This window comes from Oncorhynchus masou, chromosome 4 (genome assembly GCF_036934945.1).
Source record: "Oncorhynchus masou masou isolate Uvic2021 chromosome 4, UVic_Omas_1.1, whole genome shotgun sequence".
Classification (NCBI taxonomy): Eukaryota; Metazoa; Chordata; class Actinopteri; order Salmoniformes; family Salmonidae; genus Oncorhynchus; species Oncorhynchus masou.
The window spans coordinates 15,078,474-15,148,490 of record NC_088215.1 but is presented as its reverse complement, the minus strand read 5'-3'; the positions used below and the strand labels follow the sequence as shown (position 1 = coordinate 15,148,490).

The 70,017-nt window shown below is 43.8% G+C and overlaps 5 protein-coding genes and 1 pseudogene across 8 annotated transcripts in view; 3 read left to right on the top strand and 3 right to left on the bottom strand.

Annotated features, from left to right (window-relative positions):
• LOC135524336 (girdin-like) overlaps window positions 1–31,111 on the top strand; it is a 31,431-nt gene extending 320 nt beyond the window's left edge. Inside the window, exons 2-30 of one of the 3 annotated variants that reach the window (XM_064951800.1) lie at window positions 410–540; window positions 648–739; window positions 3,217–3,322; window positions 6,348–6,417; window positions 7,251–7,309; window positions 7,533–7,616; window positions 10,997–11,116; window positions 11,975–12,144; window positions 13,673–13,754; window positions 15,513–15,671; window positions 16,015–16,161; window positions 16,512–16,656; window positions 16,904–17,088; window positions 17,265–17,772; window positions 18,087–18,360; window positions 20,175–20,301; window positions 20,614–20,744; window positions 20,996–21,137; window positions 21,294–21,467; window positions 21,779–21,940; window positions 22,382–22,659; window positions 23,015–23,158; window positions 23,396–23,582; window positions 24,281–24,426; window positions 25,593–25,685; window positions 25,857–26,089; window positions 27,834–28,085; window positions 28,378–28,443; window positions 28,882–31,111. In XM_064951800.1, the coding sequence (XP_064807872.1) occupies window positions 478–540; window positions 648–739; window positions 3,217–3,322; window positions 6,348–6,417; window positions 7,251–7,309; window positions 7,533–7,616; window positions 10,997–11,116; window positions 11,975–12,144; window positions 13,673–13,754; window positions 15,513–15,671; window positions 16,015–16,161; window positions 16,512–16,656; window positions 16,904–17,088; window positions 17,265–17,772; window positions 18,087–18,360; window positions 20,175–20,301; window positions 20,614–20,744; window positions 20,996–21,137; window positions 21,294–21,467; window positions 21,779–21,940; window positions 22,382–22,659; window positions 23,015–23,158; window positions 23,396–23,582; window positions 24,281–24,426; window positions 25,593–25,685; window positions 25,857–26,089; window positions 27,834–28,085; window positions 28,378–28,443; window positions 28,882–30,062 (5,580 nt within the window). In that variant the 5' untranslated portion in view covers window positions 410–477 and the 3' untranslated portion in view covers window positions 30,063–31,111. Of the gene's footprint in view, window positions 541–647; window positions 740–3,216; window positions 3,323–6,347; window positions 6,418–7,250; window positions 7,310–7,532; window positions 7,617–10,996; window positions 11,117–11,974; window positions 12,145–13,672; window positions 13,755–15,512; window positions 15,672–16,014; window positions 16,162–16,511; window positions 16,657–16,903; window positions 17,089–17,264; window positions 17,773–18,086; window positions 18,361–20,174; window positions 20,302–20,613; window positions 20,745–20,995; window positions 21,138–21,293; window positions 21,468–21,778; window positions 21,941–22,381; window positions 22,660–23,014; window positions 23,159–23,395; window positions 23,583–24,280; window positions 24,427–25,592; window positions 25,686–25,856; window positions 26,090–27,833; window positions 28,086–28,377; window positions 28,444–28,881 lie in introns of all 3 variants that reach the window. The other 2 variants (XM_064951795.1, XM_064951807.1) reach the window with 2 other exon arrangements.
• Window positions 31,112–39,902: 8,791 nt separating this feature from the next.
• Window positions 39,903–42,306, top strand: LOC135524405 (methyltransferase-like 26). The gene is made up of 6 exons (XM_064951912.1): window positions 39,903–40,245; window positions 40,481–40,643; window positions 40,797–40,856; window positions 41,242–41,309; window positions 41,406–41,484; window positions 41,721–42,306. Exons 1-6 carry the CDS (start codon window positions 40,052–40,054, stop codon window positions 41,775–41,777), a joined length of 621 nt encoding a protein of 206 aa, XP_064807984.1. The 5' UTR covers window positions 39,903–40,051; the 3' UTR covers window positions 41,778–42,306.
• Window positions 42,307–42,743: 437 nt separating this feature from the next.
• Window positions 42,744–52,937, bottom strand: LOC135524384 (WAP, Kazal, immunoglobulin, Kunitz and NTR domain-containing protein-like). The gene is made up of 3 exons (XM_064951861.1): window positions 51,740–52,937; window positions 44,507–44,629; window positions 42,744–44,291 (listed from the first exon to the last, which is right to left on the bottom strand). The coding sequence occupies exons 1-3, from the start codon at window positions 52,007–52,009 to the stop codon at window positions 42,744–42,746; spliced, it is 1,941 nt and encodes a 646-aa protein (XP_064807933.1). The 5' UTR covers window positions 52,010–52,937.
• A 157-nt stretch (window positions 52,938–53,094) lies between these two features.
• Window positions 53,095–56,302, bottom strand: LOC135524428 (ras-related protein Rab-40C-like). Its single transcript, XM_064951954.1, has 6 exons — window positions 55,630–56,302; window positions 55,352–55,412; window positions 55,200–55,260; window positions 54,990–55,067; window positions 53,284–53,437; window positions 53,095–53,175 (listed from the first exon to the last, which is right to left on the bottom strand). Exons 1-5 carry the CDS (start codon window positions 55,781–55,783, stop codon window positions 53,342–53,344), a joined length of 450 nt encoding a protein of 149 aa, XP_064808026.1. The 5' UTR covers window positions 55,784–56,302; the 3' UTR covers window positions 53,095–53,175; window positions 53,284–53,341.
• Window positions 56,303–58,443: 2,141 nt separating this feature from the next.
• Window positions 58,444–61,377, top strand: LOC135520799 (uncharacterized; annotated as a pseudogene).
• A 1,285-nt stretch (window positions 61,378–62,662) lies between these two features.
• Window positions 62,663–65,732, bottom strand: LOC135524362 (inositol 1,4,5-trisphosphate receptor-interacting protein-like). Of its 2 annotated transcripts, XM_064951839.1 has the most exons (3): window positions 65,576–65,732; window positions 65,308–65,358; window positions 62,663–65,159 (listed from the first exon to the last, which is right to left on the bottom strand). In XM_064951839.1, exon 3 carries the CDS (start codon window positions 65,143–65,145, stop codon window positions 62,818–62,820), a length of 2,328 nt encoding a protein of 775 aa, XP_064807911.1. In that variant the 5' UTR covers window positions 65,146–65,159; window positions 65,308–65,358; window positions 65,576–65,732; the 3' UTR covers window positions 62,663–62,817. The 2 variants fall into 2 exon arrangements, with proteins under 2 accessions (XP_064807911.1, XP_064807903.1); XM_064951831.1 differs by lacking the exon at window positions 65,308–65,358.
• Between the last annotated feature and the right edge of the window lie 4,285 nt (window positions 65,733–70,017).

Sequence of the window (70,017 nt, the reverse complement as noted above, 5' to 3'; positions counted from 1 at the left end):
AGATGCCTTTGCAGCAGCAGGGAATGGATCTTCCAAGGGATGTTGGTGACATAATACATTTGCGGGGGAAATGCCAATGGAATTTTTTTTGAACAATGCGTGTCCACGGCTACATATCGACATCTTTTCAAAACAAATTATGTAGCATGTTAGTTTGTGTACTAGCGACAAAAGTGCGTATGGGGCTATTATGCAGTCTTACTGCGGCTGCAGCAGGGAGCTACTTGAATTCTCAAATAGTTTTACTAAAGCGACGGGATCTTTGCTGATCACAAGAAATACTGCAGGCTTTCCCGCAATGACAGTGGCTGTGTCCTGCGTTTCATTCACCTCTAGGCATAGGACGAATGTTTGAATAAAGAGTGTTCTCTGTTTATCAAGCAAACGATCTCTCTTTTGACGCCTACAGAAGTCATCATCAAATCCAATATGTTTTGCTGATAAAGGATCGATCAATCATCAAGGACATCGATCAAGATGGAAAGCGAGGCTTTTCTTCCCCATCTGGAGCAATTTATGCTCAGCCCGCTTGTCATTTGGGTAAGTAACCTTCTGCATGTTAAAAATGTAGCTATGATAAATGTCCTTGGCGTTGATTTTCCTATTAATAAGCAAATAATGATGTTTTTATTTTTTGTTTTGTTTAGGTGAAGACATTTGGGCAAAACGATGGGAACATGACATTGGATTATTCTGAGTTACTGGATGGGGTCGTTTTGAACAAGATCATGATTCAAATGTAAGTTTAGTCTGTTTTTTTTTTGTTTAGTTGCAAATTTTGCCCTATGCACTGCAGCCAATAAGGAAGTTGGCTCAATGTCGGCCTGGTGTAGCCTAATCCAAGCCAATGAGCAGCACTGTCCAAATAAAACAGTTAGTGTAGCTGGAATTTGACACATTTTGACACAGCCCATGTCAATGATTGGCTTATAACCGCTTCTGCTCATCTGACAGCAAGCTACAGTGTTGCTCACAATGTTGCTGTGATCATTCATGCTAATAAGGAGAGAAGTTACATCATAATAGGCTATTTAACTTGGTTGTATTTTGACTATAATCTTAGGGCCAGTCTCTCTGCTATCATGCTAACTCCTTGTCAGTCGTTGTCATGTTTGGTGTGACAATGACATCAGGGAAGTTAAGAGGAGCACAAACAGATCTGGGACCAGGCTGTTTTGACTCCATTTTGACTCCATTTTGACTCCATTTGGGCATGCTATAATTAGAGTGAGTTCTGCTGCCAACTTCATGCAAAACAGAATGTATGTACAAAGTGATATAACACTTAACTTGTTTGTACTCCAGTCCTCTCAGAATTTAGCCGCATTTTAGGAATGCTATTTTTAGAGCTCTAAGTTGTGCCGGGTCGGTCAGGGTCATTCTGCCTGATATTTGGTGTTTTTAGAATGAAGTTGTGTTCTTGTATGTTTCTGCGTGTCGGCTAGTGGATACAGCTGTTACTAATATAGCACAGAACTGCTGAAGTTCTTGTTAACTAGTCGATGCTGCACAACAGTGTGTGCTTTGTCACTCACTTGCCCTGAAGGAGTTCATTGTTGTCTGTCTGTCTGTCTGTCTGTCTGTCTGTCTGTCTGTCTGTCTGTCTGTCTGTCTGTCTGTCTGTCTGTCTGTCTGTCTGTCTGTCTCGGTAAAGAATATGTACTGTAACGTTTCTAATTGGTTTCCAGAAAAGGTCGAGTCTGAGTCCCAGATCACTTCGTGCAGTTTTTCCAGCTCCCATTGCTGATGTGACAATGACGGCGACGAAGTTGACAAGACATTACGAAACAGATCTGGGACAAAATAGGTCCATAGCCATCAAAGTCTTAAAGGAAGTCTTCAAGAGCTTATTGAGTAGCTTATTGTTGGGGTACCTTATGGCTGGGAGAATTATCATCATCACCCACCTAATCATCACAAACTGATGTCCCCTCTGATAGACAATCATCAGTGTGGCGGGGAGTGTGTTAGACCCAAGCTGTCCAATGAAAAGGCCCTATAACCCCATAGAACAACTTTTACTATGGGTAGACATAGCCTAGCTCTGAACCCGAGGTACATGCCTTTTTGGGTGTGTAATATAAATTTCTAGGACTAATGTGTTATGTCTGAAGGGACCCAAATAACTAGAGGTTTAAACAAATATACATATCCTGTCTTCTTGGGGATAAGAGCGTCTGTCACAGTCTGGCTAAAAAACAATACACCCCCCCCCCCCACACACACACACACATACACACCACACGCATTAATTACACACACTCACATACACACACACACAATGCTGGGGTCTGCCGGTGGGTTAGGTTTAGGATAATCCCTTGGATTGCATGGAGACCCTCTGGATTAGGGGCTTGTTGATAGTGTTTAGTTTTATGTGGAGAGCAAGACAGATGGCAGGGAGGGAGACAGTAGTGGCTCAGAGACCTACAGGAGACTATGGGGTCATCCTCATTAGGGCTCACAGTAGTGAAACATTTTGCAACGGGAATCGAACATATGTGTTTCTTATTGGACCAGTTCAGGTAGTCCCTCCCTGTTTTGGAATATTTGCTTCCATTTGCTGCCTAATGAATACAGCCATGGACAGATACCAGGGTACATCCTGCCAAATAGGTTTAGGTCACTGTGTCAGTCAGATTGCCAGTCGTTAGGGAAATTGAAATGGCTGGGAAGGGAGTGGATGAGTGAAGGGAGGGCTCTTTTAGGTGCTTGAGTGGAGTGTTGCTGGTACCAGATCTGTTTGTGCTGTCTTCCCAACTCACACGTGTCAAGGACCATAGGAGTTAGAAAAACTGAGCAAACAGATCTAGGACCAGGCTAGAGTGGAGCAGGCTGATGCTATGGCTGGAGAGCAGCTACCATTTGGCTGTGAATTCATCATACCATGAGCCTGACAGAGGGAATGATGTAATGGGGCAGAAAAAGAGGGAGAAACCGAGAGAGAGAGCTAGAAGCAGGTTTGATGGGAGTTAAAGCCCAGTTTAGTCAGATGTACTATATCTTTATAGCACCTGGCTTACCACATAACTCACCACCTCTGTGGCTGTATAAATAGCATCTAATACATCTTAGAAATAGCATTTATATTTAATGTCATTTCATTTCCTTCAGAAATCACAGAGGTAACACTTGCCCATCTTTGTGGATGTAGCTGAAATACGTTGTTGTAATTAAGTTGCTATAACGTTATTATAATGTTTTCATTCTCCTCAGAAATCCCAAAGCGACTCTTCCGAGCGTCAACAAAGTGAACGACGACCCCAGTCAGAGGATTCTGAACCTGATCGTTCTCATCCGTCAAATCAAAACCTATTACCTAGTGAGTCACAGTTATGGATGTTCCCTCTTAGTTAAGTTTCCACCATTAAACATTCCTCCCTTTTATACTGTGTGGAACATTTGAGTTTGAAAGATTGGCAAGTCAAACCACATTCATTCTAGGGAAGGGACACTCACACACACACTCACAGTCTCAAGAAATGCATGATGGGAAGGGTTAATACCCTCTAAGTGAGGAGAGCAGCTCTCTGCACATCTGGTCCACGGCCCTGGCCTGATCTGGTCGGCCACCAGGCCGCCCACCAGACTGTCAACCAGGCTCTTCTTAAGACGACTGCCCTAAATATCACCACATCCATCATGTAAACATCTGTGCCATCAGTGTGTGTCGTTAGGTAGGCTACAGTAATGCCTGTGCCATCAGTGTGTGTCGTTAGGTAGGCTACAGTAATGCCTGTGCCATCAGTGTGTGTCGTTAGGCAGTCTACAGTAATGCCTGTGCCATCAGTGTGTGTCGTTAGGTAGGCTACAGTAATGCTTGTGCCATCAGTGTGTGTCGTTAGGCAGTCTATAGTAATGCCTGTGCCATCAGTGTGTGTCGTTAGGCAGTCTACAGTAATGCCTGTGCCATCAGTGTGTGTCGTTAGGTAGGCTACAGTAATGCCTGTGCCATCAGTGTGTGTCGTTAGGTAGGCTACAGTAATGCTTGTGCCATCAGTGTGTGTCGTTAGGCAGTCTACAGTAATGCCTGTGCCATCAGTGTGTGTCGTTAGGTAGGCTACAGTAATGCTTGTGCCATCAGTGTGTGTCGTTAGGCAGTCTATAGTAATGCCTGTGCCATCAGTGTGTGTCGTTAGGTAGGCTACAGTAATGCCTGTGCCATCAGTGTGTGTCGTTAGGTAGGCTACAGTAATGCCTGTGCCATCAGTGTGTGTCGTTAGGCAGTCTACAGTAATGCCTGTGCCATCAGTGTGTGTCGTTAGGTAGGCTACAGTAATGCCTGTGCCATCAGTGTGTGTCGTTAGGCAGTCTACAGTAATGCCTGTGCAATCAGTGTGTGTCGTTAGGCAGTCTACAGTAATGCCTGTGCCATCAGTGTGTGTCGTTAGGCAGTCTACAGTAATGCCTGTGCCATCAGTGTGTGTCGTTAGGTAGGCTACAGTAATGCCTGTGCCATCAGTGTGTGTCGTTAGGTAGGCTACAGTAATGCCTGTGCCATCAGTGTGTGTCGTTAGGCAGTCTACAGTAATGCCTGTGCCATCAGTGTGTGTCGTTAGGCAGTCTACAGTAATGATTGTGCCAGACCTACAAGGCTTTGGAATGACCCATTTGGGTGGGATCACGACAGAGAGCGAGAGAGTTCCTCTCAGTCACGACTGTCTATCTGTCTAATGCTGCGGTTTGGATGTAAAACAGAGCAATTATACAGACATAAGATCAGTAGGGATTGGGAAATAGAGAAGGTTTTCTTCCAGTGGGTTAGAATATATAGTACAGTGTGAATGTGTGATAGCCCCGAGACATACTTTATATTGTTATAATTCCAGTATGGAGATCATTTTGAAACCGAATGTATTTAGCTAGTTTGTTTGTATGAAACACAATTATTCTAGTGTCTGTATTTATTTACAGGGCATGCATTTGTACAAACTCTCATCATACAGCACACACAGTGTGTCATTACAGTATATCATCTAGAAAAATACATGAAGAATGATAGTCTTTTGAAATTATATTGTCGTAGAGTATACGTAAAGGGTCTGTGGTGTGTTTACCAGCAATCTACTTTCCCAAGGGTTTCATTTGGATTCCGGAGGGAGAGTTCAATCACATCTAATTCTTGCTCTGCAAAAAAAAACAAAAAACAGGAAAGAAACACCAAGAACAATCAAGATATCTAATGAATTCCCCTCAGAATTCCTTATGGGCCCCGGTCAAAAAGGAGCGGATTGCAATTTGGGAGGTATGCTAAGATGGCCAATGAAGACGTCAGCTCTCCTCTCGCTCCCTGCAGTAATGAAGGCTACAATGCTTGATCAAAAGATGAAATGGAGTTTGTTTCCCAGACACTATCATTTCAGGACAGATTCAAATTCTGTCATATTTAAACATAATTATTTTGGGATGGAATTGGCCTAGTTTGTGTTAGTCTTAGATTTGTGCATTTTGTGACAGGATTTTTAAAGATATATTATTTTTGTCATATTCAGCTGCAACGTTGCAGCTGTAATCTCTATGTCAAATTTATCCAAGTCTTATTTTGTGTGTAGTGCACCAATCACTGGTTGAAGAGAGGATTTTATCTCAACTCTGCTATAAACCGCAGTCAGAAAAATTGACTTCACTTCATAATCAGATTTTAGCTCGAGGGGGAAATCAAAGTGACCCCAGAGCCCAGTCCCTTGAAAATTCCTCACTGGAAATGGGTCGCGGTCACTGGAAAATGTACTGGTTGGTTGGATGGCAGTGGTTGATTTTACTGCATCACAGCTGCATGGCTCGCCAGACTGGAACTCTCTTACTAGGGACTTTACTAATTGTTTCCTGAACTGAAGAGGGGCCCTGGTTTTCCCAATGGGAAATTAAACACTGCATTACACATTCACACCACATTAGCCTAGCTAGCCACTGTAGCGACCAACAAACAGACATGGGTTCAAATAGTATTTAGTGTCTTTCCAATACTTTCGCTGTGCTCGATTGAGCTTACCCTGGAACCAATGGAATAGTCCCTAAAGTGCAAACCCCTCCCACCTGGCACTCGACGCAGGCTCAATAAAATGTGCTACATATTTGAAAGAAAATGGCATTATAGGCTGAAAGGGTTATGCATAAAGAAGCACCAAAGAAACTGCCCATTTCTTACAGCCATTCTGGTCCCTCTCTGTCTGTTGGCACCAAGTCGACACATTTAAATGCCTGACTATACAATCCCAACCCTACTCATTCAGATAGCATTGGCCAGATCCCAACAGTGTATTTTTTTGTCCTCCTGTCTCACTCTTTCATTGTCCTTTTCTGTACCCAATCTCCCTCTTTCATCCCCCCTTTTCTCTCTTTCCTAGGAGACTCTGAGGCAGCTGATCATGATGCCCTTACCCAGCGTGTTGCTGCTTGGCAGGACTCCTCACTGTGGTGTGTTTGCCCACCATGCCCACACCGTTTTACATTCTGTTGAGAAACCCAAAGAGAGAGCAGTACACCCTTTGAATTCTACCGGTGCCCATTGAATTCTTTGTGAAGTACAGTACTACTATAGTTCCACAGATGTAGCATCTTCATTTGATCACCCTGTTGTTGCCGGAAATGTCGAACTTCTATTGTATTCAATGTTTAAAAAGGATTTTAAAGTTGGTCATATCCACTTAAAAATGTCCGACTTGATTTGCCCCAACAACATTTTTATCAAACATTACAAAAATGTTCATAAATTATAATCCACACAATAATTCACATTTCCTGTTGCTGCAGGATTATTTTCCTTCTATGAGAAAGTGGTCAAATGAAGATCCTACCTGTCGACTTGGTTTGCCAGTCACACACGTCTGTTGAGAGACTAGAAATACCAACTGTATCTGTGCTGCGTACAGTTTGTACCGTTTGTAAGATGATTGACACCATCTTAGCGTTTGCAGTATCATCCTTCCATTTGTTGTCCATGACATACCATGACATCATATAATTATTCAAATGAGTAAACTGAACTCAAACCAGACCAGTTAATTTGCAATGCTGCCCTCAAAACTCCTATAAGACAGACTTTGAGGGCCTTCGCTGTCTGTGTCTTCAGCAGATGTGTAATTTAATAGCACACCATCAGTCTGATAGATGTGCTAGCCTTGGTGACAGGCTCTGGCCTGATGAGTGACCCAAATTCACACAGCAGCCTGCCTCAAATTAGACTACATCTGAATCTCCTTTAATCTGAATTTAATGTGGGGGTTGTATTTTGGGGGTTTTCTCCTCAGAGCAAAGTTTGGAGGAAATGAAGAAATTACTTCTTCTCTTATTGGGATGTGCTGTCCAGGTAGGGGGAGTTGGAGGGGTGTGTGTCACTGTGTGTCACTGTGTGTGTTTGCTTGCTTTTATTTGTCTGAAATTCAAATGGAAAGATGTTGTTTTAGCTGTCTCATAATTGAGGATTTGAGGGGGACCCCTGTTTCACCTCACCAACAGGATGTCCGTCCCCCAGGCTAGGCTACACACACTCATTAAGACCCTAATCTACTATACCCACTGTGTGTTTTCAGTGTGAGAAGAAAGAGGAGTACATCGAACGCATCCAGACTCTCGACTTTGACACGAAAGCAGCAATAGCTGCTCATATCCAAGAGGTAGAGTATCTCGTTCCACGTTGCGCTTGTCCCTGGTCTGTGCGTGACAATGACAGCAGTAGAGTCGGCAAGACAGATCTGGGACTCAGGCTGGCTTGTTCCACATTCAGTAACATGCATGTTTCTCTTATGTGGAAGTATTAGTCATTGAGGACATGATAAGGGCAGACGAGCCATTCGCAAACTGGTTACAACAACATGCACCAAACTGTGTTGTGATTGAAATAATGATCCTTTTTAAAAAAGCATTAGAAACATTCATTTTACAATAATCCGTTAAAGGTCCTATATAACCACCGGACTTTTAGTAATTAACAACAACATAATAAAGCCATTTAGCATGTGTAAATACATTTTACATGTGGGTGGTCCCGGGAATCGAATTCAATACCCTGGCATTACAAGCACCACACTCTACCAATTGAGCTACAAAGGACTACATGGTTAGCTTTTATATCACATTTATCCCACATGTATTTATTTAGGAGAACATTGTATTTAGTTCATATTAGAAATTACGTTATTATTTCCCCCAAGTAATAGAAGTTCACATGGAACTTAAGGTCATAGGTCATTTTGTCATTTTTATTAGGATCCCCATTAGCTAACACCGTAACGCTAGCTAATCTTCCTGGGGTCCAACACCAATTAACAAGACATTACAAACAATCACAATCAAGTCTTCACAAACATTCAACATTTAGACAATAAAGACAATTCAAATACCTGACAGGAAACACATTTAACATTCAGTTGATGCTTTCTATTTCCTGTCCAGTCATATGGTCTATCACATTATATGTTATTTTATTTTATTCTTGAAGGTGCATTTACTTTTTGCCTGAGAAATATGGATTGGTAAAGAGTTCCATTCATCTATGGCTCTATGTAAAACTGTAGATTTAAGGCGACTTGTCCTTGGGTTAGGTTGTTTTAGCTGCCCTGAATTTGCCTGTCTGGTTTGGTGGTTATGCGTGTTGTTAGTATGTAATAACTGGGCTGAAAAATGCAGTGTGTTTAAAAAAAATAGAACATCTGTAAGGCTTTCTTCTACCTCCTTCTCTGACGAAGAGGTGGAACAAGGATCGGACCAAAATGCAACGTGGTTCGTTCGATACATCTTTAATAATGAAGAACACAAACAATACAAAACAACAAACGTTGAAAACCGAAACAGCCCTGACTGGTGCCACAAACACAGAGACAGGAACAATCACCCTCAAACACACAGTGAAACCCAGGCTACCTAAATATGGTTCCCAATCAGAGACAACGATAATCACCTGACTCTGATTGAGAACCGCCGCAGGCAGCCATAGACTAATCTATACACCCCACACAACCCCAAGACGAAACACACTACAAACAAACCCATGTCACACCCTGGCCTGACCCAATAAACGAAGATAACATAATAAATATAGACCAGGGCGTGACAACATCTCTAAAGAAAATCAGAAGACTGGATAGTAATTTGTTTTGAACGTGAAGCCATGAGAGATTCTGATGCATTTGGATAATATTCATACGGTTAGATCAATGAAGAGAATCTGGCTGCCCTGTTAGGAGCCATTTGGAGAATTTTTTTTTATCTTTCTTTGCTGCAGATGACCATATAACCAGACAGTACTCTAAGTGTGATAGGACCAGGGATTGACCATATAACTGGACAGTACTCTAAGTGTGATAGGACCAGGGATTGACCATATAACTGGACAGTACTCTAAGTGTGATAGGACCAGGGATTGACCATATAACCAGACAGTACTCTAAGTGTGATAGGACCAGGGATTGACCATATAACTGGACAGTACTCTAAGTGTGATAGGACCAGGGATTGACCATATAACTGGACAGTACTCTAAGTGTGATAAGACCAGGGATTGACCATATAACTGGACAGTACTCTAAGTGTGATAGGACCAGGGATTGACCATATAACTGGACAGTACTCTAAGTGTGATAGGACCAGGGATTGACCATATAACTGGACAGTACTCTAAGTGTGATAGGACCAGGGATTGACCATATAACTGGACAGTACTCTAAGTGTGATAGGACCAGGGATTGACCATATAACTGGACAGTACTCTAAGTGTGATAGGACCAGGGATTGACCATATAACTGGACAGTACTCTAAGTGTGATAGAACCAGGGATTGACCATATAACTGGACAGTACTCTAAGTGTGATAGGACCAGGGATTGACCATATAACTGGACAGTACTCTAAGTGTGATAGGACCAGGGATTGACCATATAACTGGACAGTACTCTAAGTGTGATAGGACCAGGGATTGACCATATAACCAGACAGTACTCTAAGTGTGATAGGACCAGGGATTGACCATATAACTGGACAGTACTCTAAGTGTGATAGGACCAGGGATTGACCATGTAACTGGACAGTACTCTAAGTGTGATAGGACCAGGAATTGACCATATAACCAGACAGTACTCTAAGTGTGATAAGACCAGGGATTGACCATATAACTGGACAGTACTCTAAGTGTGCTAGGACCAGGGATTGACCATATAACTGGACAGTACTCTAAGTGTGATAGGACCAGGGATTGACCATATAACTGGACAGTACTCTAAGTGTGATAGGACCAGGGATTGGCCATATAACTGGACAGTACTCTAAGTGTGATAGAACCAGGGATTGACCATATAACTGGACAGTACTCTAAGTGTGATAGGACCAGGGATTGACCATATAACTGGACAGTACTCTAAGTGTGATAGGACCAGGGATTGACCATATAACCGGACAGTACTCTAAGTGTGATAGGACCAGGGATTGAATCACATGATTCAGTGTGCTAGATGTTACATACTCTGAACAGGTCACGAGCAATGCAAACTAAATGAAAAGGCTTTCGGATTCCCCAGAAACGAATACCAAAGGATCGTTCTAGCACGTGTTGTCTTGTCTGCGTGACAACAATACACAGTGTTCTGTCACTATTACACAGCATGATCATCAAGCGCTTATTGGGAACAGTGTGCAATGAAAAATGAAAAACTGTCATTGCATTGCCAGTCTTCCATTGTAGCCAATCTAGTCACAGAGGCACTCCTACTTGGTTGCCAATAACATGGTCCAAACATTGTCATTTGAAACACATGTGCTGGGTGTTTCGCAACATTAGAGGATGTGTCTAATAACACACAATAGCTGCTGCTAAAAGACAATATTTCACTATACTTGACTATACACACTAACATGTTTTTAGGGTAATTTATTATGGAGTGGTACCTATGTCCAGTATCATTCCACATACTGCTTTGAGATACATATATAGGGAGAATGGAGTGAATGGAAAGGCGTCAAACCATGTGTTTGATTTGATCTGTTCCTCCCTGTGATTGGTCAGGTTACCCACAGTCAGGACAGTGTACTGGACCTCCATTGGCTGGAGGCCAGCGAGCTCTGTGCAGAGGACCTGGAGACCCTGTTCAGACGCCTGGTGGACCAGAGAGACACACAGCTGGAGGTAGGGGGTTATAAATGGGTTATGGAGGGGTTATGAATGTGTCATGTTATCCTTATGTAGGCCTGGTGGGCCAGAGAGAGACACAGCTGGAGGTAGGGGGTTATAAATGGGTTATGGAGGGGTTATGAATGTGTTATGTTATCCTTATGTAGGCCTGGTGGGCCAGAGAGAGACACAGCTGGAGGTAGGGGGTTATAAATGGGTTATGGAGGGGTTATGAATGTGTTATGTTATCCTTATGTAGGCCTGGTGGGCCAGAGAGAGACACAGCTGGAGGTAGGGGGTTATAAATGGGTTATGGAGGGGTTATGAATGTGTTATGTTATCCTTATGTAGGCCTGGTGGACCAGAGAGACACACAGCTGGAGGTAGGGGGTTATAAATGGGTTATGGAGGGGTTATGAATGTGTTATGGTATCCTTATGTAGGCCTGGTGGGCCAGAGAGAGACACAGCTGGAGGTAGGGGGTTATAAATGGGTTATGGAGGGGTTATGAATGTGTTATGTTATCCTTATGTAGGCCTGGTGGGCCAGAGAGAGACACAGCTGGAGGTAGGGGCCACTGTTGACACACTGCACAGTGTTTATAGGTTTGACCTTGCTGAGTCATACAAGATATTGCTGTGCCATAAAATATTCTGTAATTTGACGATAATGTATTTCAATGGAATATCTTTGAGCATTGTCTTACTAGGCATTTATAGCAGTAGTTACTGATTTACTTTTTATATTGATCTGTGATGAAATGGAGGAACATGAAATGGAGTAAGTTGCACTTGAAATGACAGGTGAAGGAGTGTCATTTCCTGTCCTATTTTCATCTTTCCTCCCTCCGTTCTTTTCTCCTCCCCACCCCAGACTATTTTAGAGCTAATGCAGGAGAGAGAGTCCACCCCGTCACCTTCTCCGCCCAGCGCCCAGTCCCCCAGTGACTGTCCCAGCATGCAACAGCAGGCGGCCTCCCACCAGCACCTGTCTGTGGAGCTGGCCGACTCCAAGGCCAAGGTCAGACGGCTGCGCCAGGAGCTGTGAGTAGTCAGATAAGGACACTTCCAGTCCCAACCCTCCCACTCAGTGGTCATAAAGTCACCTGGGCATGACAATGACAACCACGGGGTTGGCAAGACGACATAAACAGATCTCGAATGCAGGCTAAGCATAAATGTATTTGAAAGGCACAACCTGTCATTTTAACAGTAATGCGGTACTGCTTGAGGACTTTCTGAGTCATCTTCCACCCAACTGGTCATTGTGTTTAGAGGATACACATGTCATTTCCCTAACCCAGCGTTAGAGGATATACTGTATGTGAGCCTTCTTTAAAGAACTCAAAAGCATCCTCGGGCACCTTAATTCCTTGTTTTATATTCTGTACTACATTTGAAATAGCATGAATAAAACCAACTAGTTTTTTAAGAATTAATTGAAAGCAAATTCTGTAAGTGCTTTTTTTTTCATCTCTTTTTTTGTCCTCAGGTTGTCTCCACATATGTTTGGAGGTTAAACAGTTGAGCTGTGAGACAAGGCAAACGGTCGAGAGAGAGAGAGAGAGAGAGAGAGAGAGAGAGAGAGAGAGAGAGAGAGAGAGAGACAGAGACAGAGAGACAGAGAGAGAGAGAGAGAGAGAGAGAGAGAGAGAGAGAGAGAGAGAGAGAGAGAGAGAGAGAGAGAGAGACAGAGAGAGAGAGAGAGAGAGAGAGAGAGAGAGAGAGAGAGAGAGAGAGAGAGAGAGAGAGAGGGAGAGAGACAGAGAGAGAGAGAGACAGAGAGAGAGAGAGACAGAGAGACAGAGAGAGAGAGACTTCCTGAACGGATACAGGAGAAGGTGTCTGGGGATAGTTTGGCCCAGATTCTCTCCCTGGCCTGCCTTGGCATGAACCTCCAGGGCCTTGCATCGCCATTGTCCCACATTTGCCCTCTGCCACCCCCCAGACCTGATTCAGCCCTCCATCTCTCCTCCTCTTCTCTCTTTTATCGCTTTCATTGTCTAACTGGGATATGCTGACTCAAGCCCCCGGGCTGTACAGCAGTACAGTATCCTCATAATGCAACCCAACACTATCTGTTCTGTCCCTAGAAATGCTTTAGGTTGTAGTGCACACTTGATGTCAACAAAGTGATAGGTTTGTGAGAAAACATGTACGAGAGAAGCTTTTCTCCTAGGGTTCTAAAAAATAGTCATGCATGGGATGCCATAGTACTGGCCAGTTTGTTGCTACTTCCCAGAGAAACTGGGGGTGGAGGAAGTGATGGTCTGGGTGCTGCAGTGTGTGGGGGAATGTGGCCAAGCAAGCAGGAGCCAGGCATCCCATATCTGCACTCTTAAAAAAAAAGGGTCCCAAAAAGGTTCTACATGGAACCAAAATGTCTTCTCCAAAAGCTGTATTTAAAGGCTGTATGACTTGACCTACTGTATCTGTCTGAGTGGATGGGGGGTAGAAGTTGGGACTGTGCGTGTGGCGTGCATGCGTTTGTGCGGCGTCATTAAGAAAAGCTCTGCATACTTACACCATCCCTCTCCATCTCTCTCCACCTCCCTCCCTCCCTCCCACTCAGAGAGGAGAAGAGTGAGCAGGTACTGGACTGTAGACAGGAGCTGGAGAACATGGAGGCTGAGTTCAAGAGGATTCAACAGGAGGTAGAGAGAAGTGACGCACACACACACACACACACACAGACACACACATCTCCTCTCTAACCCTCAGTAACATGACACACAGTATCCTTACTTCTATCAGAGATTATTCAGATGAATGTACACTATGCTTTAGTGTAGATAAAGCCTTAGTGCTTAGCTAGTGACAGTGGCTACACCTCAACACCGTTTTCTACAACAGTACGAAAGCTGCAGCTTGATCTCCTGAGTTCCTCAATCTGTTTTCTACAACAGTACGAAAGCTGCAGCTTGATCTCCTGAGTTCCTCAATCTGTTTTCTACAACAGTATGAAAGCTGCAGCTTGATCTCCTGAGTTCCTCACTCTGTTTTCTACAACAGTATGAAAGCTGCAGCTTGATCTCCTGAGTTCCTCAATCTGTTTTCTACAACAGTATGAAAGCTGCAGCTTGATCTCCTGAGTTCCTCAATCTGTTTTCTACAACAGTATGAAAGCTGCAGCTTGATCTCCTGAGTTCCTCAATCTGTTTTCTACAACAGTATGAAAGCTGCAGCTTGATCTCCTGAGTTCCTCAATCTGTTTTCTACAACAGTATGAAAGCTGCAGCTTGATCTCCTGAGTTCCTCAATCTGTTTTCTACAACAGTATGAAAGCTGCAGCTTGATCTCCTGAGTTCCTCAATCTGTTTTCTACAACAGTATGAAAGCTGCAGCTTGATCTCCTGAGTTCCTCACTCTGTTTTCTACAACAGTATGAAAGCTGCAGCTTGATCTCCTGAGTTCCTCACTCTGTTTTCTACAACAGTATGAAAGCTGCAGCTTGATCTCCTGAGTTCCTCAATCTGTTTTCTACAACAGTATGAAAGCTGCAGCTTGATCTCCTGAGTTCCTCAATCTGTTTTCTACAACAGTACGAAAGCTGCAGCTTGATCTCCTGAGTTCCTCACTCTGTTTTCTACAACAGTATGAAAGCTGCAGCTTGATCTCCTGAGTTCCTCAATCTGTTTTCTACAACAGTACGAAAGCTGCAGCTTGATCTCCTGAGTTCCTCACTCTGTTTTCTACAACAGTATGAAAGCTGCAGCTTGATCTCCTGAGTTCCTCAATCTGTTTTCTACAACAGTATGAAAGCTGCAGCTTGATCTCCTGAGTTCCTCAATCTGTTTTCTACAACAGTATGAAAGCTGCAGCTTGATCTCCTGAGTTCCTCAATCTGTTTTCTACAACAGTACGAAAGCTGCAGCTTGATCTCCTGAGTTCCTCACTCTGTTTTCTACAACAGTATGAAAGCTGCAGCTTGATCTCCTGAGTTCCTCAATCTGTTTTCTACAACAGTACGAAAGCTGCAGCTTGATCTCCTGAGTTCCTCACTCTGTTTTCTACAACAGTATGAAAGCTGCAGCTTGATCTCCTGAGTTCCTCAATCTGTTTTCTACAACAGTACGAAAGCTGCAGCTTGATCTCCTGAGTTCCTCAATCTGTTTTTCTGAAAGGAGAAAGAGAGATTTCTCATTTATTTTCATGCCTAAAACATGGTTCTACATCAACTGGGTTACATGGTCAGGGAAACCTCTCAGAAATTCAATGAAATTCAAAGACTTTAATCTTCAAAAGATAAATACAGTGTAGATAGTTTTGTTTAAACTGTAGATGTATTTTAAAGACAGGAGCTACTTCCCAGCATTTTCCTCTCCCCACTTGAGAGAACATTTACCGTATATTTACCTCACGACGGTGTCCCATGTATGCAAAACTTTTTCCCGTGTCGGTGTCCGTATCAGAACTCTGTGTTGCTAGCGGAGGCCCGGTCAGCCCGTACGTACCGTGACGAGCTGGATGCCCTGAGAGAGAGGGCCATCAGGGCTGACAAGCTGGAGAGCGAGGTGGGACGATACCGCGAGAAGCTGCACAACATGGAGTTCTACAAGGCCAAAGTGGAGGTACGGTAGCGTACGGAGAAACACATTCAATACTCAGACTATCGCATGATCAACAGCCACATTGAAAACAAAATGCGGTTTTACCTTCAAATGTGAATTTTGTCCACTGTTAAATTTATATCAGAACATTTCAGAATGCAAAGCACCACAGCTACTAATATTTCAAATCAATTGTTAAGGTTTTACAAATGACTGTTATCGCGCTTTTCAAAAAACTTAGCTAGATCTCAAACAATACTTCACGTATTTCATCATTTAACAATTGACATAAATCTGCTGTTATCATGTACCCGACAGGGGCTTCTTTGTTTGTATCAGCCTTGATTTGTGTCTCATCTTGTAGGAGCTGAAGGAGGATAACTCTGTGTTGCTGGAGACCAAGGCTGTACTACAGCAGCAGCTGGAGGGGTGGAGGTCCCGCTCTGATAAACTACACCAGCTAGAGAAACACAGTCTGCTGCTCAACGCCAGGGTCCACGTCATGGAACAGGTAGAAAACATGGAGTATTATGCAGTGGATTACATGTATGTAAACGGTGGTCAATATCAACACTGAGGGGAAGCAGGTTAAAGGTTAAGGGAAGGATGGGAAAGGGACTGGTCTTAGTGCAGGGGAGGATGTGTATTGGAAGATACATGCGATGGAACAGGTTGATGGACAAAGAGGATCATACATGCTTGGATTATGTTGGGGACACGTGTGTGCCGTGGTCAAAAGGTCATACGTTCAACGAAGATCAGATCGAGAAATAGGAAGTTGAATATCTTTAGAATAACAATGTCATCTCCCCCTCGTGCTCTCTCTCTCTCTCTCTCTCTCTCTCTCTCGACCCTTCCCAGGAGAAGGAGGTGGACAGGAGGCGCATGGAGGAGCTGCAGGAGGAGAACCTGGCCCTGGAGCTGGCCCAGAGGAGGAGCATGGAGGAGTCACAGCACCTGGGATGGGAGCTGGAGCAGCTGTCCAGGAGCCCCGACAACTCACAGGGTAAAGGCTGACAGACTACTCTACCCACTTCCTCTGCCCTGTGGGAGCTGTGGTACTTATGGGAAGAGAAGTGACATGTGAAATATCATTCTAACGTTATGGGCTATTCTATATGGCACAAAAAAGATAACTTCAAATAGATTATTCAGTCAGTCAGTCATTATCTCACGTGTCTGTTCATAGTGGAGGTTATGTAACGAGCGAGTTCGTATTCCTGTCATCCTTTCGGTCTGATGGTTGTGTTCAGGTCAGAAGTCTCTGGGTGAGGAGGTGGTTGAGGGGACCAGGAGTCGTCTGCTGAGGCTGGAGAGAGAGAACCAAAGCCTGCTCAGGACCATAGAGGAACTGAGAGCTGCTGACCTCAGCCTGGGACCGCAGCACCACCATAACCATGAGCACACGTGGAGGGATGGCCAGCGACCCACGAACACGGTAACTAGCCGGGGACCACGACACAAACATGAACACAATAGGCACACACAGCTGCTCAGGGAGCACACATACAACCATCAACCCACACATTCGGATTCCGGCGACTCTATTGAACTATAGCAGTGAACGGTGCTATTTCCATGTGAAAATGTTGGTCGTGTTTCCTTGTTTATTAGGCTGAGGTGGTTAGAGAGTACCTTGGCAGTTTAGACAACACCTCCTGGGAGCAGTCTGAATTGGTCATCAAAGAGGATTGTGACATTGACATAGACACATCACATCACAGGGACCCAAAGTGCAACGGAGTGTCGGTTGACCTAGAAGGAGAGATTGACCGACTGGAGCGAGAGAGCGAGACCCTCAAGGAGAAGATGGACCTTCAGAAGCAAGAGAAAGGCCAACTCGAAGACGGAGAGTCTTGCGATCTGAGTGACCCCATGGCTGACCTGGAAGCAGAAGCTAAAGACAACACCCGCAATCTCCTTCAACCAGGCGCTTCAGTGTCTCTGACTCGTGATTCCTCACCCTGCTCTAAGAACAAGAGTCCACGTCGGGAGAACAGTAGCACGGGGCTGCAGACGAGGGCTTCCTCTTCATCCACGAAGCACACAGAGCGCCTGGAAGCGAAGTGTAGAGCCCTGGACACAGAGAACCAGCGGCTTCAGGCTGCCCTGGACAACACAGGTTGGTCTTCTGGGAGAATGTTGTGGTACTGCTGTCTCTTTGTAGCGTTTGGCTCTGTTGTGTTAGATACAGGGGCATTGAATGGGCAATGTGATGCGCTTTATTTGTTCAGGGATCCATATGTTTGTTGATTTTTGTGCTCTGTATTCCGGCAAACCTAATAATTGATGATTAGTGATTAATGATTGTGATTAATTTTTCTGATATTTTTATCCACCTACCCACGCCCATCCATCCATCCATCCATCCAACCACCTATCCATCCATCCATACCACCCCCACACCCTTCCATCCATACATCCACTCACCTCCAGGCCGAAAGCTCCATCGGCTGGAGGCCGAGGTCCACGAGCTGGAGGCTGAGAACCAGATCCTGCAGGCTGGGCTGGAGGAGCTGAGGATCTCCTCACGGCGCATGGAGCAGCTAGGTCAGGAGAAGCAGACCCTGGAACAGGAGGCTTCTTGCCTGGAGAGAGACAAGAGGAGGCTGGAGAAGGAGAACCGCAGGCTGAGGCAACAGGCAGAGATCCAGGACACTACCCTGGACGGGAGCAACCTGAGGGTGGCCAGTCTGGAGAGAGAGAACAGGTATGATGTTAATGGTCACCATGGTATGATCGGGGTGCTAGCAACGTCAGGGTTGTGGGTTTGATTCCCGCTGGGATCACATGTACAGTTGAAGTCGGAAGTTTACATACACCAAATACTTTTAAACTCAGTTTTTCACAATTCCTGACATTTAATCCGAGTAAAAATTCCCTGTCTTAGGTCAGTTAGGATCACCACTTTATTTTAAGAATGTTAAATGTCAGAGTAATAGTTGAAATAATTATTTATTTCAGCTTTTATTTATTTCATCACATTCCCAGTGGGTCAGAAGTTTGCATACACTCCATTAGTATTTGGTAGCGTTGCCTTTAAATTGTTTAACTTGGGTCAAATGTTTCAGGTAGGCTTCCACAAGCTTCCCACAATAAGTTGGGTGAATTTTGGCCCAATCCTCCTGACAGAGCTGGTATAACTGAGTCAGGTTTGTAGGCCTCCTTGCTCGCACACACAAATGTTCTATAGGATTGAGGTCAGGGCTTTGTGATGGCCACTCCAATACCTTGACTTTGTTGTAGTAAGCCATTTTGCCACAACTTTGGAAGTATGCTTGGGGTCATTGTCCATTTGGAAGACCCATTTGCAACAAAGCTATAACTTCCTGACTGATGTCTTCAATATATCCACAGAATTTTCCTGCCTCATGATTCCATCTATTTTGTGAAGTGCACCAGTCCCTCCTGCAACAAAGCACCCCCACAACAAGTTGATGCTGCCATCCCCGTGCTTCACGGTTGAGATGGTGTTCTTCGGCTTGCAAGCCTCCCGCTTTTTCCTCCAAACGTAACGATGGTCATTATAGGCAAACAGTTCCATTTTTGTTTCATCAGACCAGAGGACATTTCTCCAAAAAGTACAATCTTTGTCCACATGTGCAGTTGCAAACCGTAGTCTGGCTTTTTTATGGCGGTTTTATAGCAGTGGGTTCTTCCTTGCTGAGCGGCCTTTCAGGTTACGTCGATTTCAGACTTGTTTTACTGTGGATATAGATACTTTTGTACCTGTTTCCTCCAGCATCTTCACAAGGTCCTTTGCTGTTGTTCTGGGATTCATTTACAGTTTTCGCACCAAAGTACGTTCATCTCTCCTTCCTGAGCGGTATGATGTCTGCGTGGTCCCACGGTGTTTATACTTGCGTACTATTGTTTGTACAGATGAACGTGGTACCTTCAGGCGTTTGGAAATTGCTCCCGAAGATGAACCAGATTTGTGCAGGTCTACAAATTTTTTTCTGAGGTCTTGGCTGATTTCTTTTGATTTTCCCATGATGTCAAGCAAAGAGGCACTGAGTTTGAAGGTAGGCCTTGAAATACATCCACAGGTACACCTCCAATTGACTCAAATGATGACAAATAGCCTATCAGATGTTTCTAAAGCCATGACATCATTTTCTGGAATTTTCCAAACTGTATAAAGGCACAGTCAACTTAGTGTATGTAAACCTCTGACCCACTGGATTTGTGATACAGTGAATTATAAGTGAAATAATCTGTTTGTAAAACATTTTTGGAAAAATTACTTTTGTCATGCTCAAAGTAAATGTTCTTACCGACTTGCCAAAACAAGAGTTTGTTAACAAGAAATTGGTAGAGTGGTTGAAAAACAAGTTTTAATGACTCCAACCTAAGTGTATGTAAACTTCCGACTTCAACTGTATAAAAAAGTATGTACTCGTATACAAATGTATCTACTCATATACAATACAACATACAATAATGTGTGCCCTGACTGTACTGTAAGTTGCTTTGGATTAAAGCATCTGATAAATGGTTTATATTTCTATGAAATTATAACAGGGGGATGGGGAAGGAGGTGGAGAGGCTGAAGGAGGTGGAGGAGAGGGTCAAGGGGCTGGAGAGGGATAACAGAGAGCTGGCCAAGCAGGGAGCGATCAACCAGAGGGCCCTGGTCACCCTGAGAGAGGTGAAGCCACTCAGATCAGCATTAGCTTCTTATGTGTGATACTCATGTATTTCAGTGTGCCTGACATGACAGATTTGTACGTTTCCTTATGGAAAGATCAAATTAAGCGAGCTTGAAGTCGTGGAGGTTTAGATCACATGTCATGAATATATATATATATATCAATTGTGCTTGATTTAACAGCTCTCTAAAGAGGTAATTGATAAATACGTAATTGGTCACAAGGGCTTTACATGGCAGCGAGAGGAGTCACTGAACTGAAATGTGTGATGATACAAAAAGTGGATATGTCTGACCGTCGTTCCTCTGTAGGAGTTGGTGAGTGACAAGCTGAAGACGCAGCAGAGGGAGAATGAGCTGGAGAGGCTGGCCCACGAGCTGGAGATGAGAGTCCTCAACCAGGACACATCAACCCAGAGTGACGAGGAAACTCCAGACAACAGGTAAAACACTGGACGCAGCGAGGTTCATGCAACTGATTTAGTCTACCCCCCACAAACCAGGTTCGGTGATAGTTACACAAATCTTCAATCAAGTTTGTGAATGGCTGTGTTATACACATAACAATAGATTGGTGAGTTATTTCTCAAGGAAATCAATTACAATCAGTGACAAAATTCAGAAAAATATGTCTACTTTTCCCTCCCCCACGTGTTGTTCTAAATCCCCCTTTATTTTATTTCCCTCTCCCCAGTAGGTTCAAGATGTTGGAGTCTGAGCTGGAGTCGTCTCTGAAGAGGTCCCTGCAGATCAAAGAAGACAAGATGGCTGCCGTTGAGGCTCGTCTGCAGGAGTCCTCCACCCTCAACCAGCAGCTACGTCAAGAGCTCAAGACTGTGAGTCTGGACTAAAGTTCCTCAGTTTCAAAGGGAAACTATACCTTGTCTACATTCATTCACTTTTACATTGGAATTCTTTGTCAAAGCATATTGAAGTCCGAAGTTGAAAAATGGCCTCGCTCAGTTGCAATATCTGACCTTGATCCCCTACAGGTACGTCTGAACTACGAAGCCCTGCTGCAGAGGGAGGAGGAGGAGCATGCGGCCCGTAGCCCCACCCCTCAGAGGGAGAGTGACAGGGTGGTAAGCGAATGGCAGTGGGAGAGCCAGGAGGCCACCAGGGAGCTGCTGAGGGTCAAGGACCGCCTCATCGAGGTGGAGAGGAACGTGAGTGGAGAACTTTGTGTCATCATGTTGTGACTAAGCACAAAATTTGATGCTCTTATTTCAATTTTTCTATTTTCTGAAATGCATCTGACTTTGTTTAAAGGCATCCCAATGATGACTATGGGATGATAGAAATCAAACCTACTTTACATTTTAGTCATTTAGCAGACACTTCATTATTTCATTACATTACATTGCCACGTTAATACAAATGTTATCCATCTCAACCATACTGTTACTATGGTTCAACACCAGCTTCACATTTTTTCTATGTATTATTGACTTGTCCCTCTTTTCCTCCCCTACTGCAGAATGCCACACTGCAGGCAGAGCGTCAGGCACTGCAGGCCCAGCTCAGACAGCTGGAGACCCAGTCAGACGGCCTGCAGGCTCAGATCCTGGCCCTGCAGAGACAGACCGCCTCCCTGCAGGAGAACAACACGGCTCTCCAGACACACAACGCTAACCTGCAGGTTAGAGGAGCAACATTCCTGATATACTAATATACTCCTAGTACACTGATAAGATACTCAAAATACAGAAATACCCACACACTGATTTAATGCTTCCAAAATATGAACTTTTATTTTGAAATTAGTACTTTTATTTTGAAGTTAAATCTGTGTGCAGATATCCATTCTGCATTGGATTCATCTTGTTTTTATACCTAGGACAGACCCCACTCAAGTTGCCTCCTATAATGCCATTCTAGTAGAACCTGATACTGTAAGGCTGGTGTTACTTGAAGCAGTTTGAATGCAACTTTAGTTGATTTGTTAAATGTGAACCACTTCCTATAGAGTCCTTTCATACATGGTATGAGTAGTATTTCATCTTATACAGTATAAACTCATACCGTTTGAATTACAACCTTTTCATGCATAATAATCATCTCCACGCCTATCCAACCACAGGTCGAGAAGTCCACTCTGAACTCCCAGAGTGCATCACTTCTGGCCCAGAATGCTCAGCTCCAATGCCAACAATCCAGCACCGAGGGGGATAAGGAGGTGGCCGTGCGTGAGCGCGAGGAGCTGCGCGGCGTGCACGACCAGCTCCTGAGGGACCACGAGAGGCTGGCAGCGCTGCACGAGAGACAAGCCATGGACTACGAGGCCCTGATGGGGAAACACGGCTGTCTGAAGAACGTCCACCGCACTCTGGAGCTGGAGCATAGAACGCTGGAGGACAGGTAGAGGAAGGGGACCAGAGACCATTCTGATTCTGGCTTGGTTCATAATATACCATTTGAATGCTTGAGTAATGGTTGCTTAAATTCCACCTCTCAACATAAAAGTACTTTTTTTTGTGTGTAGCTATGTTATGTTCTCGTGCAACAATGAGGATATCTGTTGTGCCACCAAGTCAAATGGATCTTGAAAAATCATGTGGATTTTAGAACAACAGTATATAGGTTCTACCCGTTCATATTTTATCAAAGACACTCATCAATGGCTGTGACACTCATTTCCCATCCATGCAACAACAATGAAAACAGCAACCGAGAGGAAAGCTCTCTAAATACCCACGATGGTGTGTTGCTGTAGGTACAAATCCCTGCTGCAGCAGAAGGCCAAACTAGCGGGTCTGGAGGAGGCTCTGAGAGAGGAGCAGGACAAGATGTCTGTGGAGAAGGAACAGCACAGGACCACCGCCTCAGAGTGTCGACAGCTCCGGGATGAGAAGGACTGGTGAGGGGCGCACATAGCATAACACACACACACAGCATCTCCCAAAGATGACAAACACTCCCTCTACACACAGCATAGCTCACCACACACATAAGCTCACAATAAAGATAGTTACAGGCCGATAGCTTTTACCTAGAATTCAGAGAACTTTGCTTGTCTAACTGTCGTTCTTATCAATATGTTTTCGCCTTACTTTGTCAGAGTGTTTCTTCTATGTATATTTCTATGTGCCCCCAGGCTGAACCAGACGTACCGTCAGCTGTTGAAGGATCAGGTGGAGCTCCAGGCGGACCATAAGAACATGAAGACCCTGCTGAACAGCACCAAGCTGGAGCAGACCAAGCTCGAGTCCGACTTCAGCAAGCTCAGAGAGCAGTACCAACAGCTAGACATCACCAGCACCAAGCTCACCAACCAGTGTGAGGTATGAAGGATATATTTAAGCAATAAGGCTGGGGGTGAGGTAAATTACCAATATACCCACAGCTAAGGGCTCTTTCAATGCATGACGCAACGTGGAGTGCCTTGATGCAGCCCTTAGCCGTGATATATTGGCCATATACCACAAACCCCCGAGGTGCCTTATTGCTGTTATAAACTGGTTACAAACGTAATTAGACCAGTGAAATACCTGTGATGCACCACAGCTGTCAGTCAATCAAAGTTCAGGGCTCGAACCACCCAGTTTCTAATAATACTTTCACCATCCAGGTTAATTTATATTTATCTAAAAGCATCCATTTTAATCAATCAAAACTTGATTAAAAAAATCCAATATTCTGTACAGTTGAAGGTGTTGTTGATCGTATTGTAATGAAACAGTTGGGGAGTGTGGCTCGAACCCTCCACCTTCTGACCCAAAGCCCAGTGCGCCATCGACTGTGCCACAGAAGAATGCTCGTGTGGCAAAGTCGATTCTCCACCCTTATTAACCCAGGGTCGTTACAGCATTGCTGGCAAAGTAATTGGATTCTGTATTCCCCAAGCACTATACGAAGAGGCTATGTGAGGATATACGCATTCGCATTTGCTCTCAAAGCAGTTTTAGTGCAGGATTGATGTGTTGTAGTGATTCTATCATTAAAGAAGTCATTGACATATACTATGTGCTCTTGTGTCTAGCTGCTGAGTCAGTTGAAGGGGAACCTGGAGGAGGAGAACCGGCACCTGCTGGACCAGATCCAGACCCTGATGCTGCAGAACCGCACCCTGCTAGAACAGACCATGGAGAGCAAGGACCTGTTCCACGTAGAACAGAGACAGCACATGTAAGGGACCCATCTATCTGGCTGAAGGCAGAGTCGTGGAGATTTAACCCCTTGCAATCCAACTTGCGGTTAATGGACTGAATTAGAAGTTAATTGAACCAAATGTAATAGATGTTCCACCACCAGCAGCAGACTCTGTACAGTATATCTACAGTATATAAGAGCAGAGTTTGTACCATAGTATCTACAGTCACAGTATAGTTCTTCTCATAATGATCGACTTATGGAATGTATTCACATTATGCTAAAACAATGGGCTTCACATAGGACACAAGTCATTCCAGAGCAGCACAAAACAAAAGGCATTGATTCAGCTATAGAGCACCATTGCACCAAAAACACCGTGCATCCCATCGTATTTAGAGCACCAAAACCACTGGGCCTCTGAGTTTGACAGAGCATGGATTATTGATGTCGTCTGCCATCTGTAGTGCCAGTTTAGAAAAAAAGTTGACTGACCTAAAAAAAAATCCTCTCTCTCTCTGCTAGCGTAAACGTTGGCCTTTATGGAATAAATCTCCCCCATTTTGAGTTTATCTTCTGGACATATGGGGCATACTAAGCTAGGTGTCATATGTAGGAAAGTATGGAAATATAACATTCACATTCTTTTAACTTGGGTCGTATTCATTGCGGCATGCAACGGAAAACGCTTTGCAACGGGAAATGGAGATGAGAGTTCCTTATTGGACGAGTACATGTAGTCCCTCACTGTTTCAGTCCATTTTCTTTCCGTTTGCTGCCTAATAAATACGACCTTGGAGTTTATCTTCTGGACATATGGGGCATACTAAGCTAGGTGTCATATGTAGGAAAGTATGGAAATATAACATTCACATTCTTTTAACTTGGGTCGTATTCATTGCGGCATGCAACGGAAAACGCTTTGCAACGGGAAATGGAGATGAGAGTTCCTTATTGGACGAGTACATGTAGTCCCTCACTGTTTCAGTCCATTTTCTTTCCGTTTGCTGCCTAATAAATACGACCTTGGGGTTTGATGGTGTTTAAAGGTGCCAGGTGCGACAGTGTGACGGTTGAGACAGTTCAGTCAGAGTTTATTCTGAGACGTAAACACACCACCCATCTTTGCAGCAGCGACACCTCTTCTGTTGATGCTACCTCTCTGTGTGAAACAGTGTTTTTCTCTCTCTCCTCTCTCTCAGAGACAAGCTGAATGAGCTGAGGAGACAGAAGGAGAAGTTGGAGGAGAAGATCATGGACCAGTACAAGTTCTATGACCCCTCACCCCCACGGAGGTACAGTGCCGTTTGGAGAGGAAATCAATTCACTTTGACAGTGGCAAGATTTATTAGTTTGGATACAGTATTAGTTAGTTTTACCTGTTTATTTTTAAGACAATTTTCCCATCAGGGACTAAGTTTATCCTATTCTATATTGATTTTAACATATCTATTATATTTCCCGAGGCGTGGGAACTGGATCGCCCTGAAGATGAGGAAGCTGATGAAGCCGAGGAGCCGCGAGCGTTGTGGCCCCGCCTCCTCTTCTGACCACCATCGCTCCCTCACCCCCACACGCTCCGGCTCCTTCGAGGCCCTCCCGCCCACCTCCCCCTCTGCTTCCTGTTGCCAGGACAACGGCTCCTTCGTGGGTTCGGACGGCTCGGGTGGGTCCACCACTTCCCCCCGGAGGAGCAGCAGTGAGTATGACCTCCTTATCCCCTCCCATTGGTCCCGTCTGAGAGCCCTGATAGGCCAGTCAGAAACGGGCTGTCCAATCACGCTCCACCATCACCGCAGGCCCACCCGCCCTGCTACGAGCTATAGGCCAAGAAGAGAGTGCGACAGCTAGGCCCCTTCCCCCGCCACGGCCGACCCCGCAGCCACGGCCATCAGGGATAGAACAGAAAGATATGGGCGGAGCCAGTTACTGCAGGGAACCTCCCCCTGCCACCACTGATTGGACAGGGAGACAGAAGTCACTCAATTGCTACATCTTTATTTGACGGCCCTACAAGACAGACTCTTCCTATTTGTATCAAGATAGAACCGCCTCCCAGGCTCTTTACACAGAGATCTATTAGAAGGAATAAAAATAATCTGTTGGATGCTCATCTGTTGCTGTGCCATTGTATAGGAGTCTCCTGGGTAGGAAATCATCATACACACTTGACTTCTGAAGTGGTAAGATGTAGGGCCGCTCTGTCTGTATCTACCCTGTATAGCAGGATAACTCACCTCTGACCCTACGAGGTCCGGAGCCTGCTGGTTTTCTGTTCTACATAGTAATTAATTGCACACACCTGGTGTCCCAGGTCTCAATCAGTCCCTGATTTAGAGGGGAACAATTAAAAAATGCAGTGGAACTGGCTTGGAGGGCCAGAGTGTAGTTTGAGGGCTGTGTAGTATACGTGGGTTTCTATGACAGACAGTGCATGCAGAAACACGTGTTACTTAGTGTTGCACTATGGATGTGTCTGCATGTTTCTTTATGTGGATCCTTCCCTCAATAAGGCCAAACTCGTGTTTTGTCTATTTCTGTCTATCCCCATGTCTGTTTTGTGTATGTTAACGTATTCTCTCCGCCCCCCCCTCCCCTTCATCCTCCCCTGTTTCTCCCTCCCCTGTCCCTTGTTGTCCCACACTGTAAAGTGTCCACCCTGAAAATCTTTCCCCTTATGAGGAACAGACTGAAGGATAAGGACAAAGTCAAGTCCCTCTTTCGTCGTTCCGTGTGTAAGAAACATGATGGGTCGATGTCTCGTGACTACCTCATCTTGGCTGCGACCTGCCTATTTTCTCATCATTAGCGAACTATTAGCCTGGGTCCCAGATCTGTTTGTGCCGTCTTCCCAACTTCTTAAGATTGACAATTCCATACGAAGTTGTCAAGACAGCACAAACAGATCTGGGACCCAGGCTAGTGAACAATGCTTTACCTTATTCTTTAGTCTACCATTGTTTTAATGAATGCAGCAGAAATCCTCCGACACAATACTCTTGGAATTACACGTAGAGTTCTGCAAAGTGTGCAGCTTGGCATCCTTCCTATGATTGAGTTCAGCCATAATATTGCTATATATTGCAATTTTGATACCCATACCCACTCTTTCTCGCATAAGCATCCGCCACCATAGATATTTTCACTCTTCTGTTCTCCATGCCGTTCTGCAGAGTTGCCCACGAGGTCAGGGGAATGCTGCATTGTAGAACACTGGTACTGCAGAATGTTTTAGTTTCTCAGGACCACATTGCTGGAAGGCAGGAAGACTCTGACGGAGGTTGTGAGGCTAAAACCGTAGTTATTGATCAACGTCATACTTTTCAAGTGAAGCCTGTAGAATCTTCTCTCCTTTGAATGAAAGACAGGAAGGGAAAGAAAATCTAGGACTTCACCATTAACCAGAGGCAACTCAAGTCATCTCTCTCCACCTCCACCCCCAGCCCCAGCCCTGAATGACCTGGACAAACTGAATGACTTGGTGTACCCCTCAACCCTGTCTGAGGACCCTGAGCAGCTAGAGGGGTCAGGGGTCACAAATGACAGATCCAGGAAGGAGTCTATGACCTCATCCATGAGCGACTCCACCTTGTCCATCATCAACCATCAACACCAGCCCACCACCACTCCTTTGTTTTATCCCACCACCACTGCTGCTGCCGCTGCCATTGATGGCAATGAGCCATGTTTGACAGGTAGAGTGATTCCACCATCCATATTACGTCCTTCCATTTGACATCTTCATCTGCTAGTTTTAAGAATCATGCTACAAGGGTACATTTGCCAAGGGGTTTGAGCTACAACGTCTCTATAGGGATTGTGTTGCTTCATACATCTGCAATTCCGTTTGTTTGAATGAACACTACCACTTCCCATATGCTTCTCTTGCTTTTAACCGGACCAGTTTGACCGCAACACCCCCTCGCTCCTGGATACCCCATACAGTGTTGTCTCATTTTCTGTCCCCTGCCATTTTGTGTTGCACAGACAAGGATTGTAATGACAGTGCTGTGGCGGCGGACTTTGACGACGGGGATGAACTACAAAACCGCGGTAAACAACATCCCGCTAACTCATTATTTGATGGTTCCCAAATGGCACCCTATTCAATACACAGTGCACTGCTTTTGACCAGAGCCCTATAAAGAGAATAGGGTGCCATTTGGGATGCAGACTAATGTATGCAGGTGTATAAGGAGTTCACATGAAGAATAAATTAATATCTGTTACCATGGCCTTTTTTCAAGTGAATCTCTTATTTTGCTCAAAGTGGGCATTAGTCTGAACAGCTTGATAATACTGCCCTCTATAGGCAGAAATAATGATACATGCATTTACTCGCTTGTATTGTCACTTATGCTATGTTTATTTGACATGAAAAATGTTTATAATACATTGTGAAAATGCATACATTTTCCAGACAGTTCTAATCAAGAGTGTAGCCTGCTATTGGTGTAACCTAAAGAGACGTTCTCTCTGCGGTTTCCCCAGGTCTGAATGGTGTGCCGAGCCGTGCCCAGAGCCAGAGCAGTGGAGAGTTCAGCCTCAGCCTAGACAACGAACCCTGGTCCAACGGCAGTAGCCCGGTCCAGCCGCCTCCATCATCCCGCCGCTCCTCTTCCTCTTGCCTTCCGCCTAGCGATACCTCCACCCCCCGACACACACGGCAGAACCCCTCGCCGACCACACACACACAGCAGCGATCCACTTCCTTAACACACACCAGCAGCAACAAACACAGAGAGAGGGTCGGAGTAAAGAACTCCTCACCTATTGCCATAGCAAACACCCAGGGTTCAGTTCTCTGTAGGGGGAGGGAGGTGGGTAGCACCCAGGACCCCTGGCCCAGAAGGAGTGTCCTCAGGAGGTGCGCCAGCGGCAGCAGAGCCCCCCAGCGCCCTTCCGATGGGAATGTCCCCAAAACAGCCGTACTACCTCGATCTGGATTAGGTCTGAACAAAGCTCCGGAGACCACCACCACCCGAGCCTCAGCCATGTCCCCGATCACGGTGCTCTACGTCCAGGGTGAATCTTCCTCGGTGTCTGGGTGTCTCAACTGTTTCTCCACCCCGTTGGGGAAGGAGGCGCGTCTGAGAGGGCCATGGTCTCCTGCCTCTCTACCCCGGGCCAGTAGCGTCATCTCAACAGCCGAGGGTTTCTCGCGACGATCCAGTGTCAACAGTGACTCTAGGGTGATGGTGAAGGTAGATCCCTTACCTATCATGGAATCTGATGGGAGCCCGAATCAGGAGACGGACACGGTTAATCAGAATCAGAGCAAGCAGAACAATCCAGAAGAACGAGACACTGATAATCAACCACCACCACCGAGCAAACCCCCCAGAGACCCAGCGGTAGCCACTGATCGACCCAAATCCACCTGCCAGGAATCCCTCTTCGGTGGCACCCCGTTCAACCTAGACTCTGTCTTCTCAGACACTATCTTTAGCGAGTCGGTAGTCACCACCACTACTAGTAACAGCAGCAATAATAATGATAAGAGCCAGACTTTCCTCTGTCTGAACCCAGAACTGGAGCGTAACGTCAGTTTCCCGCCCCTGAGTCAGGAGTCCAGTAACGGCACAGCACTGGGACGCATGGACAATGTACAGAGTCAAAATGGAGGACAAGAAGACTGTGAGAGTAATACTATGGAAATCACTCCGTGCTGATTGCTGATGACAAGCAGTTTGTAGTTGCATGTATACGGTCCTGTATTGAGTTCTGCAAATAGAAACAGGGAGTTGTGGATGTCAGTAACAACATAGTACCAACCATTACCAACGTAGAACTAATCATTACCAATGTAGTACCAACCTTGTTTAAAAGAGATGCAAACATAATTATTTCCTATTGTGTTGATGCAATAACTGTTCTTCTTCTTGTAGGTGCTTTTGAAGTAGTGATGTTTTGGTTTTAGGCACTTTTCACGTCATTATAACACTATGTAATACAGTATTATAAGATCTCTGTTTCTGGGCTGAGATTATAGACTGTATATAATGATAAGATGAGCTGAAAACATACAAAGACACATTCACATACTATACTTGTTTCTCTAATGTACAGATTTTTTGATATTTAGTCCAAATGAAGATGTAAATAGAATGTACTTTTAGGGAATAAGTTGTTGTTTTCAAAAAAGCACATTGACAATCTTCCTTTGTTGTTTGACAAAAGTTTTCAGTATCATGTTTTTATTAGTATTTATAAGCCTGTGTTGATATTTGTGTTTTCATTTGTGTTAATAGGCCGTGTCAATCTACAAATGCTTAAACTCCCTATTCATATGTACTTTTTGTTGTCCCATACAGTAGATCTAGTTATACACATAAATCCTTCAACCGAAAAACCATAGCTCTCTGTCCAGAGTATTGATATCACATACAGACTAGTAGGCAACATGTACATTACATTACCATGTTAGTTCAGAACGTTGGACATTACAGTGAACTTATAACAACAAACACAATCAGTAATCATCTGATTAGGAAAAACGCACCAATATGGTTCTTCGGTCGTGTGTCATGTCACATATCATATCATGTGTCGTGTCATGTGGAGACTTGAGTTTTTGTTTGGTTTGTTCAGTTTGTTTATTTGTTTGCTAAAATCAGATACTGAGATTGTCCTCAGTGAAGATGGAACCTTGTAAATGTACATGTGTGCAGGGACTTCAGGAGCCACCGTTGAATAAAGCCCTTTTCATTCCTTTAATATATTACGCTGAGTCTGTTTTCATTTCTGATTCTAGAAGTAATGAGTGAGAATGCATGAGAATCCATGGGAGGGCCTTGGATGGCATAGGCCCACCCACCTGGCAGCCAGACCCACCCCCTGGGGAGCTAGGCCCAGCCAATCAGAAAGAGTTTTATTACAGACAGAAATACTCCTCAGCCCCTGGTGTGGTCTGACAAATTCACTAAAACGACATTGGAAACAGTTTATGGTAAAGAAATGAACGTTGAATTCTCTAGCAACGGCTCTGGTGAACATTTCCGCAGTCAGCATGCCAATTGCACGCTCCCTCAAAACTTCCGACATCTGTGGCATTGTGTTGTGTGACAAAACTGCTCATTTTAAAGTGGCCTCTTCTTTTCCCCAGTACAAGGTGCACCTGTGTAATGATCATGCAGTTTAATCGGCTTCTTGATATGCCACACCTGGCAGGGGGATGGATTATCTTGGCAAAGGAGAAATGCTCACTAACAGGGATGTAAACACAACATTTGAGAGAAATAACCTTTTTCTACATGTGGAACACTTCTGGGATTTTATTTCAGCTCATGAAACATGGGACCAACACTTTACATGTTGTGCTAATATTTTTGTTCAGTGTAGTTACATTGTAACTGAATGTCAGCAAAAGTTTTCAGTTTTTCCACAATGTTACATGTTTCTGAAGGTCACAGTGCAGTGACTCATTGACAAGTACTGATGTTGAACTGCTAAACTACTGCATTTGTTGTTGAATTCTATGATATTTGATGATAAATCTAGATGTGTAACATGAGTGACCCTCATTAGAGATGTATTGTGGTTTTAATGAAGATCCAAAACACATTCAAATAAAATTCTACAAAATTTACTGAAGATAGAAATGGATGGGGTGGAGGCTTAGGGATCAGGGTTGGGGTCAATTCATTTTCAATTCAGTCAATTCAGTAAGTAAACTGAAACTCCAATAGCAATTCAAATGTACCTCATTGCCTCCTATGAGAAACAATTGGAATTGGAATTTCAGTTGACTTGCTGAATTGACTGAATTGATCTGGAATTCACTTCAACCCTGGTAGGGTTTGGTGTGGGGGAGAGGGGCAGGGGTGTAGGTGGTGTTGAGGAGAAACAGAAGCATCATTCTGGATGCCTTCAGCAGTGAGTGAGTGTCCTCAGTGGGTGACTTCAGCATTGAGACTGTCAACCAAGTGAATGTGCTCCTTCTTGGAAGCCACTTTAGCCTGAAAAACAGACAAGTAGACAACAGAGAAAAATATTTTAAAGACAACCATTAACAAAGGATTTTAGTATAACAATAGTTAATAAATGATAACATATTACAGTATAAAAGACTATATAAGTATTACTGACAGGCATCCTGTTCTTTCTCGTGAACAGTCTCCGTAGAGATGAGACGAATCCACCCCTTGTTTTCTTCTGATTGGCTACAGCAGCGGATGAAACAATGTGGCCATCAGCGGTAGAGGTAGACATTTTCTCAGAAGATTGCTCCAGGCTGGTAGCAACAGCATCAACTTCATGGACCGAAGCATTGCAACTCTCAGTTGAAAACATAGAAATAGTGATGACTAGTCTACTTCTCTTGGTTGAGACATCAGCCACATGGACCTCAGGTTGGTTGAAGTCTCTCAGTGTGGAATCATCACGATCCTTCACTCTAGCGTCACTGCTGGACAGAACCTGAGACAATAGGCCTGCAGCAGACTGGATCAGGTCATTCTCCATGATGGAAACACTGGTGGACAGAACCTGAGACACTAGGCCTGCAGCAGACTGGATCAGGTCATTCTCCACAATGGTAACACTTGTGGACAGAACATGAGACACTAGGCCTGCAGCAGACTGGATCAGGTCATTCTCCACGATGGAAACACTGGTGGACAGAACATGAGACACTAGGCCTGCAGCAGACTGGATCAGGTCATTCTCCACAATGGTAACACTGGTGGACAGAACCTGAGATACTAGGCCTGCAGCAGACTGGATCAGGTTGTCTTCCTCGATGGAAACACTGGTGGACAGAACCTGAGACACTAGGCCTGCAGCAGACTGGATCAGGTTGTCTTCCTCGATGGAAACACTGGTGGACAGAACCTGAGACACTAGGCCTGCAGCAGACTGGATCAGGTTGTCTTCCTCGATGGAAACACTGGTGGACAGAACCTGAGACACTAGGCCTGCAGCAGACTGGATCAGGTCATTCTCAACGATGGCAACACTGGTGGACAGAACCTGAGACATTAGGCCTGCAGCAGACTGGATCAGGTTGTCTTCCTCGATGGAAACACTGTTTGACAGAACATGAGACACTAGGCCTGCAGTAGACTGGATCAGGTTGTCTTCCTCGATGGAAACACTGGTGGACAGAACCTGAGATACTAGGCCTGCAGCAGACTGGATCAGGTCATTCTCCACGATGGAAACACTGGTGGACAGAACCTGAGACACTAGGCCTGCAGCAGACTGGATCAGGTTGTCTTCCTCGATGGAAACACTGGTAGACAGAACCTGAGATACTAGGCCTGCAGCAGACTGGATCAGGTTGTCTTCCTCGATGGAAACACTGGTGGACAGAACCTGAGATACTAGGCCTGCAGCAGACTGGATCAGGTTGTCTTCCTCGATGGAAACACTGGTGGACAGAACCTGAGACACTGGGCCTGCAGCAGACTGGATCAGGTTGTCTTCCTCGATGGAAACACTGGTGGACAGAACCTGAGGAGTCTGCAGGCGTGTCAGTTGCTCCCACTCATCCAGGAAGAAGCTCTCGACAGAGGGGAAGCTCCTTCCTTTCAGAGCTGGGGGAATGTAGGGGGCGTACCCAGCAGTCCAGAGCAGAGAGCTGTCAATGGCATTCTCGTAGTGGTACTTGTCACCAAGTACCTCTGCAAAGCTCTGAACAATGTTCTGACTCTCTGACTCTGGACCGCCAAGAGCGTTGAGTTGGGTCACCGTTGACATCCACCCTGAAAGAAACACCAACACAGGGTTAACTAAACTGATTTCAGCATTACAAGCAAGGGATATTCTTCATTGCATTCTTCATATTCTTCATGCATCCCAACAACATCTCACACATGCTGAAGTGTGCACTCATTCACCACTTCCCACAAATCTAAAAACACTCGGCTCCTCTGGGCTAGGTAGAGTTTTAGCCATATTTAATATACCAGTTATTTCCTTTCAAATCAGTAAAGGGAGGTGAACAAGTGCACATTTTGGGTGGAAGGAGAGATAATTGGGACATAAAGTATTTTCATTGGCCAAAATAAAACCATTGTCAGCTGGAAAACTTCATTTCGCATGGTTACATTGTTTGGTAACTAACAACAAACCCCTAAAGCCGTATCTTCTATGTTGTTTTTATTTCCTTTCCAGTAGGAATTACACCTTCAATTAATATTTGTATTTAAAGACGGAAATGTATGTTATTGTTCCTACCTGAATTGACTTCGTTGTCCTTAATGGAACAACGTCTGTCTTCAGGGAAGATGAATGAAAAGCTTGCCATAATAATGCTGTCTCTCTCGTTGTTTGTCGATCAAGAACTGACGATTTTTTGAGTGTTCTGGACATATCTCTTGGGTTCTGGAGTTCCATGTGAAGCGTCGGCATTGTGACCCTCCCGGTCGCATAGAGATGGAACACGTCATTGCACATTGTTTCGAATCAGAATGGAATTCTAATTCGCTTTACCACAAGCTATAGCCATAAACAAAATGTAAACAAGTTTCATTTCTTATTTTTAATTGATTATAAAATATAGAGTAAGCTAGTGTCATAACACCATAACAACGTTTATGAATTACTGCAAAGAGACCGTGCGTAAAAGCGCGGGACGTGCGCACTGTCACAGAAATGAGTGTCCTCAGCCCTGCACTTTTCCTCACCTGGGCAGGGTAGGCGTACCCGCGCCTATAGTCATTTTGCCCTATCTCTCCAGTTCAGTGCCTTGTACACACACTTGCACATGTGTACAAAGCATCCAGAAAACAATACATTTTTTCACCATATTCGACTATTGAGTGAAATAGAGCTCTCAGAAAAGGATGCTACGAATAGAGAATTTAAAGAACTGAACAGGCAGTCTTCTATTACAATAACGGCTCTGGCTATAGGCATTATATGATGGTTAGACAAACAGAAGGGCAATTTGATATAGGCTTGAGTCCTATTGTCTGTTATTTATCAAACAAAACTGACATTCACCAAGAACAATCAGAAAATACTAGTATTTTTGACTGAAGGTTCAATACTTTCTGCCAATTCAATGGTATATGACTGAGGCTCCACACACATGTGTAGTAGAGTATTTGTTCAGGTAACATTGTACTGTGATATATATGAACATTAGAGAGGCTGTAGTATGGAGCCAGTCGTTTTCCCGAGTTGTCCACTCACTGCTGATGATGTAACAAAGCATCTACATGATGTAGCCAGCACAACATTTCAGGTTTCAGGTTTCAATTTCAATACCATGACTCAGTCATGTCTCAAAGGAGATCACCGCAATGAGCCAGCAGAACAAGCAGAACAATACAGAAGAACCAGACACTGAAAATCAACCACCACCACCAAGCAAACCCCAGGAGACCCAGAGGTAACCACCGATCGACCCAAATCCACCTGCCAGGAATCCCTCTTCGGTGGCACCCCGTTCAACCTAGACTCTGTCTTCTCAGACACTATCTTTAGCGAGTCGGTAGTCACCACCACTACTAGTAACAACAGTAATAATAATGATAAGAGCCAGACTTTCCTCTGTCAACCCAGAACTGGAGCGTAACGTCAGTTTCCTGCCCCTGAGGCAGGGGTCCACTAACGGCACGGCACCGGGACACATGGACAATGTACAGAGCCAAAATGGAGGACATGAAGACTGTGGAAATCACTCAGTGCTGATGACAAGCAGTTTGTAATTAAATGTATAGAGTCCTGTATTGAGTTCTGCAATAGAAACAGGGAGTTGTGAATGTCAATACCAACGTAGTACCAACCATTACCAACGTAGAACTAACCATTACCAACGTAGTACCAACATTGTTTAAAAGAGAAGCAAACATCAGAATGATTTCCTATTGTGTTAATGCAATAACTGTTCTTCTACATATAGGTGCTTTTGAAGTTTTCAAGTCTTAATTTCAATACCATGACTCAAAGGCAAGTACAATAATCACCATCTCACTATTTCATAACCCACATTTAAATCAAATCCAATTTTATTGTTCACATACACATATTTAGCAATGTTACTGTGGGTGTAGCGAAATGCTTGTGCTCCTAGCGCCAATGGTGCAGTAATTTAAATGAGATGGTAGACCTACTTTGCCGTAGACGCCTACACATGAAATATCAAATGATTATTCATGAAATAGGGTAGGAGTTCATACAGGGATTCCTAAAATGGGCATCCCCTCAAATTCAACAGCTGATAAAAGAATTATCATAAGTGCTCCTAACTGTGCTTGCTGGATGATTCTGCAACTTCGGGCATTTTGTCCCTGCAAGCTTTCAGAAATGAAAACTTAATGAAACACCATTTTACCAGTATTATAATTGTCTTTGATTTGTCAAGAAACCATATTTGATTATGGCTGCGATCCTACTATTCAGGAATGTATATATTTTTGACATTTTTCTCAGACAGCCATTTCCATCATTAAACAACCATTTTAGTTGAAAATGAAATGTCATACAATGCATTTATAACACATGTATTATACATTTGTACATGAACTTGTATTGAATATTATTTAAATTATTTTTTGTAGGTTATCCTAATACTAACGCAACGCCTGAATGTATAAACTTTCCTTTGTGACAGCTAGAAACATGTATTTATCATGAAAAATACCATTTTTGTGAGATTATTATAACAACCATATATGATTTCCCTATCTAAAACAAATGACATCTATGTCAAAAAAAAGGCATGAAAATATGTTTTTTATTGCAAACAACCACCATTGTTAAACATGTATTTAATGTAAGAGAAAAGTAAGATTCCAAAAGTAACCGGTGGGCAGAACTCAAGGAAGTAGGCTTGTGTTTTTATGAGATGGCCCTAGATAGCAGAGGGTTAGAAACGCTCAGTGAACAGCTCAGTGAGCAAAGGGGAACTGTATCATTTGTAGTATATCCAACACAGCTGTGGAGGGTCACCTGATTGTGAGAATCACCAAAGTGAACTGCCTGGATTTCACTGGTGTATTTACACAGGGAGGTCTCTGCCAAGTCAATCTGCACGATGATCCCCTCTTTCCACAGATTCTCTTTTAATTCTCTCAGTTTGGAGTATTGGTGTCGAATGTTGTACACCTGTTTCCCCAACTTCTCTTTCAATCCTTTGAAGAAGTCCTCCAGTAGAATCTGCAGTGCCACACTCCCTTTCTTTTACTGTCAAACGTACAGTGAACTTCTCCATGTTTCCCTAATTGTTGTTGTTCTTCTTCTCTCTCTTCAGCTTCGCTTTCCCAACCAAGCCACCATTGTCTGCTCAACAGCATCAAAGTCAGATGTTGTATGCTCTTTGGCTTGACAAAGGGAGCACTGTGTACATAAGCTCTTTCTTCAGGTTCTCACAGCACAAACACTCAATAAGGTTCTCAATGTTGCTGCAGCTGATCCCTTTGTGATGCTGTAGTTTGTCCTCTGTGAACTGGAGGTTGGCGTGGGGTTTTGCAGAGGCATGTGTCCCTATCTCGGACTGTTGGCTTGACAACCCAAAATAGGACATATTTTGCAGAATTCATAGTAGGACATTTTAATCTCTGAATATTCCCTCTTAAATGTCTGAAAAGAAGCGCATCTGCTTTTTTTTCTTGTTCCTCGTTAGTGTGTCCTTTTCCCCCTGTTGTTGTCATCACGTTGATAGAATCTAGTGGTTTTCTCTTCTGTGGCTATGCTGATTCTGTTCCACTACTTTTACTTGGAGTATTGAAGGCTTGTTTTCATTTGCCCTCATTGCTTTTGCTGAAAATCTAAATGCTTTGTTTGCAGCTTTGACCAGGCCATACTGTCTCAGGATGTTGCCTCAGCATTTTTGAAGCCACTTGTTTGTCCTTGGCACTGCACGTTTTTTTTTTTTCAATGACGGCCTAGGAACAGTGGGTTAACTGCCTGTTCAGGGGCAGAACGACAGATTTTGTACCTTGTCAGCTCGGAGATTTGAACTTGCAACCTTCCGGTTACTAGTCTAATGCTCTAACCACTAGGCTACACTGCCGCCCCATCAGTTGATCATACCCTTTTTGGTATTTCTCAGCTTTCCTTAAAGCTTTATCAAGTTTGACATTTGCCATGCAAAGATCTTTGTATGTTTTTGAGCAACCTTTTCCAACCTTTTTCCTTGTAGCAATTATTCGACTTCTCATTCCTGTTGCAGACAATGAGGAAGGGGTATCAAGGCATGCATCAGGGCAGGTATGTTGGCCTCATGTTTTGGCTGCAAGTCATCTGGTGACTGAGGTGGTGTGTTGGCTGATATGTAGGTCTCCATTGCAACTGTTCTCTTTAAAGTCTGTCTTCTATTCCATTGGTTGCATTTTCATTGCCATCTCTTACTTCTTTGTTGTCACTTTGTAAGCTCAGAGAGAGATTTCACTTCTCCCTTCTCTATTTTCTTCCAGTATCTCTCCCTGTCTTTTTGTAGATGTTACTGGTATCGTATAGGATCATTTTTTATTTTGTTTCTATGTCTGTGACCTCTGTGCTGTTTTATGTGGCATCTTCTAAAAACAATTAATATATATATTATTTTAATGGCTAACTACTTAAGTTCTCAACTTGTGCACACCTTAGAGGTTTGTCTAGAATAAACTCATTTATAACATTATTAAATAAGCCTAAAGTAAAAAATAAATAAAAATACAATTAATAACATAATGGACTTTAGTCATTTTCACCACAGTTAAGTTTGTGATCGAAATGACTGTGATGGAAATGAGCTTCTATAGTTATTGGAGAAAAATGACAGGCTGCTCAGCATGCTTTGGCTAGTATTACAGCTAACATATAGCTTACACTAAATATACAAAAAACATCTAAATTCTACCTCGAATAAAATAAATTATAGCTTGTTTGGAAATGGCTGACAATAAATAATATTCTCTACACAAGCAATATTTACCTAGATTTTCTTCAACTTCTGGACATCACATCAGGAACAACTGTCTGCTGCAGCCGCGTGCTTCAGTGTCACAATACGTTTCCATGGTAACTAAATTAACATTCTCTTGAAAAAAAAAACATTATTAATGAGGAATAGGCCCCCAGTGGTGGACATTTTTGTGTAAAAAAAAACAATATAAAGGCATACTCACAATAAATATTGATATATATTTAATTTAATTTACTCTTTCTCGATTAGATAACCTTATAATGTGTAATTATTAATGATTTCTAATAGCAAAACATAGTAGAAGCACAAAAATTGCGTCAGGGACAAGGGCAAAACAGTGAAATTGAGGTATAAATTGCATATGAATAGAAGCTAAAATAATTGACAGACAGGTGTTTAAAAAATCTGGAGTGATTGTAGTGTGAACTTAATATAATACTTAAAGAACAACAATATATATATATATATATGTATATTTTTTTCAAATAAAATTCACAAAATGTACCAAGAGGACATAGAAGTGCCCTGTAGTTGAAGAATCACCCTGCTACTCCATTCTAAGGAACTGCAATCTCAGGAAAAATGCACATTGTGCAGCTTTTTATAACGTTGCAGTTATTACACTAGGCCAGGTGACGTGTTATTCACGTGACACAACGCGGAAGTCGATTACTATTGTTATAGTCCTGAGGCGATATCGTTCAGAGCTCGGTTGTGACTAACTTCCACAGCCAACTAGTTCAACTGGAGTGGTGGAAACAATTGCATCTTTTAGCGCGGAGAGTGTATCCAGGAGTTGCCCAAATGCTCAATGCACCTGCCGCCGAGAGAAATAAGGAACCCATCCTTGCGGTGCTCCGTGAGAGTGTGGATACGGCGAAACCGTTGAATGCACTGGAGATATCGTCTGGTACGGGGCAACATGTCACCCACTTCGCACAGGGTTTACGAAATATTACCTGGCAGCCGTCAGAATTTGACCGACAATCTTTAGCCAGGTGAGTTTAAAGAGTTTTTTTTTTAGCTTGCAAATGAATACATAATGTAGTAACGTCAGGCATAACGATTCAGTGAGTCCAGATCTGAGTTGTTTTTCCCAAAATCCAAAGCTGACTGTTATTCAAAATAGGTTACTAGGAATTCATGTTGATAATAATAGTAGGCCTATATCAGCAGCTATTATTTGTTGTTGATGCTTACAATGAGAATGATCTATTTTGTCCCCGCCACCAGTATAGACGCATACAGAGCGCATCACAACCTGCCGAACGTGAAGCCTGCCATCCACCTCGACGCCTCTCTCCCCTGTGAAAACTGGGGTGGGATCCAACCCGAGTCCTTGGACCTGGTACTCAACGTCAACATGATCCATATCTCCCCAATGTCCTGCACTGAGGTGAATACTGTCTTGGCCTACATATTGTCTATAGAGATGCTCTTATAAATACACAGTTAATGGTCCACTAACCAATGATACATGATACTTTTATTGCAAACTAGTCATTATTACACTACTCATTATCGTGTGATGTTATGTTTTTACCCACAGGGTTTGTTCAAAGGAGCGGGAACCATCCTGAAACCACAAGGAGTACTGCTGACATACGGGGTATTTTATAATGGTGTTACAAGCACAGTGTTGATTATATCCTCAACCTGATGTTGGCAGTAAATAAGCATGTAGAAGAAAGGATGTTGGAAGCAATATTTGTGTATTTCCCATATTTAGAACTGGGACTCCCTAAAAATATGCAACTTTGATATACCTTTTCATTGCAGGTTAGCAGAACTTACGCAGCAGGTTTCAAACATGTACGTAGCAAGTGAGGAGAATTAGGTGAAGGTTAGGGAAAGGATTGGGGAAAATGCTCTCCTAAACTGCTACTAAAAGCCACTTGTATCGAAGTGGTGTGTTTTTAGGGAGTCCAATTTCGAACTCACTGTGAAATTGCCCTCATGAATTTGTCTTACGTCTTCTAATATTGTCTCTCTAGCCCTATGCGTTAAATGGACAGATCACTCCACAAAGCAACATCGACTTTGACCTCAGTCTAAGGTCGAGGTAAGTGAGAACTACAATAATGCCGGAATCTGAATATATCTGCTATTGGACCACACATTATCGAAGCAAATAACTCAAACTGTTGATGTCTTATAGAAATCCAGAGTGGGGCCTAAGGGACGTCACCCTGCTCAGGTCTGTGGCAGAGAGGAGTGGCTTGTTCCTGGAGAAAATGGTAAGAAGCGATACTCCAAATATCAGTCATTTAGGATTTTCATAACGATGTGAATGAAACCCAATGATATGCGTAAGTAACACAAACATGTTAAATTAACTGTCAGACCAAATGTATTCAAATAGCAAAAGATGCCACATTGAAACATCCATGACCCATTTCTTACTTCAAAATGAAATGTGTGAAATACTTTGATGTCGGCTTATAACCACTTTCTCTTGTCGTTGTAACGTTAGGTTGACATGCCAGCTAACAACAAGTGCCTTCTGTTCCGGAAGGAGAGTCTGGTGTGAAGTCCACTGCCCTCTCTGGGGTTCCATTCCAACATCACAAATGCACCATCGCGCTCCTGTCTGTACAGGGTATAACATGACCAGTAATGGATATTTAACACTTGGTTGAAAATGAACCTGAACTGATACCTTATTTGAATCAATGCCAAATCCAATAATTCCCTCACCTTCCAACTCCGATCTACACAAGTCATTTCCTCATAGGTGATTTGTTTAGTAACTTCAAAATGTATGGCGCTCGCTTTTATTGATTAAAATGAATAGGATTGTTGTAGGAAGGTGCTTTTGCATGACACCCGCATCAGAAAAGTGTAGGAAAAAAAGTATTACATTTTTTTTCAATCAACTTGGAGTATTAATTTACCATTAAGAAGTATGCATTGAAGTTATGGGATTTCAAAAAAGGGAGAAACATTACACCACTTCAGCAAAGAATTATCACTAGAAAACAGTGCGGCACATAACTTGTATTCACTGTAATCTTACACATGAAACATTACATTTGAATAAACCTATTTGAATAATGGTATTTACACATCTCATTTTGATTGTGTTATGTACAACATTGGCATTGTTTGAAAAGTCAGCGCTTGATTTTTCTGGGCAATGAAAACAGTGTCAGAAAGAAATGCACTGTAATTTGATACAGGACATCATGGCACAAACTCCACCGAAGAGTTACTCACAACCTGTAGGGTGCGTTCCATTTCAGAAAATGTCATTGTAGGGCTATGCCATTGTATATTAGTCTTGCTATGACAGCCCAAGTTGAGGTGATCAGTTCTAGGGCTCTATTCAATCTGTCTTGCTGAAGCGTTAGATTGCGTGATAGAAATGTGAAGGTCATTTCCTATTGAGCCGACATTTGCAGTGTTTACCGTGAATGCAGTCTCCTCTAATGCGGGAGAATTGCCTTTAAATCACACTGCAACGCTGAACTTCCGAGATACGAATCGAATAGATCCCCTAGTCCCGGAACCTCTGCAGCATCTCACAGGTCCTCTTCTCCAAGACTTCATGAATCCTCTTCAGCCTCTTATCGGAGATGGGTCTGACGTAGCTGTCGGGGTGTATCACGGCCATGCCGTCCTGTACATCTCCCATGACCAATAGGAGGCCCTCCTCCATGGTGATGTTGGGGCAGGGGCAGCTCCAGTCCATCTTAGCCAGGGTCACCTCCAGGTGGCGGGTGTTAAAGAATGCCAAGCCCATCTTCTCGTCGCGGAGGATCTTCTCTAGTCTGAAACGGGCGATCCCAGAATCGAGGTCCTCGATCAGTTCCGTCAACCGACCGACAATGGCAAAATCGCTCCGGCACAGGCTCGGGACGATTTTACCTTTGGCCCGGCATGTTTTGCAGGCTCGTCGTTTGGACTGCGGACAGTTTGCCTCGCACTCCTTCTTGGATCGAAAGCGATTGCTGTTGCCCTGGCAACCGCCATAAGCAAAGGCCTGGCATTGTTTCAAGAGTGAGTTCCAGGCCCAGTGGGCCTCCCAGCTCTTGCAGGGGCCCTGGACCGCAGGTAAGGAACAGATTCCCATCCCCTCCCTCTGGCAGGATGCCTGGCACTCCTCGTAGGTCTCGAAGCGGTTACGGCTGTCATCGCAGCCCCCGTTGGAGAAGGCCAAGCAGGTACCTTGCTCGGCGTCGTAGTACCAGTCAACGTAGCGCTCGGCGGAGCACTCCCTCCGGTCCAGCTCCGCCAGGCAGTCGGCGGGCGAAAACGGGGGCCCCATAGGCATTCCCGCCATCTCGGGGTCCTCTGAGAAGATGTCGTCCTCGTTCCGACGGATGACAGAGAGAGGGTAGTCGGCGCGGAGGACACCAGCTGCATTTCGGGCGACGCAAGTGTAGATGCCTGTGTCCCACACCTGGGCGTTGTAGACGACTAGCTGGCCGATGTTGGTGATGACCACGTTGCCGTACATCCGGTCGGGCCGCATTACCAGGCTCTCGTGGCGCTCGCTCTGCTTCTCCCAGGTCACGACGGGCCGCGGGACACCCATTACATCGCAGTGGAAGCTCACCGTGCCGCCTATGTAGACCGACTGGTGGCTGGGGTTGGAGAAGAGCGTTGGGGGAATGGGGTCTTCCAGGAAGGTCATCAGCGTCGGATTGGCTGTTGTGTCCTGGGGGAGTGGACTTGTTTGAGGCCCAGATAGATGAAACCGGCAGGTCACCACAGTTAGCGTCACACCCTGTGTACACGCCTCAGCATCCATGTAACACTTGTTGAAGTAGGTGAGTCCGTCGGAGGCACAGGTGAAGCTGGGATCCTTCTCGCAGTGGTCCTGGCACTTGCAGATGGGCTGGCCCTCCCAGATGTCGCAGGTGGCCCCCTGTTGGCTGCAGATGAAGCCCTGGCAGGTGGCGATGGAGCCCTGGCCCCCGGAGCCCTTCTCTCCTCCGCCCTGGCCATCCGGCTGAGCAGGGGTGCCATCAGAGAAACGGGCGGCCACACAGCTGAAGAGTCCACACACATTGGTGCAGCATTTCTCAAAGCCAGCACAGTCCTGGAGAATAACAACAGGCATTTACTGAGGTAAAAATACATAGTATATTTAAAAACAACAAACACCAAGTGGTAGGCCTAATAAAAGAAAAAGAAAATGTAATGGATGTGTAGTCATACAGAATAACACATTTCCTTACAACTTTAAGTTTGTCATAAACAAATGACAGACAATGGATTGTGGAATTAAATATTGAATACATATAAATGCCTCACCTCGTCAACTTCACATTCCCGTTCGCAGGTGCTTTGTGCATCAACCCAAAGGTTAGCATTCAGCTTGTTGGGACAAACTCCTGGATGTTCCACTTTGGAACCAGCTAGACTTGCACTCCACGTCTGTTGTGGGAAGACGCAGAGGCAAACCAAAAACACAAGAGAGGACCAACCAACGCGTCCTGATAAGAGTCCTTTTGGGTATATAAGTGCTTTTGGCTGGTTTGTGTCCACGTTATTTCCACCTCCAACCCCTCGACAGCTGAGGTAAGATATATTCATTTTAAAAGGAACTTTCATGAAAGTCATCCATCAACAAGTTCCATAACTTCCGTGCAGCCCCTCAGGAAAATACGTCCATTTTGTTCAAATGCAGCCATCCAGTTTGTGCGTAACCAATCTGGGTACAAGTGCCAATTTGTCGCTTGCCACGCAAGAGAAACGGTTCTCAAATTTCAGATGAATAAACCATTGTCCAACAAAAAGATCTCCCTCTGCGCTGTACATTGATTCAACAAGTAGCCTCGAATAAGAGGACAAAAATAACATCTGTGAATCCACTCTGGTTTGATAAAAATTGCAAAACCGTTAGACTAAAACAGAAAACTGCAAAAAAAAAAATCAGGCTATATCTAAGCTGACTTCCAATGCGTGCGGAGTCAACTCACTACACAAAGAGATAGAGAGAGAGTCGCAATATCGGCGTTGGTGTGACGAGAGGTAGGAAGGGCAGCGCCTCTGACCTCCCCCATGCTTGTCCAGTGTCTGAAACCTTTATGAAGCAGCACCATGCACTAAGCAACTGGACAAACATTGTAAAGACATCAAAGGAATCTTGATAGGGTGGTGTTGTCAAGCTGTCCCAACAACAGTACGCACTGGGCCAAACATTCCGGTGAGAAATCCATCAATGTTTCATGCGTCCAGACAAAAACTCCAGAAGTGTTGCTCATAATGCTCAAATAAATGGGCATTGATTGAGAAGTTTCCAAACAGGAGGTACATTTTGTTTGCTAGTGAACCCATGCACTGGCTTTATCTTGGCCAGGTCGCAGTTGTAAATGAGAACTTGTTCTCAACTGGCCTATCTGTTTTTTAAATAAAGGTGACATAAAACAAATAAAATAAATGCACACTGTTAAATAAGTTGACATGTGTCTAATTCCGTTTTTTACGCAATCGACTTTTACGCAATGAGTAGACTATGGTGTAATTCTAGTGTATCATGTAAAATGTTGATATTAAATATTGAATATGTCATGAACATAGACAACTTTTTAAATGTGGGATTAATTCGACCAGATAGGCTATTTGAATGAGAAAGAATCAAACATTTTGAGGAGGCGCGCACAGCAGAACTGGCAAGAAATATGCGCAACTTGACACTGATAGTGCATGCATAGAAACATGTTGTTTACGTTTGGTTGTGTTCAAGTCGAAGTCTAGACGCGTCGGTCAGTTTACACCCATCATTCACACAAAGCTCAGAGATGCCACGGTCAGGTGGCAAGACGTAAAGCGACACATTTTCAATGGTGTGTGACTCATCTTTGTCTCCACACGGCTCAAAGGGCTATGAGAAGCAAACCCCCTTCGCTTTCATTGAACGTGACCCTTCAACCTTCGCGTGACTTTTGACCGCCGGCATTCAGAGCCGCTGCGGAAAGGCCGCGAGCCAGGGGCTGTGGAGCCAATAACCCCGGGGCGACTAATCAATTCAGACCCCCCACCGTTTTACTTCACTTGAGCTTGATACCGACAGCCAAGGGGTCGGAGAGGACAAAGACAAACAAAAAATTCCCACCGCTCGCGCACTGACATTGCCAAAGCTTTGAATAGCCAATAATATCACCACAAAACTCAAGCTAGCAATAAAACCAGATAAAAGATCACATTACGGCACAACGGGGACTGTGAAGAGAGACATATTTTTTATATATTTTGTATTGTAATTTGCACAGTAGTATGTAGGTATTATGTAGGTGCGAGCCAGAACAGCTCATGGGGCAGGAGCCAGAACGGCTCATGGGGCAGGAGCCAGAACCGCTCATGGGGCAGGAGCCAGAATGGCTCATAGGGCAGGAGCCATCTCCTGTTTACTAAAGCATGAGGCAGAAACAGGTGACATGGTATTATGTACACTGCTCAAAAACATAAAGGGAACACTTAAACAACACAATGTAACTCCAAGTCAATCACACTTCTGTGAAATCAAACTGTCCACTTGGGAAGCAACACTGATTGACAATAAGTTTCACATGCTTTGTGCAAATGGAATAGACAACAGGTGGAAATTATATGCATTTAACAAGACACCCCCAGTAAAGGAGTGGTTCTGCAGGTGGTGACCACAGACCACTTCTCAGTTCCTATGCTTCCTGGCTGATGTTTTGGTCACTTTTGAATGCTGGCGGTGCTTTCACTCTAGTGGTAGCATGAGACAGAGTCTACAACCCACACAAGTGGCTCAGGTAGTGCAGCTTATCCAGGATGGGACATCAATGCGAGCTGTGGCAAGAAGGTTTGCTGTGTCTGTCAGCGTAGTGTCCAGAGCATGGAGGCGCTACCAGGAGACAGGACAGTACATCAGGAGATGTGGAGGAGGCCGTAGGAGGGAACAACCCAGCAGCAGGACCGCTACCTCCGCCTTTGTGCAAGGAGGAGCAGGAGGAGCACTGCCAGAGCCCTGCAAAATGACCTCTAGCAGGCCACAAATGTGCATGTGTCTGCTCAAACGGTCCGAAACAGACTCCATGAGGGTGGATTGAGGGCCCGACGTCCACAGGTGGGGGTTGTGCTTACAGCCCAACACCGTGCAGGACGTTTGGCATTTGCCAGAGAACACCAAGATTGGCAAATTCGCCACTGGTGCCCTGTGCTCTTCACAGATGAAAGCAGGTTCACACTGAGCACATGTGACAAACGTGACAGTCTGGAGACGCCGTGGAGAACATTCTGCTGCCTGCAACATCCTCCAGCATGACCGGTTTGGCGGTGGGTCAGTCATGGTGTGGAGTGGCATTTCTTTGGGGGGCCGCACAGCCCTCCATGTGCTCACCAGAGGTAGCCTGACTGCCATTAGGTACTGAGATGAGATCCTCAGACCCCTTGTGAGTCCATATGCTGGTGCGGTAGGCCCTGGGTTCTTCCTAATGCAAGACAATGCTAGACCTCATGTGGCTGGAGTGTGTCAGCAGTTCCTGCAAGAGGAAGGCATTGATGCTACGGACTGGCCCGCCCGTTCCCCAGACCTGAATCCAATTGAGCACATCTGGGACATCATGTCTCGCTCCATCCACCAACGCCACGTTGCACCACAGACTGTCCAGGAATTGGCGGATGCTTTAGTCCAGGTCTGGGAGGAGATCCCACAGGAGACCATCCGCCACCTCATCAGGAGCATGCCCAGGCGTTGTAGGGAGGTCATACAGGCACGTGAAGGCCACACACACTACTGAGCCTCATTTAGACTTGTTTTAAGGACATTACATCAAAGTTGGATCAGCCTGTAGTGTGGTTTTCCACTTTAATTTTGAGTGTGACTCCAAAACCAGACCTCCATGAGTTGATACATTTGATTTCCATTGATAATTTTTGTGTGATTTTGTTGTCAGCACATTCAACTACGTAAAGAAAAGTATTTAATAAGAATATTTCATTCATTCAGATCTAGGATGTGTTATTTTAGGGTTCCCTTTATTTTTTTGAGCAGTGTATATTATTTGTGTTTTGTGTTTGTTTCCTGTTTGGTTCCCAGGAAGAGTAGGGTAAGTACTAAATATACACAACTTAATCAAAAGTATACAATACAGTTATTCAGTAATAAATCATTTTGAATAAAAAGGTACACCAGTTTAATTTCCATGGCAACTATGCAGCCACATTTATTTGCAAAACCGTTCATCATCCTTACAATCAACTCAGCAGCTTATACCACATACAGGTAGTGCTTATAATACCCTGAATAATGATTATTTTCCTTGACCTTTTATTTACATGTAAATACATTAAGAATTGTCCTTTACAAAAATATAAAAGACAACAAAAAAACAGAATATTATTTATTTACAAACAAATGGGTATAAATAAAATTGTGAATATGAACTTTTTTTTTTATTAAGCCTGTATGGAATTTGCTTTATGTGGATAAATTTAAGTTTATTGGAGTCCAAAGTTAGTAAGTCACAAGTTAACATATCCATTCCTCAAAGTGATTCAGATGAAAGATATTTTAGCCCTTTGCGCCATTCCCCCAAAAGTCCTACTAATAAATCATGATACCGGTAAAAAGCCAGGCACATATTGGTTCCTCACAGGTTCACTCAGGGCAAAGGGCCATGAATGAGCAAACAGACTTGGATCAACACACCATTGGCTCTCTGATCAGCATTAAAAGGTCGACTCAGCTAAATGACATTGCCACGAGCAGCACGGCAGATATGGAGATGATCAAGATGCAAGACTCTCGCACAGTATCTGTGTTCACTCTGTTCACAGCCTGGTAGCCACGGGACAATAACAGGATAGAAGTAGAGCCTCACGCTTAGTTGTTATGGAAGTTCCCCCCCCCCCCCCCCCCCCCATGCAGTTTACTTTCTGCCTCTACGTCATATTGCTGAGTATACCTTTAAACTGCAAAGTGAGGGAGGGCAGTCTGATATTGCACCCATTATTCTGAAATGAAACCAGTGTAATCTACAATGAGATTTAACAGCTTGACCCCATTTGCTTTGAAATCAATCATATGAGCACAGACCAGACTGGTGTTATACATTCTGGTGCCAAACAGGACAAGGACCCAAGTCAACAGACAGAGCATCACACAGAAGAAGACCAACAGATGGATGGGCGGCAGGTAGCCTAGTGGGTAGAGCGTTGGACTAGTAACCAAAAGGTTGCTTGATCGAATCCCCGAGCTGACAAGTTCAAATCTGTCGTTCGACCCCTGAACAAGGCAGTTAACCCACTGTTCCTAGGCTGTCATTGAAAATAAGAATTTGTTCTTAACTAACCCTCCTAATAAAATCATTAAAACAGACACACACAAATACTTTGCCAGAGTGCACAGAGCTAATAATAAAATCAAATAAATTAGCTGCAGTTTCAATATTTTACATTATCTATTTGTTGGCAAATCTGTGTGAGATTTGGAAAGAATAATCACTCAATGTGTTTCTGAGCCATGTCAAACCAGGGTCATGTTCAGTAAGCAGCAAATAAAAATAAAGACAAACAAGAAAGGACAACATGAGCTTGTTCAAGAAAAAAACTAAAATTTTCAGTTTCCGCTGCAAAACGTTTTCCATCGCATGCCCTAATGAACACAACCCAGACATAGGCTATAAGTATTGAAGAGGGACAAAGTCAACAGACAGGCATAACACAATCCCAAACAAACTCCCAAAACATTAAAGACAAATCACGTAAGAGGTCAGTGCAAAAAAAAATCAGCTGGAAAACAAGCCGCCCAATTACCACGCATGTACAATAAGTCTTGACTTAAATATACCCAGTGTTTCTGTTCAGAGTCCTCATACTCTCTTGTAGTGTTGACCGTAAGGTGAGTGATGTCCAGCTTGAAGTCCAAGAGGCCGTATGGAGAGAAATAGTCATGTCTTTTTGTAGGCACTAACTCCGCCACGGTTCGATGAACAAAGCCTATGGGGAAAATGACTGTCGTTTTTAGATAAACACTGAAAATAAGGTCTGTGGTAAACACAGGGTTAGGAGATCTTGTATGTTTTGTTCTAGGAGATCATCTTCATCAGTTAACGTCACTTTGTGAATTTTGAAGCATTTATGTAATTAAAAAAAAGCACATGAATAAAGGTCATGTTAACTGACTGATATTATCTCATAGAACAAAGTGTACTGTATAAGATCTCCTAAGCCTGTGTTAACCTCTGACCTTATTTTCAGTGTTTATTCCAAAACCCCATTCTTTCTCCATAGGAAAGGCTGAACGAACCAGAGGTAACTCACTTCCGGGTTTTAGGACTACAAGCTAGCGAGCTCTACTGGTCACAGTGGGTGGTAGCTGTGGGTTTTAACGGCGACCCACAAGATGGCGATAGGGGGCTATGAAAGAGTGAAAGCCAATATTGGACTCCCTCACAGCTCTTACAGTTCCTGTTGTGCGTTTATGCGTCTCCAAATTGGGAACCTGGAGCACCCCATACAGCGATAGCATTAGGCCCAATGGGAGGCCTCAGAAGTTCCTCCCTCGCCCCTCACTAGGTGATGTTACAGCTACTTTTGCTGCTACTAGTCTTGGGGGGGCTCGACGGCGGTTTAAAGGACTTGGAGCGTTTGAGACTGTTTCCCTTGCTGCTGTTGTTGTTGCCGCTCAGGCCACCGCCGCCGCCCGCCGCATTGGTGGCCACGGAGTAGGAGCGTCCATGCATCATGACAGCATTCATTCCATTGGCCATGGAGAAGGACTTGAGGTGGGACTTTATGGCCAAGGGGAGAGGCAGCTTGTCAATGAGGTGGACGGGGGTGCATGAGACGATGGAGCGGCAACACAGGTCCTGGAGGCTAAACACTGGTGGGGAGGGAGGATGGACAGGGACGGACATCGTCAAGTTGTATTACATTCTATAACTGTATAGCATAGGACATGACAACAATGTAGTTGTGTTGCTGGTTTATTTTGCAGGTGCGACAGCTGCTGTTGCGTCAATGACGAGGAGAGCCCATTGCGCTTTGACCCATCAAATGAGAACCCAGCAAGCAGGAGACAACCCCCTTTCATTATTCCAAATAAACTCAGCAAAAAAAAGAAACGTCCTCTCACTGTCAACTGCGTTTATTTTCAGCAAAGTTGACATGTGTAAATATTTGTATGAACATAAGATTCAAGATTCATAAGATTCATGCAAACTGAACAAATTCCACAGATATGTGACTAACAGAAATTGAATAATGTGTCCCTGAACAAAGGAGGGGTCAAAATCAAAAGTAACAGTCAGTATCTGGTGTGGCCACCAGCTGCATTAAGTACTGTAGTGCATCTCCTCCTCATGGACTGCACCATATTTGCCCGTTCTTGCTGTGAGATGTTACCCAACTCTTCCACCAAGGCACCTGCAAGTTCCCTGACATTTCTGGGGGGAATGGCCCTAGCCATCACCCTCTGATCCAACAGGTCCCAGACATGCTCAATGGGATTGAGATCCGGGCTCTTCGCTGCCAATGGTAGAACACTGACATTCCTGTCTTGCAAGGATTCACGCACAGAACGAGCAGTATGGCTGGTGACATTGTCATGCTGGAGGGACATGTCAGGATGAGCCTGCAGGAAGGGTACGACATGAGGGAGGAGGATGTTTCCCTGTAACGCACAGTGTTGAGATTGCCTGCAATGACAACAAGCTCAGTCCGATGATGCTGTGACACACCGCCCCAGTCCATGACGGACCCTCCACCTCCAAATTGATCCCACTCCAGAGTACAGGTTTCGGTGTAACGCTCATTCCTTCGACTAAACGCGAATCTGATCATCACCCCTGGTGAGACAAAACCGCGATTCGTCAGTGAAGAGCACTTTTTGCCAGTCCTGTCTGGTCCAGTGACGATGGGTTTGTGTCCATAAGCGACGTTGTTGCCGGTGATGTCTGGTGAGGAACTGCCTTACAACAGGCCTACAAGCCCTCAGTCCTACCTCTCTCACGCTACTACGGACAGCCTGAGCGCTGATGGAGGGATTGTATGTTCCTGGTGTAACTCGGGCAGTTGTTGCCATCCTGTACCTGTCCCACAGGTGTGATGTACAGATGTACCGATCCCGTTCAGGTGTTGTTACATGTGGTCTGCCACTGCGAGGACGATCAGCTGTCCATCCGGTCTCCGTGTAGCGCTGTCTTAGGAGTCTCACAGTACGGACATTGTAATTTATTGCCCTGGCCACATCTGTAGTCCTCATGCCTACATTTGCAGCATGCCTAACGCACGTTCATGCAGATGAGCAGGGACCCTGGGCATCTTACTTTTGGTGTTTTTCAGAGTCAGTAGAAAGGCCTCTTTAGTGTCCTACATTTTCATAACTGTGACCTTAATTGCCTACCGTCTGTAAGCTGTTAGTGTCTAAATGTCCGTTCCACAGGTGCATGTTCATTAATTGTTTATGGTTCATTGAACAAGCATGCGAAACAGTGTTTAAACCCTTTGCAATGAATATCTGTGAAGTTATTTGGATTTTTACAAATTATCTTTGAAAGACAGGGTCCTGAAAAAGGGACGTTTCTTTTTTTGCTGAGTTTAGATATATTCCATATATCAATCAAATCAAAGAATGGAAGGGAAGCAACATAAAATAACAAACAAGCCCAAGTTTCCTCACACCAACAATAACCTTTGACCTTTCCCATTGTTTTAATGCACTCTAAGACTTCCCAACCCAAGACCCTACAGTGGCTGTAACTTTAGTCTTCCCTGGTCTCCTCACCTCGGTTTGGTCTCCAGAACTTCTCCATGCCGTGCCTCATCAGCACGATGCGCGACAGCTCCGTGAACGACTCGATGACGTTGAAGTTGCACAGAGGGCTGACCTCAAAGAAGGTCATGCCGTTCTTCTCGGCATAGGCGCGGGCCTGCTCCGTGGGCACCTGCCTCTTATAGGCCAGGTGGAGCCGGTTGCCAACTAGGATGCGGGGCACCCCCGGGGCATGCTGGGGGAAAGGAGAGGAAGCAATAGGAGGATGATATTGAGAGAGGGGGTTGTTTTGTGAACAACTCCCATCTTGTTTACGATTCCTTGAATCAAGTCACACACAAACCCTGTTCGAACAGGAAACACACCGGCCTTCTCAAAGCAGGAAACAGGAACAGCAGAAATCACCTTTCTTCTGTAAATACATTTGCATGTCCAGGAATTTCTCTTGGTGAAATGGTGCTGCTACTAGGCCTATATGAAACCATCTTTAGACTACTCTTCACTCACACACACACACACACACACACACACACACACCAAAAGTCAGGCACCAAACAGAATTTAAGGAACAGAAAAACCAGAAGAAGAAAAAATAGATTTTAGATTCTGATTTAGCTTAGAATACATTTATCAGGCATATGCATCCTACCTTTGAAGCATCTCTTTGAGAGGACTATCTATCCCTTTTTCCGGTACCATCCAAATGTGTGCACAGACAAGGTACCATGATGCTAGCTAGCCAGCCAGGTAGCATGGCTAAACAAGGTTGTTTGTTATCAAACCAAAAACTTGCGGCCGCGAGTAGTTTAAAACGGCCGGCTACAATGGTTGAAAATATTATATAAAAATGTGCAACAATTCACGGGAGAGGGGGGAGAAGGTAGCTCCGGTAACATGGGGCATAACTTTTGAGTGGCTTTCAGTGTTGTAAAGACGCAAGCATGACTGTCACTTTGCTCTGTTTTTCCTCTCTGGCAGTGGCACTCAAGAGGCTGCGTGACAGAGAAGCCTAGTCAGACTGGCCCTGCTTGTTCTTACAGGAGAAATTAAACCATGCCGCTCCAATAACTAAACAAATGTAACAACAAACCTCATCACTGTCTGCACACCCCAGCTCGCCATCACGGCTTAATAACATTTATAAACTGATGGAGAACAGATGGAGAGGAGCTAATGGCTGGTTAGGGGATGTGGCTTGCTGATCACAGCTGTCGCATGTGACATTGGGTGAAGTACTCATTCTGATATGACGGCACACTCTTAACCCTGTTTAATATTTTATTTGTAGGACGCGTAGGGAAGCATTCTGCGCTCAGTCATTATTTTCTAAATGAGAAACGCACCATCATTTACTGATCACACAGGGAGAAGATATTTTCGGACTCTCCTCCATTTTTTCCCCGGATATACACAATTCACGTGGACAACCTATTTTGAAGTGAAAATGGCAAATATCTCCAAAAAGTGATGAGTTTGCAACCTTGCAGATTTTGTTTGTTTGTATTTATCCTTGATTTAACTAGGCAAGTCAGTTAAGAACAAATTCTTATTTACAATGACGGCCTAGGAACAGTGGGTTAACTGCCTTGTTCAGGGGCAGAACGACAGATTTTTACCTTGTCAGCTCGGGGGTTCGATCTGGCAACCTTTCAGTTACTGGCCTAACGCTCTAACCACTAGGCTACCTGCTGCCACAATAGTGCAGAGTGTAAAGTCTATGAGCGGGAAGATAAAATGTGTACCAGTGGCCAGTTGGTGAAGGCCACAGCAGAGGGAAAAGCTATTCAGGTTGTGGGAGGTTTTGGTCGAGACTGACCTAAACCGTTTGCCAGAGGGGAGTCTTTTGATAACAACAGCAGATCCTGAGACTACAGCCTGCCTGGCAATAGCTCTACATGGCTAGTGATTCTACCATCTACAAACCGGTATGGAGGATTTCATTTGAGCTATTACTGCAGCATGATGAGGCAAATATGCTGTTTAGAATGAAGACTTGAGTCACATCGTCAGACGTGCCGTGTTAAATGATCAGTCAGCAAACTAGCTTACCTCATCGATCTCCCGGATCCAGCGGTCAATGCCATCAAACGACCAGCCATTTGTGATATCATAAACTAGCAGGATTCCCTGTGGGTTGGGGGAGTGGGGGGACATGAACAAGCAATACATCTTTAATCAGTAAACAGCCCACTTGTCCCTGAATACACAGATGATATAGCATAGAAGCTGAAGCATTTGGAATTAAGTGGTCTAACCCACCTGTGCCCCACGTGAATATGACCGGAAGATTGTGCAGAATCGTCCCTGTCCAGACGTATCCCTGTTGAACAAAGAATGAGCCTGTTAGATTCCATTTAGCTTTCTGTCAATGAGTTTTCTACAAGTATTAGACAAGTATTTTCTACATGTACCACAACTCTAACTTGACTCTTCTCCCATCCAACAGGATTGTGGTAGTCTTGTAGTCAATCCCTGAGAAAACAAACATGATTATAGCAGACGGCCAGCCCAACCTTAACCTCAAACTACATGGGATTGATTTTTCATCAACAAGATTGATAGCTTAGGATGGAGAGTACAATGGCAAATGGCCAGTTTGATTCCAGAGTAAAATAAACACTGACTAGTATGTTTATACTTCATATTATGTAAACACTTGATGTATTCTAACTAGTTACATAACACTCACCACTGCTGTAGGGATAGGGAGACTCTGCTGATCCGTCCTGCAGACTGTCTAGGATCTCTCCTTTCCCCACATCACTGTCTCCAACCAGCAAGAACTTCAGGAGGTAGTCGTAACTCTTGACAGGGCTGCCCTGTGGAGCCATCATCCCACGCATTGGTATCAAGTTAAGACCGAGTTTTGGAGATCCTCGACTGCGGGTGGGAGAAGTTCTGTGTGGAATGCCTTGTCGAATACTTAAGGGCGAACGACGTTGTTTACTAGCTAAAGATACTGTTAGCCACAGAGAAATTAAGGTTACTAGCTAGCAGTGTCGCACACAACTAGCTACACAATATACAATGAGCATTGAGCACGAATTATCTCCAATTCCATCATGTTTTCTTTGAAAATCCATTACCTAACGTTAGTAACTTATGTGAAAGAAAAATACCCCGTACTAACGTTAGCTACCTAAACTTGATTACGAAAACATTAATTAATCTGGGCCATTCTGCCTCCAAAACCAAATGTCCTCTACAAGGTAAAACATTGTTTTTGAAATGTTAATTCAAAACGAAAATGGTACCTCATTTAAGAGTCCATAAATAACAATGAGTTGCCTTCGTGTGCGCGTCAGTAGCTAAGCAATGCAAATAACATCACCCAAGATTTTTCTTTTGCCAGCATCAACATCCGGTTTGCCGGTGCCTCTTCTTCTTTGATGAAGTTTAATAGCGGTTGGCATCCCACATATGTTGCATTACCGCCACCTGAATTCAACTCCAGCAAAAAAAGAAGCGTCCTCTCACTGTCAACTGCGTTTATTTTCAGCAAACTTAATAAATATTTGTATGAACATAACAATATTCAACAACTGAGACATAAACCGAACAAGTTCCACATACATGTGACTAACATTAATGGAATAATGTGTCCTTGAACAAAGGGAGGGTAAAAATCTAAAGTAACAGTCAGTATCTGGTGTGGCCACCAGCTACATTAAGTACTGCAGCGCATCTCCTCCACATGGACTGCACCAGATTTGCCAGTTCTTGCTGTGAGATGTTACCCCACTCTTCCACCAAGGCACCTGCAAGTTCCCAGACATTTCTGGGGGGAATGGCCCTAGCCATGACACCACCCTACTCCACTATTTAAATATATTTAGTCCTACCTCAGGCCAACAACCTGAAAGGATGGGACACCACCACTTAACACACCCTGTAACTCTTCAGATGTCAAGTCTCGCACACCCAAATACTTATCTGTAGCTGCCACAACAACCAAATGTTTCTGCGACTTACGTTCCATCCCTGCAGAACAGTTGATAACCATTGCTATAAATGATAAAGATCCAATCTTACTAAAACATATATCACTTGTTGGCCTATCCCTCTGTACTGGTACAGATCTACTACTCTCAGCACTCCTCTCAGGATCCCTCCCTCTTGACCCATCTTCCTCTACTTTCTTCACTAGCTCAGCATATGACAACTTCTGCATTACTCTAACCCTGGAAACCTCAACCTGCCTCTCACGAGACATTTCTGATCCCCAGCCTCATGGGCACCCCTACAATTAACACATACATTTGAAGTCGGAGGTTTACATACAACTTAGCCAAATACATTTAAACTCAGTTTCTCACAATTGCTGACATTTAATCCTTGTAAAAAAAAGGTCAGTTAGGATCACCACTTTTAAGAATGTGAAATGTCAAAATAATAGTAGAGAGAATGATTTATTTCAGTGTTTATTTAATTCATCACATTCCCAGTGGGTCAGAAGTTTACATACACTCAATTAGAATTTGATAGCATTGCCTTTAAATTGTTTAATTTGGGTCAAATGTTTCGGGTAGCCTTCCAGGAGCTTCCCACAATACCTTGGTTTTGAAGGTCGGGCTTGAAATTCATCCACAGGTACACCTCCTATTGACTCAAATTATGTCAATTAGCCAATCAGAAGCTTCTAAAGCCATGACATCATTTTCTGGAATTTTCCAAGTTGTTTAAAGGCACAGTCAATTTAGTGTATGTAAACTTCTGACCCACTGGAATTGTGATACAGTGAGTTTTGAAATAACTTTAAACAATTGTTGGTAAACAATTGTAATACCAACATTTCTCCAAGAGTCCATCATCATTTGTAAAGCCCTAGTTATTTTGTTGCTTTGTTATTTTGTTGCTTTGACAAATTAATTTCGGAAGATTATTATTAATTTAATGTGATTTAATATGCATCTGTCCCTCATTTTAAGGTCAACTCTGAACTGAGCTCTCGTTTCAATGTAGTGAAACAATTTATTTTAAAATATTTATTTCAGAAGATACATTTAACAACTTATAGTCAAACTATAGTATAAAAGCAGGTGGGGTGGTTCTACTCTTTTGGCCCATTTTGTGGTGGAAACGTCAGTGGGTCAAACATAATGTCAACCCTGTCACCCATAGATAGACAGGCTAGAAAGGTTTCAACAATAAAAGCTTTTATTGTGAATCTTACTTTCAATTGCCCCTCCCTGTTGAACATAATAAACGTCCATTCCCGTCACAAGGCGATTTATATCTGCTTTAAAATGAGATTATGATCATATAACCTTTGAAAAACTGGGCTCTGGTGACTGCTGATTGGTTGATTCTGCTACTGATTAAAGTCATCACCAAGTGTTGCCATTACTTGGGTGCTGTAGCTAGTATATAAAACACACAAGCAAATGGTGGTTCTCATACACCTTGCCACTGTTTTGGATTATTTGAGAGAGATTTGGTGGTGAAGGACAAGGTGGTGAAATTGGTGCTTTTGCTCCTGAGTTACTCCTCTGTGTATGGTTTGTCAGGTAAGGGCTTCCCTTTAGCTGTTGATGATGGGAATGACACTGAAGTTCTGTGGGATGAGACGGAGCGATTGAGGTTTGATGACGACTCTGAACCCAAGGTCAAATCTCGTTCCCAAATCGTGGCCACTCCCATGTCGGAGCATTCTCGTAAGCCAGACTATCTGAAGCTACCAGAATACATCCCTATTCGTGATTCTGAGGACCAAGTGAATGTCTTCAAGCCTGAAGGGAAGTTCAAGCCGCTGCCCCTCTCAGTCAAGCACATCCTGCTGCCCACCGCCTCTCTGCCCACCACTCCTCCAGTTCACTCTAAGAAGGTTGAGGTCCTGTGCCACCTCGACAGGATTTATGTGAGAATCAGAAAGGATGCCTTCACCAACCCCGACGCCTGCAAGTACCTCAAACTTCAGTGTCTGACTGTCTGAGTGTCTGACTACACTAATGGCCATTTATTTTGCAGGATCCACCACTCTTACAAGTTTGGCTTTCATCCTCGTTTGTCGGGGAAAGTCTTCAAGGTCCTTAAATCCACGGTTGGCGTCACCCTCACATCTTATGATGGTGAGTTGACTTGACAGATGTCACCAACTCAGAATACACTTGCAGTATTGTTAAAAAAACCTTAACTCTATTCTTTCTCTTCAGAATCATGGAACAAGCTAGCTGGAAATACAACCTATATCATTGGACAACCAATGTACTTTGAGGCCAAAGTTCCCACTATTTCTTTGCATCGGCGGGTGTATATTAACAACTGTTACGTGACTGCTAGCCCCAACTCCACTCTCAAATACACTGTGGTCGACAACTATGGGTAAAACCTCTTTGTAATAGAACTACAATTTCTTGTTCCTGGTGGCTAATTTCTTGTTAATTGGCTAGATTCCACAGCTGGGCAGTTTACACAGGCAGTCTAATTCTATTTTGTCCACTAATTGGTTGAGACCAATCACTTGTCTTTTTCAGAACCAATCTGATTGGTCAAATTGAAGTTTGCAGTGTGAGTACAGAGCTTAGCATGTCTCCCAAATTTCAGTTTGGGGGAAAATTGAGAATTTTCATGAGTCTGGTAATTGGGTAAGGGAAGAGGATTGGAAGGAAAGGTTTTAAAGACATGGTGGCAGAGGATGTTTTGAATTTGACTCTAGCAATAACAAGGAAAGGGATATGTTGAGGAAGACTGTCAAGTTGAAAGTGGGCCAGTTTGAGTTATGGAGGTGAAATTGAAGGGGTAAAGGTTTGTGAGGAGCATGAGCCTTGCGTTGAGGGCATGGTTATGATAAAGATGCATTTTGGTCCAGAGGGACTTCTTTAAATATATATTTTTTTAAAGAGGATGGAACCAGGTCTTTGGCTGATCCATGGGTGGGAAAGAGGGTGTGCTTTTGAGTAGGTGAAGTGGACTTGTGACTGTTTCTTTAGATCAGAGGAAGCAGGCGCTCTCTATAGTCTTTGCGCAACATTTGGGGTAGTGTGTGTGTTCTGGGGGTAGTGTGTGTTCTGGGGGTAGTGTGTGTTCTGGGGGTAGTGTGTGTTCTGGGGGTAGTGTTAAGTGTAGAGGTGGCACAATGGAAGTTGCCGATTCCTGTGAAGTTTGGTGCGACGCAGACCCGGTGGCGACACGGTGTGTCACTGTCAGTCCTTTTGAGTTGAGTCAGTCTTTAACTGACAAGATCATGTTAGGATGTATCACTTATCCTGTTGGCGCTTTTGTGGCGAATCCACTGCCATTTCAGCTGCAACATTTATGGTCATGTCAGTGTGTAGGAGGGAGATTCCAAGATATGGAAGTGTGGAAGGGCAAGGGATAGAGGGTGGTTTCGTTTTGTTGGATAGTGGTCAACTGTAGGGTGCACGTTGCTGGGGCTCAAGTGTTCGGTGGCTAGTCAGAGTAGTGCTGAGGGAGTGAAGTAGAGAATGGGTCAAGGGTGAGCAAATCTGAGTATTCCTGTGAATGTGCTGTCGGACAGCACAGAGGGATAGGCCATTGAGTTGCATGTGCTTCAGTAAGGTGGCGGGGACACGTGTTACATGGTAGTGTCCTGTCCTCTCAGCCCGTTGGCCTGGGGAAGGCTCAGATGAGGTTAAAATAGGGTAATATTCAGTGTTTTTGGTTCCCATTTTGTATCGCAGTGTAATGGACCTATAATTCAGTTGGGGGTGGTAACGCAATATATTGGATGCCAACGGCTGTTAAAGCTCAACCAAGCGAAATCAGAACTGCCTGCCTGTGTAACACAGCCCTAGTGTATTTTGTAACTCAGTCCCTGGTTTACAAGGTGAGAATAAGAACCAGCGGGTGAACCATGTCCCAAATTGAAGGGATTAGATTTAAGTACGTGATCTTCTCTTCACTAGATGCATGGTGGATGGCAAGAATACTGTCCAGTCAAAGTTCCTGTCACACACAACCAACAATGCTTTGAGGTTCACTGTCTGAGCTTTCATCTTCCAGGGCCTGGACAATCAGGTCTGACTCATGTGTGAATCTCTAAACAACTTATCATGATGGTTTGCTTCTTTAATACTATAGTCCTGCAGTAATGCACCTTAAAGAGAACATACTTTTATTTTCTTCCAGAAACTCCACTTGCACTGTGAAATAACTACGGCAACTGTCACTCCAACGCCAAGTTCCAAGTCCTGCAACTATGACACAAAGACTAAAAAGTAGGTTCACCTGTGATTGACTTGCGTTCTGAGGGACTCCTTGCTATGAGGGTTAACTAATATTTGCTGTGATTGTCCTAGGTGGGTGGAACTGTGTGGTGATGCTGCAGTTTGCTCATGCTGTGCCGGTTCTTGTCCTTCTCCTTCTCTACAACCCTCCGGTGAGCATAGGCCTGGTTCATGACCAGTAATGTCTTGGCTCATTGTCACCAAACCTTTCATCTGAGCACATTAGGGAATGGGAAGCCATTTTTGAGGACTTAACCCAGGCATTCATACCACCATTGTATATTTTACTTTATGGTTTGTTTAATCTGAATGCAATACTGATCTGATAACGCTCTCATAGCTCACGCACAAACTGTGACCAGTCATTTTATGTCTATGGCCCATGACGAACATGCTAAAATAAAACGTGGAGCAGGGAAGCCTTCAACAACGGGGCTACTGAAGGTACTCAGTCCCTCTGCTTAATTCTTAAGAATGTTTCATGTTAATATAAGAACATTTCTGAAAGTAATAGCGTTTTCCTTCATGGTTTCATGTGCTGTTGGGAGGGTTTGATGAGCAGTGGACAATTATTTTGATAAAATAAACTTTAAACTATCATGTGTATTGAGTTCATTCAAAATGTGTGCAGAGGTCCAGGCAGAACTGGGTTCAAATTTACTTTCAGACATTTGGTGATTTATTTGAAGTTGTTGAATATTGGAATGCATTTGGAAATTATTGGTATGTAATTTTAAAATCCCCAAATGTATAAATCCAACATGTAAACTTGATTTCATGAGCTGAAATTAAAGAACCCAGAAATGTTCCATACGTACAAAGCTTAGTTCAAGTGTTCACATTTGTTGAAATCCATGTTTGAGCATTTATCCTTTGCTAAGATACTCTATCACCCTGGCAGGTGTGGCAAATCAAGAAGCTGATTAAATGGCATGATCATCACACAGGTGGACCTTGTGATGGGAACAAAACCACTCATAAATATGCAGTTGTCACACGACCACAATGTCTAAATTGTGTCCAGAGCGTTTGCCAGAATTTTGTTAATTTCACTACCATAAACTACCGCACATTTTATAACACTGGGCATTGTCTAACTGGCCTCACAACTGCAGACCATGAGTAACTATACCAGCCCGGGACCTTAACATCCAGCTTCTTCATCTGTAGGGTCATTGGAGACCAGCCACTCAGACAGCTGATAACTGGAGTACTTCTGTGTAATGAAGCCCTCTTGTGGGGGAAACTCATTGTTATTGGCTTAGCCTGGCTCTGCCTAGCACCCAAGTTGGTGGGTGTGGGATGGCCCACCATGGCTGTGCTCCTACCCAGTCCTGTGAAATATGTAGCTTGGGGCCTAATGTATTTAATTTACTGATTTATGATCTAACTATTGTGTTCAGTGTATATACTACCACGCAGTTGACCCCAGGTCTGTTAGGTATTTGGAAATATTTTTACTTTTTCAATTGGGCTCTAGGAAATTACTTCAATGTAGTTTTGGCCCACGTTTAAACATTTCTAAAGTATTTCAGGTAACTTTCAAATAAGCATTTATTTGGGTCTGGGTGGTGGGGTAGAACTTTTCAGTTGCATTTTAATAACATGAAGTCACTCAAGTATGTTTCCTTATGTCATTGTAGATTTGGCATCTCTGTACAATTAATTGTCCAGTAAAAACCTTAAATTGTTCAAAACTCTATACCAGTTGAAGTTTTGTCCAGACCATTGCATTCTTTTGGCTTTGGCAAATACTCCTGTATCAGCATGGCTGAGTTCCTGAGCATCTCTTGCAAGTGCTTTACAGTCTTGGTGTAGCTGCCATTTTGTACCTCAAGAGGGCGGAAGAGGTTTACAGGCTCTGCATCACTAAATACAGCAGGGAGTCCAATCTCACTTGGAACCAGAGGTTTTCCAATAAAGCTGTGAAGCAACTTCCTGCCCTGAAGGCTATTTTCCAGGAAGCTCAATGCATCACGTAACCTGCTACCCAAGTGTTCAGGGTACCAGTCAGAAGGCTCTTTGCTCAAAAGCAAGTGAATTAACACTGTTTTGAAGTGATGATCTGTCAGGATACTTCTGCCTGTGAGGCCCGTTTGCTTTTTGTGAAGGAATGCTACAATTCCAAGGCAGTGAATGTGGCAGGAGTTTTCAGGCAGGTGATTGGTCAGATACTTCAGGAAGTGGTCTTCGTAAGTGGTCAACGAGAGGCTCCAGTATATGTCCAATGAGTTGTTCCTAGGTGGGGTGGAAGGAGAAATGGTGAAATAAGCTTCAGTGTCTTTGAGTTTCACCACGGGAGCCATATCGAAGGTTATCACCTTCCCTGATCTGAATCGAACCATCAGAGATCCTGGGGCGTCCATATTGCGAAATGTCAGCTCAAATTCGTATTTGTGGGATATCTGTCCCCAAGCTTTTCTAATCGTGGTCTGGAACCATTTGGTAACATGGATTTTGGACAGGTAAGGGGTGTGTTTTGAGCAAAGAGCATTATCCAATACATCAGTGACTTTCACCACTTTGACTTTCTCATTGTCACAACACAGCAGGCATAGCATATCATCATCTCCTATGGCAGCTGTGCGACATGGGCAGCCATTTTGGTTCACACCACCATCCACCATTTTGACTCTACCACAGCCCTCCATTTCTGGTGGCATATCATCAATAGCCTGGTTACACCAGAGTTGAAACTGGAAACTGTATGGCTCTAACGGGGCAATGGGGACTATGATGTCACACACAAGGGAACTGATCCTGCTCTCTACCACAAAGTCTTCAATCACCATGCCAACCTCCACATCACTCATGCTCCTCATGGCTTCTAAAAGGTCATTAGCAAAACCCTCCACAAACTCAGTCACCCTCCAGCTCTCATTGGGTGAGACTTTGACACATTTGTCGTAAAAACGGTTGAGTGTATCACGGTCCGGTAGCGGAACGTCAGCCGAGAGGTTTTTCACGACAGAGATGTCTTCCATATCCTCCTGAATGATCTCTCCTGGATGGGGCTTCTTCTGTGAATGTCTTCTGAAGAATTTAATGGAGAAATGAACAAAAGAGATGAGGGAGTATGTGTTCCATAGGTACCAGGTGTAGTCGCTCTCAGAGTCTATGATATTAGTGACATGCTCCTGCTGCTGGTCATCCTTTGATGGTTCGCTGAGAATCGGTGTCTCTTCCTGGTTTGTGTTATATTGTTCTGTGAGATGTTGCTGGTCGTCTGACTTTCTGAGGCTGGGTGGTACTTTTACTTCCTGATGTGTGTTAGACGGCTGGTCTGTGAGATGCTCTTGCTGGTTCCCCTCTGATGATGTACTGAAGATAGGTGGCACCTCATGTTCTGCTTCCTGGTCTGTTTTAGATTGCTGCTGGTCGACCTGAGACTCTTCCTGACGCTCTGGTGATGTCTGTTGGTCACTATTGCAACTACCAGTCTGGACCTCTTGTGGCCACTGTTGATTGACATTCGCCATGTCCTTGTCCAAGTGGTACAGCTTCTTGTCATTGTGAAATGCCTCTGTGTCCGAAGCATGCTGCTCTTGGTTGTTTCCTTGTGAAAGCGTTAATGATAGCCTGAGGTCAATGGTAGACTGTTCCTTGTCCTCTGGTGAGAGGTTTTGCTCTGTCTTAGGTACATCTTGGTGTACTTGTGAAAGCTTATGGTCAATGTGAGATCCGTCTTTCTCTTCATCTTTCTCTTTGTTCTCTTGAGAATGTTTCTGTTCGATGAGAGTCTCTTCCAAGCCCTTTTGATAATGGTTCTGGTCAATTTGATTGACTTGTTGTACTTCAAGTTGTAAGGGTTTTCGGTCGATGGGCCCTTCCTCTTGGGTTACCAGTGGTGACACTTCCTGTTCTAGCTTTGCCCTCTCCCTCAGCAACCAATCTTCACGCTCCTGCATGCCCATTATGTGATCATCCTGCTCCTGAACCTGTCCTGTTCTGTCCTCTCTGGGGATGGGATACAGTAGACTAACTGCCAGCACAAACACCCGAAGAATGGTATCTTGCATCCTTAACGTTGTTTCTGTGGAGTAGAATAAGACGTGAAAAAAGTGGTTTCTATTCTATGATATCCATGTTGATATATATCTATTTTCCCATCCTTCTCATTCAAAACGCATGTGAAGTCCAATATGAGATTTTAACACACAGTATGATAAATTATACCAAACCTTTGATGGGTGCATCAGTGTGTACAATGAAATCAAAGATGCAGGTGGGTTCTGTGAAATTCCGATTTAGCAGAAATCAATATCCAGATGTATCATATCAGTTGAAAAACGACAATGTTAAGCATAAAGAACAGTGAGTGGATGAGAGACCGAGATGGGGACTTCCTTGTTGGCTCGAAAGCATCTAACTTTTGATAAATTCCTTCAGTATGCATACAAAACAGCATTATTTCTTAATCAAAATAAAAGTTGCAATAATAACACTTACCTGACTGGAATAAGTAGTCTAGTTGTACATTTAGTTGTACTCGGCAATGGTCGTTATGGACGTACTGTAGAGGAGGAAATGAAAAAGAGATCCTTGCACAGCAACACTGCTATCTCTTCCTATTTTAGATGCAGTTGTAGGTTGACTTATTTCCTGAGTGAGTACCCTGCCCATGTGCTGTGGCTGTGCGACACTTTCCTCTGCAATACACAGAGCAAACCGGATAGCGCACACTTCCTGTACTGTTCAGATAAGAATCAGGGTCATCAGACACAACACAGCGGAGACAAATATAGAGGTACTGTACATACAGTCGCTTGTGAAGGGATTCACATTTTGCAATCTACACAACCTACTCCACATTTTCAAATTGAATTACAGAACATTTTCCAAATCATTATATATATATATATATAATGATATATACAAATTTAACACCCCAAGCTTTTGGCAGCCATTACAGCTGTGAATTGTTTTGAATAAGATTCTACCAACTTTAAACAACTCCTAGGGCAGTGTTTCCCAAACTAGGGGTATACGTTTGGATTTTTGCACTAGCGCTACACAGCTGCTTCAAATAATCAACGCTTGATGATAAATTGATTATTTGAATCAGCTGTGTAATGCTAAGACAAAACCCAAAATGTGCACCCCTTGGGGTCCCCAGGACCGAGTTTGGGAAAAGCTGTCTTAGGGCAACATTTATCCATTGTTTTTGTTGCTCCAGCTCAGTAAATTGCTCCAGCTCAGTAAATTGAGTTGTAATTCATTGATGGACAGCAATATTCATACCTTGTCTCTGAAATGTAAGTCAGGACTGAGGCTGGAACACTCAACACCTCTTGGAAAGCTCAACACCTCTTGGAAAGCTATTCTGGTGTGTCTTTTGCATAGAAAATTGTGTAATTTCCCCACTGAAAAATACAACTATATCCCAGGGTTTTCAGAAGACTGAGGTGTGTATTCCTCTAACTTTTTACCTGGGTTTTGCTCCTTTCATATTTCTTTTGATCCTGACAAACTCCCCAGCCCCTGCCGGTGGCAAGCATACACATAACATGATGCCACCACAAAAATTGAAAATATAATGGCACACAGAGGCAGATCTGACTCGTTATCTCAATGTCAATGACATCAGCATGCTTTTATATTCTACTGTCAACACTATTTTTATATACATATATTATCCGTTGACAGCAAAGTATTTTAATATGCACAAAAGGGGAGATATCTAAATAAATAATGAGTTTGCTTTTAAATGCAGTACTCCCTCCCAAAATGTGGAAAATGTTTTATAATTGTTCTTTCACTTTGGAAATAGATTGTGGAGTAGATTGTGTACATTGGTAGGAAAAAAATCCTACGTAATATAATTTTTACAGTAAAATCTGAAGACTTTGACTTGGCATTCACTGTAAGGTAGAATGGTTCAACTTGTCACAGGTGTGGCAAAAAAGTATTTAGTCAGCCACCAATTGTGCAAGTTCTCCCACTTAAAAAGATGAGAGGCCTGTAATTTTCATCATAGGTACACTTCATCTATGACAGACAAAATGAGAAAAAAAATCCAGAAAATCACATTGTAGGATTTTTAATGAATTTATTTGCAAATTATGGTGGAAAATAAGTATTTGGTCACCTACAAACAAGCAAGATTTCTGGCTCTCACAGACCTGTAACTTCTTCTTTAAGAGGCTCCTCTGTCCTCCACTCATTACCTGTATTAATGGCACCTATTTGAACTTGTTATCAGTATAAAAGACACCTGTCCACAACCTCAAACAGTCACACTCCAAATTCTACTATGGCCAAGACCAAAGAGCTGTCAAAGGACACCAGAAACAAAATTGTAGACCTGCACCAGGCTGGGAAGACTGAATCTGCAATAGGTAAGCAGCTTGGTTTGAAGAAATCAACTGTGGGAGCAATTATTAGGAAATGGAAGACATACAAGACCACTGATAATCTCCCTCGATCTGGGGCTCCACGCAAGATCTCACCCCGTGGGGTCAAAATGATCACAAGAAGGGTGAGCAAAAATCCCAGAACCACACAGGGGGGACCTAGTGAATGACCTGCAGAGAGCTGGGACCAAAGTAACAAAGCCTACCATCAGCAAGGGCATTGAAGATGAAACGTGGCTGGGTCTTTCAGCATGACAATGATCCCAAACACACCGCCCGGGCAACGAAGGAGTGGCTTCGTAAGAAGCATTTCAAGGTCCTGGAGTGGCCTAGCCAGTCTCCAGATCTCAACCCCATAGAACATCTTTGGAGGGAGTTGAAAGTCCGTGTTGCCCAGCAACAGCCCCAAAACATCACTACTCGAGAGGAGATCTGCATGGAGGAATGGGCCAAAATACCAGCAACAGTGTGTGAAAACCTTGTGAAGACTTACAGAAAACGTTTGACCTCTGTCATTGCCAACAAAGGGAATATAACAAAGTATTGAGATACACTTTTGTTATTGACCAAATACTTATTTTCCACCATAAGTTGCAAATAAATTCACCCCCCCCCCCCCCATTGCCCCTTTGTCTAACAAGCTGCCATGCCAGGTCAGCCAACAAGGGCACATTCTATCATTTCATTTAACCATATTTACTGTTTGTTTATGCATTTCTGTAAATTACTTAGTTAGTAATAAATGATTTAAGACAATTGATGTTTGGATGACTCCTAGTGAAGACTGGGTTTGTGCAGATAACCAACAATTTGCGACGTTTGGAATGAGACTAACGTGAGGTAAAGTAAATAATTCATTAATTCGAAGACTAATTGATCAGATAAAATATCTGAAAAGTTATTTTAGGAAATTATAACTTTAATCTGAATATTTTTCCTTGGTGCCCCGATTTCATAGTTAATTAGTTACTTGATTAATCAGTTGATCGCATAGTAACTAATTACAGAGAATCTTTGATAAAAACAAAGTCTTCAGTTTAATGATAGTAAAGACACGACAAATGATTGATCCTGTAATTGGCGCTGGAGAGGATGGCTGCCGTTTTATGGGTTCTTAACCAACCATGCTATTTTTTTTGTCTCGCATTTTTCTTAACTTATTTTGTACATAATGTTCCTGCTACCGTCTCTTCTGACCGAAAAGAGCTTCTGGAAATCAGAACAGCGATTACTCACCTTGAACTGGGTGAAGAATTTCTCTTTAATGAGTCGGACAAGAGAGATTTACTCCAGACACGCAAACAGGCCCTCGTCCCCATCATTCGCACGAGGAAGAGGTGGCAAAGATATTGCAGAAATAGTTAGAGGTGCCTTGTGAGGATCCGCCGACGAGTGGGTAATCTGCCCTTGCCATCTGTATTACTGGAAAATAAATTGGATGAGCTAAAAGCACGTACATCCTACCAACCGGACATTAATAACAGTGATATCTTGTCTTTCACCGAGTCGTGGCTGAACTACGACATGCATAGAAGAGTATTTCATATGATAAGCTGTACACCACACTATCTACCTAGAGAGTTTTCATCTGTATTTTTCATAGCTGTCAAAATACCACTACAGACCGATGCTGGCACTAAGACGAAACAGGAAACCACTCACCCAGAAGTGGCACTCCTAGTGGCTGGGGACTTTAATGCAGGAAAACTTAAATTTGTTTTACCTAATTTCTATCAACATGTTAAATGTGCAACCAGAGGGAAAATAACTGTAGACCACCTTTACTCCACACACAGAGAAACGTACAAAGCTCTCCCTCGCCCCCCATTTGACAAATCTGACCATAATTCTAAATTAAAGCAGGAAGCACCAGTGACTGTCAAAAAGAAAAGGTGGTCAGATGAAGCAGATGCTAAGCTACAGGATTGTTTTGTTAGCACAGACTGGAATATGTTCCGGGATTCTCCCTATGGCATTGAGGAGTACACCACATCAGTCACTAGCTTCATCAATAAGTGCCTCGATGACGTCGTCCCCACAGTGACCGTACAAACATACATCGCTTCTGGTTGGGGTATTACAGGCAACAGCCACACTGAGCTAAAGAGTAGAGCTGCCACTTTCAAGGAGCGGGACTCTAATCTGGAAATGTATAAGAAATCCTGCTATGTCCTCCGATGAACCATCAAACAGGCAAAGCGTCAACACAGGACTAAGATCGAATCATACTACACCGGCTCTGACGCTCATCGGATGTGGCAGGGCCTGCAAACTATCACAGACTACAAAGGGAAGCACAGCCGAGAGCTGCCCAGTGACATGAGCTTACCAGATGAGCTATGCTCACTTCAAGGCATGAGAGCACCAGCTATTCCGAACAACTGTGTGATCACACTCTCCGCAGCCGATGTGAGTAAGACCTTTAAACATGGCAACATTCACAAAGCCGCAGGGCCAGACGGATTACCAGGACGTGTACTCCGAGCATGCGCTGATCAACTGGCAAGTGTCTTCACTGACATTTTCAACCTCTCCCTG

What these genes read in the sequence shown, in the direction of transcription:
- LOC135524405 (XM_064951912.1), top strand. Translation starts at nt 40,052, where the DNA reads ATGCTCAATGCACCTGCCGCCGAGAGAAATAAGGAACCCATCCTTGCG. An exon ending in GACCGACAATCTTTAGCCAG is followed by an intron (nt 40,246 to 40,480) that starts GTGAGTTTAAAG and finishes CCCCGCCACCAG; the next exon opens with TATAGACGCATACAGAGCGC. An exon ending in GCTTGTTCCTGGAGAAAATG is followed by an intron (nt 41,485 to 41,720) that starts GTAAGAAGCGAT and finishes TTGTAACGTTAG; the next exon opens with GTTGACATGCCAGCTAACAA.
- LOC135524384 (XM_064951861.1), bottom strand. Translation starts at nt 52,009, where the DNA reads ATGATCAGATTCGCGTTTAGTCGAAGGAATGAGCGTTACACCGAAACC. An exon ending in CCATACTGCTCGTTCTGTGC is followed by an intron (nt 44,630 to 51,739) that starts GTGAATCCTTGC and finishes TTCCCACAACAG; the next exon opens with ACGTGGAGTGCAAGTCTAGC. An exon ending in GGGAATGTGAAGTTGACGAG is followed by an intron (nt 44,292 to 44,506) that starts GTGAGGCATTTA and finishes GTTATTCTCCAG; the next exon opens with GACTGTGCTGGCTTTGAGAA.
- LOC135524428 (XM_064951954.1), bottom strand. Translation starts at nt 55,783, where the DNA reads ATGCGTGGGATGATGGCTCCACAGGGCAGCCCTGTCAAGAGTTACGAC. An exon ending in CATATTCACGTGGGGCACAG is followed by an intron (nt 55,068 to 55,199) that starts GTGGGTTAGACC and finishes CCCAACCCACAG; the next exon opens with GGAATCCTGCTAGTTTATGA. An exon ending in GGATCCGGGAGATCGATGAG is followed by an intron (nt 53,438 to 54,989) that starts GTAAGCTAGTTT and finishes GTGTGAGTGAAG; the next exon opens with AGTAGTCTAAAGATGGTTTC.
- LOC135524362 (XM_064951839.1), bottom strand. Translation starts at nt 65,145, where the DNA reads ATGCAAGATACCATTCTTCGGGTGTTTGTGCTGGCAGTTAGTCTACTG.